This window comes from Bos mutus, chromosome 22 (genome assembly GCF_027580195.1).
Source record: "Bos mutus isolate GX-2022 chromosome 22, NWIPB_WYAK_1.1, whole genome shotgun sequence".
Taxonomy (NCBI): Eukaryota; Metazoa; Chordata; class Mammalia; order Artiodactyla; family Bovidae; genus Bos; species Bos mutus.
The window spans coordinates 60,946,605-61,010,802 of record NC_091638.1 but is presented as its reverse complement, the minus strand read 5'-3'; the positions used below and the strand labels follow the sequence as shown (position 1 = coordinate 61,010,802).

General features: G+C 56.3%; 2 protein-coding genes and 1 long non-coding RNA gene across 13 annotated transcripts; 1 reads left to right on the top strand and 2 right to left on the bottom strand.

The window, feature by feature from the left end:
* Positions 1–3,457: 3,457 nt before the first annotated feature.
* LOC138984699 (uncharacterized) lies at positions 3,458–9,769 on the bottom strand. Its single transcript, XR_011461968.1, has 3 exons — positions 9,618–9,769; positions 8,898–8,988; positions 3,458–8,363 (listed from the first exon to the last, which is right to left on the bottom strand). It is a non-coding gene; the product is annotated as an uncharacterized lncRNA (long non-coding RNA).
* A 53-nt stretch (positions 9,770–9,822) lies between these two features.
* RNH1 (ribonuclease/angiogenin inhibitor 1) lies at positions 9,823–25,234 on the top strand. 5 transcript variants are annotated; one of them, XM_070359772.1, is made up of 11 exons: positions 9,831–10,048; positions 12,927–12,976; positions 16,859–16,964; positions 22,719–22,889; positions 23,003–23,173; positions 23,547–23,717; positions 23,810–23,980; positions 24,064–24,234; positions 24,454–24,624; positions 24,759–24,929; positions 25,052–25,234. In XM_070359772.1, the coding sequence occupies exons 1-11, from the start codon at positions 9,846–9,848 to the stop codon at positions 25,137–25,139; spliced, it is 1,644 nt and encodes a 547-aa protein (XP_070215873.1). In that variant the 5' UTR covers positions 9,831–9,845; the 3' UTR covers positions 25,140–25,234. The 5 variants fall into 5 exon arrangements, with proteins under 5 accessions (XP_070215874.1, XP_070215873.1, XP_070215876.1 ...); XM_070359775.1 differs by lacking the exons at positions 9,831–10,048; positions 12,927–12,976 and adding exons at positions 13,918–13,996; positions 14,172–14,189; XM_070359773.1 differs by lacking the exon at positions 12,927–12,976 and having other exon boundaries at positions 9,823–10,048.
* A 1,143-nt stretch (positions 25,235–26,377) lies between these two features.
* On the bottom strand, positions 26,378–52,150 carry PTDSS2 (phosphatidylserine synthase 2). 7 transcript variants are annotated; one of them, XM_070359764.1, is made up of 13 exons: positions 51,782–52,122; positions 45,859–45,960; positions 38,835–38,917; positions 35,297–35,364; positions 33,170–33,487; positions 29,449–29,583; positions 29,117–29,167; positions 28,597–28,710; positions 28,327–28,445; positions 27,881–27,995; positions 27,665–27,810; positions 27,214–27,399; positions 26,378–27,093 (listed from the first exon to the last, which is right to left on the bottom strand). In XM_070359764.1, the coding sequence occupies exons 1-13, from the start codon at positions 51,961–51,963 to the stop codon at positions 26,934–26,936; spliced, it is 1,779 nt and encodes a 592-aa protein (XP_070215865.1). In that variant the 5' UTR covers positions 51,964–52,122; the 3' UTR covers positions 26,378–26,933. The 7 variants fall into 7 exon arrangements, with proteins under 7 accessions (XP_070215865.1, XP_070215867.1, XP_070215871.1 ...); XM_070359765.1 differs by having other exon boundaries at positions 26,932–27,093; positions 27,214–27,272; positions 51,782–52,128; XM_070359766.1 differs by lacking the exon at positions 33,170–33,487 and having other exon boundaries at positions 51,782–52,119.
* Between the last annotated feature and the right edge of the window lie 12,048 nt (positions 52,151–64,198).

Here is a 64,198-nt window from a genome sequence, read left to right as displayed (position 1 = left end):
CGCTGGGGGTCAGTGTTGGCTCGGCTGCAGCCTAGGGGAGTGAAGTTGCCTCCCGTGGCCTCTGCCCCAGCGTGGCCGCAAGGCTCGAGGGCGGCGATGGTCCTCACCTTTCTGACCTCGAGCTGCTGGAGCTGCGCCTTGTCTGTAATGATGGACCAGGGTCGGGTCGGGTGGGTTTGAGCAGGGAGGTCAGGTGAGGATCAGAGACCCTTGGGGGCTTCCAGCTGCCTACGGACATGAAGCAGAGGGGTGCCAGCAGTGGGCGGAGCTGTGGGGTCGCTGCCACTCCAGCCCACAGTGGGGCCCCAGGTCAGAGGTCAGGGTCGTTCTAAGCCTTTTGCCTCGCAGGTGTCTTGCCTGTGGGGGAGACCGTGACGCCCTGTGGTCTCAGCTGGGAGGGCCGTGCTCTCCCACCGCCCCTGGCCCCCTCCCGAGCCCAGGCATTCTCCCCCTGGAACGGAGGTGGTGCACCACGGTTACCGAGTATGGCCACTGCGTCTCACAGCATCACTGGGTGCCCTTTCCACTTAGCGGTCTCCAAAATCTTCCTCATACCCTCCCAGGCTGTCTTTGTTAAAGGCTGTGTCATGTGCATTCAGTGGGTCCGTCATGATCGCTAGGGCTCCTTAGTGACAGGCACCCCTGTTCTGGTGTGACGATGCATATGGGGGCACAGGGGCTCCAAGCACTTACTCCTCCCGCCTCGGAGGATGCGGTCTGCCTCCTCTGTGCTCTGAGCTTCAGCAGCGTGTTTGTGGTACCCAGAGACCCCCGGCCAGAACCCTCCATGGTTCCTTGACCCGCAGACCTTCCCTTGTGGTGAGAAGTGCACGGTGACTCTGCTCTGCTCAATCTGCGCGTCTCTTAGTGAGATGAACAAGCGTATTCTATCAGCCCCCTTTTTATTGTGAACTACCTGTTCGTGTCATTTCCCATCCTTTTGCCCTCTAAGAAATTGATCCGTAGGAACTCCTCACCCATTAAGGACATTAGAACTGGAAATATTTTCCCACAGTTCCATATCTTCTTCTAAGTTTGATTTGGGTTTTCCTCCCCAAGCAAATACTTGATTTTCGTGTGGTTGAATCTGTTGTAAGCAGCATGGAGGGTTTTTGTGATTTAGAAACACTTTTCTTAGTTACAGTAGCGTTAGAGTAAGCTTTATCTGTGACTTGCAGCTGCTGTGGCTACTCCCTCCAACACTTGTGCAGGGTTTCCCCAACTATTCTGGTGCCACGTGGGTGCTCCCCAGTTTCTGTGCACCTTCCGCCCAGGGGGCGCTGGGGGTACAGAGGGTGGCGCGGGCTCCAGGACTGCCCCAGAAGGGCAGGTGTCAGCAGGCCTTCCTGCCGCTCACTCCTTCTCTCTGTCCTCATGGGCGGGGCTCAGAGGCGGGGCCCTCCCAGTGGGAAGGGCCTGAGCCAGGAGGGCCAGAGTGGACCCTCTGTGCCCGGGGCTGCTGACCAGGCCCAGGGCCAGGACTGGGGCAGGGGGCCTGGGGAGTGAGCTCAGCGCTTGCTGTCACTTCTGCCCCCAGGTTGGGTGTCAGGTGGGGCCCCGCTGGAAGGGGAGCGGGAGAGCACAGGGGTTGACTGTGAGCTCAGCCAGCCCTGCATCCACAGCCTCGCTCTGCACGGCCCCTGACCCACAGGAACCGGCTGGGCAGCGACACTCAGGGCCTCACCCACAGGCAGCATCCTGCTCAGCTGGGCCCCGCCTGCCTCCTGCTTCTGTCCATGAGCCTCAGCCCAGCCCCAGCACAGCAGCCGCCCTGGCCTGGCACACCCTGGCCACAGGGCCGCCCCATCCACCGCATCTCCCCGGGTGTCCGAGCCTCCTCGCCAGATGCAGGAAGGCAGCCCGCCTTACCGGCCTGCCCCCACTCCCGGCTCCAGTTTTCTCCACACTGGGCACCGGCAAACACTTGGGAACATGGTCCTGATTCCCGGTTTCCTGAAGTCCACGAGGTGAGCTGCGGGGCAGTTAGGCCGCGCGTCACAACCGCGGAGCTCGCTGGCCCCGGAGCCGGGCTCCGCAAGCAGACCTGCGGCGATGAGAGGCTGTGCAGCCAGCGAAGCCGCTCACTGCTGCTGGAGAGCCTGCGTGCAGCAGCGAAGACCAAATAAATTAAAACTTTTCAGTTAAGAAAATAAAGATTGACGGAGAAATTAAACAAAAAAATAAGAGCAGTTTTGATCAACACGCACACAGTAGGGGTGGGGGAGGGCATGCTGGCCGGGACGCTGGGGACACGCCACATGGAGATGGGGCCCCAGGAAGGGAGGTGACCCAACTGTGTTCCTCTCACAACCTCAACAAACGCAAACCCACGGAAACAGAAGGACAAGGCGCCCTGCTGTCCCGCGTGTCATAACCAACGTGTCCTATGGAAATGAACCAGTTCACAGAAGCCTCGACGCATGGCTGACGGGCTTGACCGAGGGGATGCGTGGAACCAGGGGCTGCCCGTGCCTCTTGAGCGTATGTGCAAGGGCCCCAGGACTGACCGCACACGAGGGGGAGGGCAGAACTCAGGAAGTGCTGCCCGAGGTTTCATGAGGAACAGTTTCTGCCACTAAGTCGGGAGCCAGAAGCCCATCATGGCCTGACCCCTCAGGGGCTGCAGGGGCCGGGCATGTGTGAGGAGTGTGGACGGGCGTCTGTCCCTGGCGGCAGGAGGTCCGAGGTGGGGTGGAGTCAGGGCCCGTGATTCGGCCGGATCCGTGAATGCTGGTGCTTCGGGGGCCCAGGGGCAGCCTTGACCCAGGGGGCACCTGGACGCAGCTGCACCCTGCATCATCCTGCACATGGGCACAGAGGCCGGCCACTCGGACCTGCAGCAAAAACCCCTGCCGGGCTCCAGGCTCGGCTCGAGCCCTCGGAAGCCAGGAGAGGCCTGTGGCTTGCTGGCCAGGCCAGCCAGGGACCAAGGGGCAGCAGCTCCTCCTAGGGGAAGCCCGTGGAGCCCTGCCAGGGCTGGGGGTGAAGGGCTCTGTGCAGATACCCGCTGCTCTCCCAGCTTCAGGCAGGGAAGGCTCAGGAGGTGGTTCTCCCAGGTGTCTCAGCCCCCGGCCCACCCATCCTAGGAAGCAGATGGACTGGGCAGAGGGGGGCACTGCCCCCACGAATCCTTCCCTGATAAGGGGCAGGGGTGGGTGGCACCCTCATCCAGCCCTGTGTATGGTCTGAAGAAACCCTGAGGGCTTCCTGGAGGAGCTGGTCCTGCCGAGCTGTGAAACAAACCTGTTTGGTTGCGAGGCACATGCTTCATGGGCCTGTGATTGTAAGAAAGGGTTATGAAAATGTGTGTGTGTCTGTGTGATCTGATGTCTGAGGAAAAAAACAACAAAAACTTCAGGACATTTCAAAAATACACGTGTAGCAAAAATGCACAGTGCCCGGGGAGGGCTCTGCTTGGTGTGTCCGGAGCCCAGAAAGCACTGACTCGTACACGGGGCCTCACTAAGTTCTTGTTGATCGTTAACAAACAAACAAAAAGCAACCTCATACATTTGGAAACAGCTCTAATAGTTCATGGTTCTAAGAAGACATCATAAAGAGATTAGAAGTACTTCAACATGGTGACGCTAACAGGCGCAGGAGGTGGCAACCACGTGTTTCAGCAGAAATGCGAGCCTTCCTGTGATTTAAAAGAGTCACTGGAGACCCTGGAAATGGTGGGCGGCTGGGGCGACAGGAGGCTGGTGGCAGAATGGGGCAGAGCCTCTGAGTGAGAGAGGAGGACGAAGGAGGTCACAGGAGGCCTGGGAGCTGGTCCTTCCAAAGGCCTGGAGCCCATGAGCGTGTCTACCAGCGAGCAGGAAGCTCAGGGACCCCAGGGCAGGGACAGCCCCCTAGGAGCCAGGGGATGGAGGCTGCAGTCTCTTCACTGAGTGGAGAGATGGAGTGGCCAGCAGGCTGAAGCATAAGCTGCTCCCCAGACCCGGCTGAGCTCCTCACCGCCGCTGGGCAGCCTGTCCTCACTGTTGGTCTCTGCTGACTGTGGTTGGCACAGCGGGCGAGGAAGCTAGAGAGAAGACGCCCCACGCCACCTGCCGAGAGTGAGGGCAGCTCAGGGCCAAAAGAGACATGCTGCAGCGGCTGAGAGCTCGGGGCCTCGCCTCAGGCACCGGCCCCTCCCTCCCGGCGCCCTGGCGGCTCCTCACCGACAGGACAGGACCCTGCGATCGCACACCTGGACGAGCACCCCAGAGAAATGAAAACACAAGTCACGGCAGCCCCCTTCCCAACAGCCCTGCGTGGGGACGAGGCGCAGGGGTGGTCCCGCCCCTCCACTGACCTGTTGGCAGCAAGGGGGTGATGGCCATGACCCATTAGGGATTCTCTCCGGAGAACCGGGTGGCCTGCCAAGGCCAGTCCCCTACCTTGCACCGTGTGTGCGATTTCTCTGCTGCGAGGACCAGATGCTCACAGCCGCCCCTGGCATGGGGCCGTGTCCTCACAGGCCCAGGTCGTGGGCCCTCCCGTGTCAAGAGTCACCTGCCTGCATGTGACACGCCTTCCGGCCGTGCATCTTTCCTCCTCACAACTTTTCTCCCACCTGCTTCTAAGTCCCCCGATGACAGAATCATGGCGACAAGCGCTAATGCAACCTGAGGGATACAAGACTGCACCCCGGACCGCTGTAAGCCGAGTCTGGCAAAGAGCTGCCGAGTGTCCTGCTTCGGAGGGAATCCTGGGCACACGGACTCCTTGTCCCTCAGTGCTGGTCATTTCCTCAAACTGCAGAACAGGAGGAAAAGTGTCTCCTCCCAAGCTCCGCATCTACAGGGCCCAGCAGAGACCCGACACTGACGCCAGCAGTTCTGAGGCAGAAATGGGTCAGGCTGAGCTAGGAGCTGCAGATAAGCTTTCTATCTATAGCCTCCTTGAGGAAAGCGGTGTCTTTGAACACAGGCCTTTGGGGAAACGGGGGCTGGCAGGTCCCGTATTGCGGCACAAGAGCTGCCTCCGCTCGGCCCCCGGCCCGAGGTCTGGGAGCAGAGCCGGTCCCCAGCAGCCCGTCCTGGACAGAGCGTCTGCCTGCTGCTGGGGGACGGCGCTGGGGACAAAGGGGCTCCTCTCCCGGCTCCACCGGCTCCTGAGACTCAGTCACCAGGCGGCCTCCAGGCTGCCCCTCGTGCCGGTGGCCAACCCCGCGCCCATCCACAAGGCGTCCCGTACTGCCTCTCGTGGACATTCAGCTGCGTGGCACCCTCCTGTGGGTGCCCAGGAACCACGACCCTAGGTGCCCCTCAGTCCTCTGCCTTCGTTAGTTGTTCGGCTGCTCAGTCGTGTCCGACTCTTTGCAACCCCACGGACTGCAGCACGCCAGGCTTCCCTGTCCTCCACTATCTCCTGGAATTTGCTCAGATTCATGTCCATTGAGTTGTGATGCCATCCAACCATCTCATCCTCTGTCGTCCCCTTCTCCTCCTGCCCTCCATCTTTCCCAGCCTCAGGGTCTTTTCCAATGAGGCAGTTCTTCACATCAGGTGGGGAAAGTATTGCAGCTTCAGCTTCAACATCAGCCCTTCCAGTGTGTATTCAGGATTGATTTCCTTTAGGAACCACCTACTAATATGTGTCCAGACACACTAACTGTGGAAATAAAGGTTTTATACTAAAGACCCTTCTCTTAAAGTCCTTCAGGGCCCCTGAGCAGAACGAAGACCCTTGTGGTTGGAGCAGAACCCTCCTGACCGACACTGGAGGGCACCACATCTGAGGGCTGACCAGTCAGGAGGACCAGGCTGGTCTCCAGGTTCCCCATCACCCCTCCTGCCCGCATCATCCTAACAGCCAGGGGCCACAGTGTCCCCTGCTCCAGTGAGACCCTGGGCACCCCTGGCCAGCACCTGCAGCAGCCCAGATCTCACGGTCTCCATTAATTCCATTACAAGTGTCCACCCACAGGTGTGCATTTGTGGATACGTTTTAGGTGTGATCTTGCTGAGGCCACAACCTTAGGAATCTCCTGGCAACCCAGTGGTTAGGACTTGGCACCCATTGCCAGTGGCCCGGGTTCGATCCCTGCTTGGGGAACTAAGATCTCACAAGCCACATGCAGTGCAGCTTAAAAAAAAAAAGCAAACAACAGCAACAAAACCCACCTTTTCCCTTCCATTTTATGAATTCACATTGTGGAGCTCCACACCGTGACTTCTCCCACCTGTGCCCAGCAGGACCCCAAGCAGGCCCGTGAAGCAGCGTCTCACCTCTGCTGACACACGTCCTGCATCTGCGTGGCATCCCGTGAACTGCCGTGCTCGGCCTATGCACACACGGGCTGTCGCTGGTCCACACCTGGCTCTTCACTCCACATGGCTCTGCCCCCTCCTCCTTCTTCACCCCTCTCCCCACCTGGAGCCCTCTCTGCTGTGCTCCCAGGGCCTGGAGCTTGGGGTCAGCCTCACACATGGCTGGGGCCATGCTAGTGGGAGTCCAGCACAGTCTCCGCATGACCCCATGTTTCTGCCACCACAGGCAAAGCTAAAACAGTCTCCCTGTGTCCTCCTTTCTGTGGGATGGCCTGATTCCCGGGAGAGAAAGTTCTAGGTCAAAGGTCACATATCATTTCAGCTTTGCCAGACTGCTTTCCAAACAACCATTCCTCCAGACAGCACCACTAACATCAGGACACATATATTTGCTTTGATGGAGTTTGCGTCTCATGCGAAGTCTGACTGCAGGGCGATGAAAGCAGTCAATTCTAAAGGAAACCCACCCTGAATTTTAAGTTGGGTAATGTGATTCTCACACTTTATTCTTCTTTTTCAAAACTGTTTAAATTATTCTTGTTCTTTGCATCTCCTTGTGTAAGTTTTAGAAGCAGCATGTCTCTATCTACAAAAAGTCTTGCTGGGATTTTCACTGGAATTCTAATTAATTTGTAAATCAACTTAAGGAGAACTGAGATCTTCACTTCATCGAGTCTTTCTGTGAATGAACATGTATGACTCTCCGTTTATTTGTCTTAAACTCCTCCCCTCGTGTGTTTAACGGAAGTGCTGTGCTGCACCGGAAGCTAACATGGCCTTGCAGGCCAACTGCACTTCCGTGGTCTCGGCCGCGCTGGGTCCTCACGCAGCACGTGAGCTTCCTCCAGCTGCACGCAGGGGCTTCTCTTGGCACACAGGTTCTAGGGCACACGGGCTCAGCAGGTGCAGCACGAGGGCTTAGTTGCTCTGTGGCATGTGGAATCTTAGTTCCTGGACCAGGGATGGGACCCATATTCCCGGCATTGGAAAGTGGATTCTTAACCACTGGACCACCAAGTTCTTAACTATAAAAGTGTGCAACACTCAATCAAAAGTAAAGAGGTATATCAGGAAATAAGATGCACTCACAGGGACAGGTGAGAAAAACTGACCCAACAGAGATGAAGACAGCGGAGCTATTTGACAAGGACTTTAAAGAAACACACTAAATGCACTCAAGGAGAGAAGGACAAGATGAACAAATCCAACAGAGATGAAGACAGCGGAGCTATTTGACAAGGACTTTAAAGAAACACACTAAATGCACTCAAGGAGAGAAAGACAAGATGAACAAATCCAACAGAGATGAAGACAGCGGAGCTATTTGACAAGGACTTTAAAAGAAACACACTAAATACACTCAAGGAGAGAAGGACAAGATGAACAAATCTGGGCTGGAGGAGACCTGGAGACAAAAACAAACCAGTGGAAATTCTAAGGACATACACGGAACAACTAAACTCAGCTCAGCGGACAGCTGTGACGCACACCTACAGGTAAAGAGAGGGCAGGTCGGAGGAGCCCACGCAGGCTGAGGCAGAGAGTGAGGGGCACACAAGCTAAGACAAAGCAAAGCAGACCCTGGGGTCCGGGGAAAGGTCAAGAATATCTTTAACTGAGGTCTAGATGAAGAGCAGAAAGAGAGTGAAGCGTCCAAAATACGTGAGAAATAAGGGCTGAGACTTTCCCCAACTGACGAGAGATGTCAAGCTTCAGATGCTAGACGCACAGCGAGCACCGAGAAGGGTAAACACAGGGAAAACACACCCAGGCCCAGTGCAGTGAGCCTGACGACTGAGGATAGAGAAGAGAGCTTGAAGCACCCAGGAAGGCGCACCACCTTCAAAGGAGTGACAGTGAGAAAGACAGAAAGCATGGAAACGGAAGGCAGTGGAGTAACATCCGCAGAACGCTGCTGCTGCTGCTAAGTCACGTCAGTCGTGTCCGGCTCTTCGAGACGTCATGGACTGTAGCCTACCAGGCTCCTCCATCCATGGGCTTTCCCAGGCAAGAGTACTGGAGTGGGGTGCCGTTGCCTGCTCCACTCAGAATGCCAGCAGAAACAAACGCCAGCCTATACTTCCACACCCAGTGAGAGCGTCCCTGAAAAATAAAGAACAAAAGAAGTCTTCAGAGAAACAAAAACTGGCAGAATCCATCACCAGGAAGCCCACACCAAATGAAATACCAGAAGGTGCTCTCCAGGGAGGGAAAAAAAAGTGACCCCATTTAGAAGTTCAAAATGCTAGGACTGAAGAGGGCCTGGTTTCAATCCCAGGTCAGGGAACTAAGATCCCACAAGCCACATGGTCAAGAAAGAAAGAAAGATAAGGACTCAACCAGGTGAATCAGGTAAGTCAAAAAATAATGACAATGACATAATTCCCAGTGAATTCCACAGGCCCCCACTGTGGCCAGCACACTCTGGGAGGGGTCCACTGCACGTATGGTGGTAACCTGCTGTACTCAGCGTTGTGGGGTATCTCAAAATCGACAAGCACAGGTGAGGAATGCGGGGGAAGGTCCTTGTAGACCTTCCTTTCCCTCCTCAGGAGTTTTACTCAGCTCTCAATTTTATCTCCTTCAGCTGGACCACTTCTTTCATTCAGTCTGCAGACAACTGGCCACGCTCCTCACCAGCTCCAGTCTGCAGGTCACCCTTCTGAGCCTGGCCGTCCCCTCCAGCAGGAATTTCTGTCTGCTCTGCTCAATGTTGAATCCTCAGCACCTACAACACAGTTAGGCACGCAGGAGTCAAGGAATACATTTAGGTGAGACACTGAATTATTACCATTCATTGCCTATGTTAGATGAATAGATTACACCCATAGATTACAGATTTTTTTTTAATTTACAAAATTGCCTCTTTCTTTCAAAACCACTGTCTCTATGTCTTACTCTCCAGCTCCAGTTGTCAGTGCTCTTAGAATCCTGAGATCCAGACTTTGCTCTAAGTCAGAGAACTGACCCGCTGACGGCCCGGGCCCAGCGAGGCTTCATCCTCACCCGGTCGGACCTGAGAAGCCCACCCACCACCGCCCTGCTGGTCTGACGATCAGGTCCAGCCCACGGGGGCGTGGCTACACTCACCCCGCCCCTCAGGTACCGCCCCCGACACAGCCTGAGGCCCGCCCAAGGCCCCGCCCCCCACCTGGGCCAGCGGACGCGAGGCCCCGCCCCCACTCTGCGCCCCGCCCCAGCGCGGGCCCCAAGGTAGCCCCTCGGTCGGAAGTAGGCCGTGTTCCTCCGGGTCTGCAGGCTGGAGACAGTCCGTCGTCGTGTCTAAGTCAGTCACTCCCGCAGTCTATCAGCAGATGGGCCAAAGAGACGACTGACCGGCCCGAAGTCAGTTCTTACCGACGCCGCTTTGGTCTTCCTGTGTGTGCACGCGCGCCGGGCGCCACTGAGCTTACGCAGCCCGGGGAGACGCGCGCTTGCGAGAAGGGGCGAGGGGTTCGCTGGGTAGGGCCCCCCCGCCCTCCGCCCCCCGCAGCCGCGGGCCTAGGGGGCGGGGCCTCTCGGGGCGGGGCCAGTGAGGCGGACCCCCCGAGGGAGGAGCGAACGCCGGCGCGCTCCGATGACGTCATGGCGCCCGTGCGCTCCTCCGCGCGTGCGCGCTCCCTGCGGGCCCTCCTCCCGGGGCACGCTGGGAGCCCCGACGCGCGGCGCAGAGTATGCGTCTGCGCATTGCCTCTTGGCTTGCTTGTCTCGCGTGGTCGTGGGATCCGCTCTTTGGGGTCCTGCAAGTTACACGACCGAGGGCTTGCCAGTCAGACTTTCCTTCTCAAGTTGAGTAACCCCGACCTTATTCCCCACAGAACCGACCCCTGGGAAGGACAGACAGCCCTGGCAGAACGCACTCGCCCGGATGGCGCCCGGCCTTGGGATGGGCCTTGGGATAGCCACCCGGCCTCCTGCAGCTGTTGCCCGAGGCCCGGGGGGGTGGGCGGGCAGCTCCCGTGGTGAAGAGAATGACGTAAGTGGGACAGCGCCTCGGTGGCTGAGGACTCGGGTTGTGACGAGGGCTAGCTGAAAACAGTCAGTGTCAGCCTGTGGAGATTGCTTGCGGACATTGAATACGTCTGAACTGTTGTTACAGTTAAACGCTCCGGAAACAAACTCTCAGAAGGACAGCGTGGAGAGTGGAGTGCAGTTTAGTACACCAGCGGTCGGAGGTGGAGTCTCCTCTTTAGCCAGGGACTCCGACCAACTTTTGTGAAAACCTTATATATCTTAAGTGTACTGCTCAAGCCCACAGCTCCAAATTCCTTAACCCTAGCCTGGAAAGTGTTAAAGGGAGATACAATCAGGTTACAGCCATGAGTCATAATCAGAAGGGGCAGCTGGTTATACATTGCAGCCTACACTGATGGGGGCCATAAAGATTACAGAGCTGATTGACTACGTAGGGGAGTATTGCATTCTTTTTGGCGACGGGAAATCTTGGTATGGAATCTTGTGTTTATCAGTCTGGGAGTACAGTTCCGCCGTAGGCATGTTATCCCCATGGCTACCAGGCACATAGTCCAAAGTTCACTGAAAGTGCAAGATGGCGTTTCCTTCTTTTTCAAGATGGAGTCAGCTCAGCCTGTTCCTTTCCTGCTTCAGTGACACACACGGGCCGTGACGTCAGGTTGCTTACGTGTCTGTTCACATACTTGTGTCTGTTCGTGTACACATACCTATTCTTTGTTGTTCAGTTCCTAAGTCGTGCCTGTCCCTTTGTGACCCCGTGGGCCGCAACACACCAGTCTTTGCTGTCCTTCACTATCTCCCAGAGTTTGCTCAAACTCATGTCACTTGAGTCAGTGATGCTATCCAACCATCTCATCCTCTGTCATCCCCTTCTCCTCCCGCCCTTAATCTTCCTCAGCATCAGGGTCTTTGCAATGAGTTTGCTCTTTGCATCATCAAGTATTGGAGCTTCAGCTTCAGCACAGCCCTCCCAATGACTATTCAGGGTTGATATCCTTTACTATAGATTGGTTTGATCTCCTTGCAGTCCAGGGGACTCTCAAGCGTCTTCTTCAACACCACAGTTCAAAAGCATCAGTTCTTCAGTTCTCGGCCTTCTTTATGGTCCAACTCTCACATCTGTACGTGACTACTGGAAAAACCACAGCTTTTACTGTACAGACCTTTGTCCGCAAAGTGACGTCTCTGCTTTTACTACACCGTCTAGGTTTGTCATAGCTTTCCTTCCAAGGAGCAAGTGTCCTTTAATTTCGTGGCTGCAGTCTTCGTCCGCAGTAATTTGGGAGCCCAAGGAAAGAAAATATGTCACTGTTTCCACTTTTCCCCTCTATTTGCCATGAAGTGATGGGACTGGATGCCATGATCTTAGTTTTTTGAAAGTTGAGTTTTAAGCCAGCTTTTTTACTCTCCTCTTTGACCAGCAGCAAGAGGCTCGTTGGTTTCTCTTCACTTTCTGCCATTAGAGCTGTATCATCTCCATATCTGAGGTTGTTGATATTTCTCCCAGCAATCTTGATTTCAGCTTGTGCTTCCTCCAGCCTGGCATTTCACATGGTGTACTCTGCATATAAGTTAAATTAACAGGGTGACAATATGCAGCCTTGCCATACTCATGTTTGGTATGTCACAGACCCTCCCACGTGTGCCCATGAAACTTTTAGCCAAGATAGAGTCTACCACAGAGCCCTTGAGTAGCTTAGCATCATTCCCCTTTGACCTCCAAGGAGCCTTTCTGTTTGTGTTAGGGGAGGTCTCTCGGCTTCAAGAATGAGAAATATGTGGTTTAGGCAGGGCCCAGCCTCCTCCCAGAAGGCAATGGCACCCCACTCCAGTACTCTTGCCTAGAAAATCCCATGGACGGAGGAGCCTGGTAGGCTGCAGTCCACGGGGTCGCTAGAGTCGGACACGACTGAGCGACTTCACTTTCACTTTTCACTTTCATGCATTGGAGAAGGCAATGGCAACCCACTCCAGTGTTCTTGCCTGGAGAATCCCAGGGACAGGGAAGCCTGGTGGGCTGCCGTCTGTGGGGTCGCAGAGAGTCGGACACGACTGAAGTGACGTAGCAGATAGCAGAAAGGGAATGAATCTCCAATTGCTTTACCCTGGGGGCGGAAGGGGGCATCTGCCTTCTTGCCTTGGTCAGAAGTCTGAAATGGGCCTTAGGGGGTTACAATCAAGGTATCCACAGGCGGACTCTCTCCAGAAGGTCCAGGGGAGAACTTCGTGCTTGGCCTTTTCCAGCGCCGAGAGAGAGAGAGAGAGAGAGAGAGAGCGAGCCTCGATGCACCCTCGAGGCAGCGGCTGCAGCTCCGCTTCCACTGTCACTCTTGCTCTCTGACTTTGGCTTCTCTGCTTCTCTTTATGGATCTTTATGACTACCCGGCTCCTCTCTGATTTTGGCTTCTCTGCTTCTCCTTCATGGATCTTTATGACTACCCGGCTCCTCTCTGATTTTGGCTTCTCTGCTTCTCCTCCATGGATCTTTATGACTACCTGGCCTGTCCAAGTAGGCCAGGACAGTCTCCCCACCTCAGGGTTCTTAACTTGGTCGCATCTGCAGAGACCCCCTTGTCGTCTAAGATAACTCGCAGCTTTGGGGATTAGGGCATGACCATCTCTGGGGGCTGTTATTCTGCCCACTGTTCCTTATCTCTCGTTTTTACTTGTAAAATGGTATTGTGTGTACAGGAGCAGGAGGAGCGCAGCACAGGTGTCAGGCCGTTTTCTCCTGGAGGATGGTGAGTGCTTAGGTTTTCCATTCCCTTGGCTGCCATACTCGACCCGGATAAAAGCAGGGCCCCGTCCGCCTGCTCCCCCCCGCCCCCGTGTGTGCCCCCCGCCCCCGTGTGTCCCTCCGCCCCCGTGTGTCCCCGCCCCCGTGTGTGCCCCCGCCCCCGTGTGTGCCCCCCGCCCCCGTGTGTGCCCACCTTACTGTGTCGCCCCAGGCACGCCATATGCATTCCAACACATGTGAGTAATAAACACACCCCCCTGAAGCTTTCCAACGATCTTTGCTGTAGGCTGCTGTGCAATCACGAGGGTGGGTCAAGTCATGACACTCGTTATGGTTAGGCCTAGAGGGGAGTGAAACAGATGTGTTATGATGCTTTTAACGTTTTTCTGATAGACATTTAGATTGTTTCCAGGTTTGGACAGTTGCAAAATGCTGTAGACATTTTGAACATGTCTCCTTGGCTCATGTGTGAATATTCCTCTTGATTGATACACAGAAATGGAGGGGTGTATAGTGTTTACATAAGCCAAACTCCACATTTGTTACCTGAAAAACTGGGTTTGCTTCATGGTGGATCTCGAGCCAAAAGATATAAACAAGCCAAAGATTGGGAGAAGAAAGGATTATTATTCAGAGCAAGTAAGAACACAGTGACCTTTCCCAAAGCACTGTCTCCCGCCAGAGCCCGAGGCTTGTGTGACTGAAGTCAGGAGGGTCAGAGGAGGTCATCTCCACCCCTTCGGTCCAGTAGGTCTGGCGGCTGAGACTTCAGGCTCATCGTCACCAGTGAAGCAGAACCGAGAGGCTACAGCCGGTGGACCACCTTGGCTGTGGCTACTTCTCTCGCCTGATGGCAGTGTTTGCTTCTGCGTTCCTTTTTTCCCTTAGGACCAATTCCTAAGACCTGTTCAAGAGCCAGTATCCTGCCCAGGCTTAGATCACGGAACGGCTTTGGTCAAAATGGCTTCTCGTCTGTCAGGAAAGCCATGCCTGTTTCTCTTTCCCGGGACACCCTACTATGTGTGTGCGTGCGTTTCCTACCATGCCTGCTTACACACACACACCCCCCCCTACCGCGTCTGCTCACACACACACACACGCATTTCACACACACACGCATTTCACACACACACACGCATTTCACACACACACACGCATTTCACCAGCCAGGACAAATAACATCTTTTCCTTTCTGGCAGCAAAAAGAAGTGATTCAGGTATCTGATTTCCGTGCTCTGGGAAACGCCACGTCTGCCTGCCGCGGGGAGGAGGCAGACGAAGCTCCGTCGCCCGTTTCCGTGGGGTGGTCGCGGCTCCCCGCGCCTGCGCCCGCCTCCTCCCCACGCGGCGGCCTGCTCCGGTGCTGGGCGACGAAGTGGAAAGTCAGACAGGGACGGCAGGTTCTACCCGGGAGCTCAGCGGAAAGCGGCGCAGCCTAGCTCGGGGGCACAGGCTCGGCGCGCGTCTCAGAAAGAGCCCGGGCCAGGCGGGGAGGGCTGAGGTCGCGGGGGGTTTCCGGTGGGCGAGGGCGGCTCGGCGCCCGCCTCGGGGCACGTCTGCCCCGGCGCCGCCAGGCCCCGCCCCCAGGGCCCCGCCCTGGCCGTGACCCTAACTCCCGCCTGGCGGTAGACGCGGCTCGGCCCTCAGGTCTGCGGCGGCTGGAGGTGAGATCGCGGTCCGGGGGCGAGCGGGGCGCCGCGGCATTTCGGGGTCCTCCGGCCACTGACCGCGGGGCTGCTGACTCCCGGGCCCGAGAAAAGGCGGGGGCCGGGGGGACCGGGAGTCCTCTCCCCTAGGGTGGCCCCGGCCCGCCCCTGCGCTCACCCCAGACCCCCGGACACATGCGGGGCCTCCGGCGGGCGTGGAGGGCGGCGGCGGCCCTGGGTGGCCGCCGCTCCCTGCCGCCCCCCGCGCCCCGCAGAGGTAACCGCGCTGCGCCGGGGGGGAGGCTGGGCCGTACCCGAGGCGGAAGGGACGCAGGCGTGTGTCCGGCGCGGTCTTGCGCAGCAGCTTTTAAGTCGCCGCGCTTTTAAGCGTTAATTCGGGGCCGTTATTGAGATCCTGGGCCGTGACTCGGCTACGGAGCAGCCCAGCTGGTGGGAGTCCTGATTCCCAGGGAGGCCGTGGGTGGGACGCGTGGTTGTTCCTGCCCAGATCAGGCAGGCTCACCCGGGGCTTGTGAGGAGGCTGTACACACAGCGTTTTGGGGGATGTTTATAGTTTCTCGTGGATTTTCAAAGGGATGGTGTCCATTGGAAGCTATGAAGCCCCGGCGTCAACGGAGGGATACTCAGAAGTCGGGTCAGGGCTGGGGCGTCTCAGCTGCTGGTATCTGCCTCCTACCAGGGAGAGCCGAGTGCCCTCCTGTCAGGCTGGGAGCCAGGGAGCTTCAGGGCGAGGGCGCAGGTGGGGAGCAGTGTGGGTCCGTGGGGCCTGGGACCGCCTGCTGGCCCCCTTCCTGGGATGACAGGACTCTGAGTCAGGGTTTGGCTGGCCACACCCTGGCCTGGGGGCGGGGGGGGGGCGGCGAGGTGGGTCTGGTTTTGCTCTGCGCAGTGAGCCGGGTGGCCTCTGCAGGGATGGCCTGTCCGCATGAGGACATGTGAAGTGGCCGGTTACCCGAGCCCTGGCCTCGGTTTCTCAGCAGGCTCCCTACTAGGACGTGCAGGCGTGAATCTGTGACTCTTGCCCGATTGTCGGCGCTAGAGCTTTCCCAGCAAGAAAGGAATGAGAGCCTTTGCCTGGCTGGCTTTCTGCCCACTGTGGGCTCCATCAGCCTGCAGATGGAGGGGCGTCCCCCGTTCAGCCAGGCCGGGGCCGTGCCAGGCACAGACACACACGAGTGAGACACTGTTCTCAGGAACCTGGGGTCCCCGCAAGCAGGAATCTCACATGGGCCTGGGTCACCCTGTCTCCGGAGACCTGGGAAGGCATGGCTTCCAGGCGCGAGTCTTCACTGAATGCTTGCTCTTTGTATGAAACCCACTCCCTGCCCTGAACCTGGGCAGCCCCCCAGCTCCTGGCTCCCTGAGGGCTCCTCTCCTGCGGGCCCCGCCTTCTGGGCCACAGGCAGCAGCAGCTCTGCGTGGCCCTGCTGAGGTCTCAGGGCCCGTGCTCTCCTATCCCAGACCTGCTGGCCAGAGGCCTCCCTCCTCTCAGCCTCCTTGGTGAGCTGGCTTCTCGGGGGGCAGGTCCCCGGGCTGAGTCAGAGTGGGGCGGAGGACATGCCCTGCACCGATTACAAGCTCCCAGAGGGGATCTGTAAGCAGGCACCCCAGGGTGCCACTCAAGAGTGCACCGTCGAGTGCGGGCCACTGGGCCTGGAGTCCCCACCCCACCTGCTGCGTCCTGTCCAGGGCCCTTGAAGCTGGTGCCCCTGAGGAGCTGCTGGTGACCACACGCACCTGCCCCCCACGCAGCTGCTTCGGGGCAGGGAGGGCCCAGGTGCATCCTGGGGGTCGGCTCCAGCCCCTGTGCCCCCAGCTGAGTCTCCAGGCTTTCTGGCCCACAGGCCCCCTCCTCTCCACCCGCCCTCGCTCAGGCAGGGGAGAGGCAGAACTTTGGGTGGCTGGCACGGGTTTCCACTTCCTCCTGGGTAGGCGGTGCCCAGGAGGCTACGAATGGGGGCTGGGGGATGAGAGCTGCCTCTGCTCCCGCCGCGGCACCCCTGAGCTCTGCGGCCTGTGGTGTCTTCAGCGGGGAGCCCCCTCCCACTCCTGATCCTGGCGGTGAGGTGGATAGAGGTGCTGAAGCAGGGAAACACGGCAGGCAGGAACCTCTCCTGGGGTGTCTGGGGCCCTGTGGGGTGCTCCCCGCCAGTGGCTCTGGCCCGTCAGACCTTGAGAGCTTGGCTGAAATGTTTTCCTTCTTCCCCTGCCTCTGCCAGGAAACCCTTCACTTCACACCATGAAGCTGGACATCCAGTGTGAGCAGCTGAGCGACGCCCGCTGGACGGAGCTGCTGCCTCTGATCCAGCAGTACGAGGTGGTCAGGTAGGACCGCTGTGCCCACCGACCTGGGGGGCCACCCTCCCGGGGGTGAGCTGTGCTCCCAGGTCATGGGGGGCCACCCTCCGGGGGTGAGCTGTGCTCCCAGGTCATGGGGGGCCACCCTCCCGGGGTGAGCTGTGCTCCCAGGTCATGGGGGGCCACCCTCCGGGGGTGAGCTGTGCTCCCAGGTCATGGGGGGCCACCCTCCCGGGGTGAGCTGTGCTCCCAGGTCATGGGGGGCCACCCTCCCGGGGTGAGCTGTGCTCCCAGGTCATGGGGGGCCACCCTCCGGGGGTGAGCTGTGCTCCCAGGTCATGGGGGGCCACCCTCCCGGGGTGAGCTGTGCTCCCAGGTCATGGGGGGCCACCCTCCCGGGGTGAGCTGTGCTCCCAGGTCATGGGGGGCCACCCTCCCGGGGTGAGCTGTGCTCCCAGGTCATGGGGGGCCACCCTCCCGGGGTGAGCTGTGCTCCCAGGTCACGTCACTTAGAGAAAGTCGAGGTGACAGTCGCTCAGTCGTGTCCAACTCTTCGCGACCCCATGGACTGTAGCCCACCCCAATCCTCTGTCCATGGGCTTTTCAGGCAAGAAAACTGGAGTGGGTTGCCATTCCCTTCTCCAGGGGATCTTCCTGACCCAGGGATCGAACTTGGGTCTCCCTTATTGCAGGCAGACTCTTTACTGTCTGAGCCACCAGGGAAGCCCTTACACTTGTAGACGCTTGATATAAACCTTGCATGGTTTTCTGCGGCGTGAAGTATTACTCTTTCTGTACTTTTCCAGCCATTTGAAGGTAAACTCATTCTGGCTGGGCCTGCAGGTCAGAGCGTCCCCTTCCCCTGGGCACGAAGTTGCTGCAGCCCGCTCATGGGGGCAGTCTGCCCCCTGCCCTGGCCAGGCTGTGGTCGAATCTGAGCCCAGACTAGCCCTCTAACCCAGAAGCTCCTCAGGGCTCACAAGCAAGAGACAAGAGCCTGTCTGCTTCACGTTTTCCTTTTGGGTTTATTTGAAGTAGTTTTAGGTTTACGGAAGAGTCACAAAACGAGGCAGGGTCCCCTGTGCCCCGTCACCTGGGGCGCTGGTCAAGGTGAGGCGCCCGACATGGCCTGGACTCAACGTCACCAGCTTTTCCGAGAGCGTTGTGCAGGCCCCCACGGCCCCTCCCATCTGTGATGGCCTCTCTGTCCCCCTTGTCCTTGGCTGCCTGACGGTGGGGTCTGCTCGCTGGGGCTCTGGTGAAAGTCCCTCTGACACCTTCCCGTGGTTGAGTCACACGTCTTTGGGAAGACAACAGAATGACATTGTGTCCTGCCTGGCATGCTGTACCATGGAGATATTGTCCCAGGGGTGCCACATGGTCACCCCCGGTGGTCACCGTGGCTGCTGATGAGGGGGTGTTGCCGGTTCTCAGGGTGAGACACCTTCAGGCTCTGCTAACATTTTGCTTCTGCTCAGAGCTTTGCCCACCCATCTTTGCATCTGTTGGTGGGTCTTGCCAGACAGCATTACTAGGACTTTGTCAGCTGGGAGTGTAGTTTCTGCCTTCCTTCCACGTTTCTCGATTGTCTTTTCCGGGCGACAGCTGGCGCCCCTCCCACCTGGGTCCACTCGATTGTTTACTTGGTTGCCTGGCGGTGGTGCTGGGTCGCGCTCTGGCGCGTCCCGCGCTGGCCTCCCTGGGACCTGCAGCGGGCCTGTGCCCTCGAGCTGCTCCGTCTGGGTCTGGTTTCTCTTCCTGGAAGTGGACAGGCGCCGTACCTGCTGCCTGTGCCCCGTGGAAGGTGTGGGGGCACACGTCCCTACACGTGTCGTTATCTTAACAGGTTCACGAGCTGATCTGGTCACTTCTTTCTCTTTCACTGTAAGATGTGCTGTGACCTGCGTTGTTCAGTTCTTGGCCCAAGTGAAAGGTTGTTGCTGAGCCGTGAAAGACACTGGGATTCTTGGCCTCCGCAGGAGAGGAATTCAATCCAGGGCCAGTGACGAGGCTTGATCGCTCAGAGCTTTTGTGTGATAAAGTTTTATTAAAGCATAAAGGAGATAGAGACAGCTTCTGACACAGACATCAGAAGGGGGCACAAAGAGTGTCCCCCTGCACTAGCATCCATCTGTAGCTGGATGTTATATAGCTACTAGCAGTCTGCTAATTAGAGAAAGGGCTTCCCCTGTGGCTCAGCTGGTAAAGAATCCACCTGTAATGCGGAGACCTGGGTTCGATCCCTGGCTTGGGAAGATCCCCTGGAGAAGGGAAGGGCTACCCACTCCAGTATCCTGGCCTGGAGAATTCCACGGACTGTAAAGTCCATGGGGTTGCAAAGAGTCAGACACAACTGAGTGGTCATGCCCTCCAGGAGTCTATTTCCCAGCCCTGTGTCAGTTCTGGCAGCTCAGTGGTGGGGTCAATGGCAACCTCCTCCAAGAGGGCTCATGCCACACCCAGGTCTGCAGCCCACTGCTCACCTGTGCCTCCAGTGAACTAAGGAGGACTGGAAGGGGTGAATTTAACTCAGATGACCATCATATCTACTACTGTGGGCAAGAATCACCTATAAGAAATGGGGTAGCCATCACAGTCAACAGAAGAGTCCAAAGTGCAGGACTTGGATGCAGTCTCAAAAACGACAGAATGATCCCTGTTCGTTTCCAAGGCAAACCATTCGATATCACGGTAATCCAAGCCTATGCCCCGACCAGGAACACTGAAGAAGCCCAGGTTGAACGTGTCTATGAAGACCTATAAGACCTGCTAGAACTAAAACCCAAAAAAGATGTCCTTTTCATTATACGGGGCTGGGATGCAAAAGTAGGAAGTCAAGAAACACCTGGAGTAACAGGCAAATTTGACCTTGGAATACGGAATGAGGCAGGGCAAAGACTAATAGAGTTTTGCCAAGAAAATGCACTGGTCATAACAAACACCCTCTTCCAACAACACAAGAGAAGACTCTGTACATGGACATCACCAGATGGTCAACACCAAAATAAGATTGATTATATTCTTTGCAGCCAAAGATGGAGAAGCTCTATACAGTCAGCAAAAACAAGACCAGGAGCTGACTGTGGCTCAGATCATGAACTCCTTATTGCCAAATTCAGACTTAAATTGAAGAAAGTAGGGAAAACCATTAGACCATTCGGGTATGACCTAAATCAAATCCCTTATGATTATACAGTGGAAGCGAGAAATAGATTTAGATCTGATAGATAGAGTGCCTGATGAACTATGGATGGAGGTTTGTGACATTGTACGGGAGACAGGGATCAAGACCATCCCCATGGAAAAGAAATGCAAAAAAGGAAAATGGCTGTCTGAGGAGGGCTTACAAATAGCTGTGAAAAAAAGAGAAGCAAAAAGCAAAGGAGAAAAGGAAAGATATACCCATTTGAATGCAGAGTTCCAAAGAATAGTAAGGAGAGATAAGAAAGCCTTCTTCAGCGATCAATGCAAAGAAATAGAGGAAAACAACAGAATGGGAAAGACTAGAGATCTCTTCAAGAAAATTAGAGATACCAAGGGAACATTTCATACAAAGATGGGCTCAATAAAGGACAGAAATGGTATGGACCTAACAGAAGCAGAAGATATTAAGAAGAGGTGGCAAGAATACACAGAAGAACTATACAAAAAAGATCTTCATGACCCAGATAATCACGATGGTGTGATCACTCACCTAGAGCCAGACATCCTGGAATGTGAAGTCAAGTGGGCCTTAGGAAGCATCACCACTAACAAAGCTAGTGGAGGTGATGCAATTCCAGTTGAGCTATTTCCAGTCCTAAAAGATGATGCTGTGAAAGTGCTGCACTCAATATGCCAGCAAATTTGGAAAACTCAGCAGTGGCCACAGGACTGGAAAAGGTCAGTTTTCATTCCAATCCCAAAGAAAAGCAATGCCAAAGAATGCTCAAACTACTGCACAATTGCACTCATCTCACACGCTAGTAAAGTAATGCTCAAAATTCTCCAAGCCAGGCTTCAGCAATACGTGAACCGTGAACTTCCAGATGTTCAAGCTGGTTTTAGAAAAGGCAGAGGAACCAGAGATCAAATTGCCAACATCTGCTGGATCATCGAAAAAGCAAGAGAGTTCCAGAAAAAACGTCTACTTCTGCTTTATTGACTACGCCAAAGCCTTTGACTGTGGGGATCACAATAAACTGTGGAAAATTCTTCAAGAGATGGGAATACCAGACCACCTTACCTGCCTCTTGAGAAACCTATATGCGGGTCAGGAAGCAACAGTTAGAACTGGACATGGAACAACAGACTGGTTCCAAATATGAAAAGGAGTACGTCAAGGCTGTATATTGTCACCCTGCTTATTTAACTTATATGCAGAGTACATCATGAGAAATACTGGGCTGGAGGAAGCACAAGCTGGAATCAAGATTGCCGGGAGAAATATCAATAACTTCAGATACGCAGATGACGCCACCCTTAGGCCAGAAAGTGAAGAAGAGCCTCTTGATGAAAGAGTGAAAAAGTTGGCTTAAACCTCAACATTCAGAAAACTAAGATCATGGCATCCCGTCCCATCACTTCATGAAAAATAGATGGGGAAACAGTGAGAAGAGTGGCAGGTTTTATTTTTCTGGGCTCCAAAATCACTGCAGATGGTGACTGCAGCCATGAAATTAAAAGATGCTTACTCCTTGGAAGGAAAGTTATGACCAACCTAGAGAACATATTAAAAACCAAAGACATTACTTTACCAACAAAGGTCCATCTCGTCAAGGCTGTGGTTTTTCCAGTAGTCATGTATGGATGTGATAGTTGGACTATAAAGAAAGCTGAGCACCGAAGAATTGATGCTTTTGAACTGTGGTGTTGGAGAAGACTCTTGAGAGTCCCTTGGATAGCAAGGAAATCCAACCAGTCCGCCCTAAAGGAAATCCTTCCTGAATATTCATTGGAAGGACTGATGTTGAAGCTGAAACTCCAAGACTTTGGCCACCTGATGTGAAGAACTGACTCATTGGAAAAGACCCTGATGCTGGGAAAGATTGAGGGCGGGAAGAGAAGGGGATGACAGAGGATGAGATGGTTGGATGGCATCAGCAACTCAGTGGACATGAGTTTGGGTAAACTCCGGGAGTTGGTGATGGACAGGGAGGCCTCGTGTGCTGCAGTTCATGGGGTTGCAAAGAGTCGGACATGACTGAGTGACTGAACTGAGCTGAATTAGAGAAAGGAGATGTCCCAAAACTCAGAGACTGGCACCAGGCCCCTCACCCACAACATGCATTTTGAGATAACATTGGCAGCTGGTGAGTCATCCTGAGCCATGAAACAATTGACAGAAGTCTTGAGGAAAGGCAGGTTTCCAAGTAAAGACATCGTGTCATTAACATAGTGTAAGAGAACATTTGCATGAGTAAAACATACTGGTTAGTCAAGTGGGCTCTTAGGCAGAACCAACTTGAAGACCGAGTCTAGGGTGAATACACAGTTCATTAACATAGCTTGAGAAAAGCATTTGCGTGAGAAAAATGCTTGGTGAGCTCAAGGTTGAGAAAAGTTCTGCTGGAACCAGGTGTTGTCATGGCAACGCAGAGTTTTAAAAGAAGCCTTTCGTAAATTTGTGGAGAAGGAAAAAAACCTAACACTTGTAGTTTGTCTCCTCTGCCGCTTGAGAGAGAGTGAGTGTCTGACCCTTGCAGCCTGCCTCCGGTTTGGTGCCCGTGGCCTTCCTGCCTGGTGCCCTGTCGCGGGATGCTCCCCGGCCGCCGTGTGCAGTGACGGTGTGTCTGCCCGCAGGCTGGACGACTGCGGCCTCACGGAGGTGCGCTGCAAGGACATCGGGTCCGCGCTGCAGGCCAACGCGTCCCTGACGGAGCTCAGCCTGCGCACCAACGAGCTCGGCGACGGCGGCGTGCTGCTGGTGCTCCAGGGCCTGCAGAGCCCCACCTGCAAGATCCAGAAGCTCAGGTGCGGCGCTTGGGCGGGCTGGCCCTGGGCCCCGAGTCTCCCCCAGCCTGGGTGGCTTGTCTTCGGCGGGGGGGTTGGTGGCTCTCAGGCCCCCTGACGGCCCGTGTCTCCAGCCTCCAAAACTGCTGCCTGACGGAGGCTGGCTGCGGAGCCCTGCCGGGCGTGCTGCGCTCCCTGCCCACCCTGCGGGAGCTGCACCTCAGCGACAACCCGCTGGGGGATGCCGGCCTGCGGCTGCTCTGTGAGGGGCTCCTGGACCCCCAGTGCCGCCTGGAGAAGCTGCAGTGAGTGTGCCTGCCTGGGGCCCTGCGTGGCCTCAACCACCCCGGGCACCCCCAGCCCTGTTCTCACCCATCCCCTGCGTTGTGCGGAGTGTCTGCCCTGGGCAGGTCCCCTCCCAGCTCATCGCCTGCGGGGAGCTTTGAGGCGGCCCTGTGGCCCTGGGGAGCCTAGATGGGGTCAGTGTTGGCTGGAGGAGGCTGAGCCCGAAAGGCCCAGCTGGGCCAGGTCTCTACCAGGGAGACAGCCCCTGGCCCCTGTGCTGTCCCACCTGGGAGCCCGACAGCCTCTGCTGTCCTCTTCACTGAGGCGGGGGGAAACGAGACCGGACAGGTGCCCTCCAGGCCAGGCTCAGGGCTGACCACCGCTTGCCCCCAGGCTGGAGTACTGCAGCCTGACAGCCGCCAGCTGCGAGCCCCTGGCCGCGGTGCTCAGGGCCACGCGGGACCTGAAGGAGCTCGTGGTGAGCAACAATGACATCGGCGAGGCCGGGGTCCAGGCGCTGTGCCGGGGCCTGGCGGAGTCTGCTTGCCAGCTGGAGACTCTCAAGTAAGCTGCTGTCGGGAGTGGGGCGGGGCAGGGGGCACGGGCGGGCATGGGGTTGGGGGCTCCCCAGCTCCCGGCGCCTCTCGTGCCCCCAGATTGGAGAACTGCGGCCTCACGGCGGCCAACTGCAAAGACCTGTGTGGGATCGTGGCCTCCCAGGCCTCGCTGAAGGACCTGGACCTGGGCAGCAACCGGCTGGGCGACGCGGGCCTTGCGGAGCTGTGCCCCGGGCTGCTGAGCCCCAGCTCCCAGCTCAGGACCCTGTGGTGAGTCCGCCCCCGGGTGGGGCGGGCAGACGGGCACCCGCGCGTGTCAGGGTCTCTGTGTTGACGGGGACCCCACCCCGCAGGCTCTGGGAGTGTGACCTCACCGTCAGCGGCTGCAGAGACCTCTGCCGCGTCCTCCAGGCCAAGGAGGCCCTGAAGGAGCTGAGTCTGGCGGGCAACAGCCTGGGGGACGAGGGCGCCCAGCTGCTGTGCGAGAGCCTGCTGCAGCCCGGCTGCCAGCTGGAGTCCCTGTGGTGAGGGGGCCGCAGGGCGTGTGGGGGCTGGAGGCCCCGGGCGCTCGGGGATGAACTTGGGGGATACGGGGGGGCGACAGCACTGGGGCCCTGGAGGACCGGCCAGGAGGGCACCATGGCCGCCTGAGGACAGGCGCACTCGGGGCTTGGGCCCCTGGGGGCCTCCCAGGGTCCCGCAGAAGTTTGGGCAGAGGTGACTGCAGCCCCTGCCGCCCTCAGGGTGAAGTCCTGCGGGTTTACGGCCGCCTGCTGCCAGCACTTCAGCTCTGTGCTGACCCAGAACAAGCATCTCTTGGAGCTGCAGCTGAGCAGCAACCCGCTGGGCGACGCGGGCGTCCACGTGCTGTGCCAGGCCCTGGGCCAGCCGGGCACTGTGCTGCGGGTGCTCTGGTGAGCTGCTGGGGGGTATGTCCACCGGGGCTGACGGTGGGGATGGCCAGGACCTAGACCCCCTGGCACCCCACTATCTGGTGGCCACCTGGGGGCGCGCCCTCCACCTGACCGCAGCTCTGCCCTCTGCCCAGGGTGGGCGACTGTGAGCTGACGAACAGCAGCTGTGGCGGCCTGGCCTCACTCCTGCTGGCCAGCCCCAGCCTGCGGGAGCTGGACCTGAGCAACAACGGCCTGGGCGACCCCGGCGTCCTGCAGCTGCTGGGCAGCCTGGAGCAGCCCGCCTGCAGCCTGGAGCAGCTGGTGTGAGTGGCCGTGGGGTGGGGGTGGCGGGGCGTAGGTGGGCAGGGGCAGGCAGGTGAGGTGAGAAGCCGGGGTGGGGGGCTCGGCTCCTCTCACCCCCTCCCCGCCCCGCTTCCCCCTGCAGCCTGTACGACATCTACTGGACCGAGGCAGTGGACGAGCGCCTGCGGGCTGTGGAGGAGAGCAAGCCTGGCCTGCGGATCATCTCCTGAGCCCCGTCCCCCACGGGGCGTTAACTGAGAAAAGGTCAAGTCTGCTCATTTCTGGCGGAGAATCTTAGGCACTTTATTAAAATTCCTTTTTGGCAGCAGGCGTCTTTGTCCATACTTGTCCCCACGAGGTGCTGGTGTAGAGGGAGTGAGGTTTTCACGAGCGCCTGCAGTGGCTTGAAGCTGGTCAGAGGTCCGGAGTCTGGGCCAGGAGTGTGCCCGGCAGGCTCCTCCACAGGGGTCTGGCCTGAGCTCCCAGGTGCTGGCAGGACCCCTGCACCCCACCCAGGCCTTCCTCCAGTTTGTGAGAAGAGCGTCCCAGCTGCACTGAGGGGCGCCGGAAGCGGGCCCTGCCTCGCTCAGCAGCAGTGCCCCCGGCTGCCCGTGGGGGAGCTGCTCCCGGGGCCCGGCTCCCGCTGGTGGCCAGCTCCTGAGTGCTCTCCGGTAGAGGCTGGAGCCCTGTGGACAGAAGCACAGGGCCACGCCCTCGAGCGGGCCTCAGTTGTGCTGTGGGTGGGCCCACGGGGGGACCTGCCCTGAGCAGCACAAACAAGGTGCAGACACGGCAGCTTCCGGAGGCTCTGAAGCCTGTGCAGTGGGTTCCTGCCTTCGCTACAAAGCCCTTCAAGGTGCCCTCCCCCAGAAGGAACAGGCTCCACAGAGAGACGGGTGGTCCCAGGCTAGGTGGGAGATGCTCAGGGGGGGGCTCCTGGAGATGGCAGAGGTAGGGAGGCAGACTGGGACCAGAGCGACCATGAACCTGGGGGCGCCAGGCGGACAGGATGCTTTGTGCTCCTAACGGTGGGAAGGCATCAGCCCTGAGCCCAGATGAAAGCTGACACCAAGGCCCTGCGTCTCCTCCCAAAGTGAGGAAGCCCACCGAAGCCAGAGGCTGAGAAACAGCGCAGTTAGCTGAGGTCGATCCTTCACTCTAGGTGTGAAATTCTCCCAAAAGTAGTTACAGCCCCCCCCCAAAAAAAAACCCAAGGAAATGAGAGCTTTGAAGCGCTGGTGCTCCAAGAGCCGGGCCTGCCCCGCCCCTGGGAATGTCGGGGGTGTCCTTGCTTCTCTTCATCTGTGTGTATGAAGCTTGAGGCAGTGCACCCACCGCTGGAGGGCAGCGGGGGGGCCAGCACCACACACATCCCACCGGAGTCTGCCAGGACTTGTGTCCAGGGGTGAAGGGCGGGGCGGGGCAGCACAGGGAAGGACGGCTGAGGGGCAGCGAGGAGACATGGAACTGCAGGCCTCCACCATGGCTTTTATTTGCTGTTTGCTCATGGAGATGACCTCAACTCTGGGCCACAGAGACCCTCATGACCTACTCTCGTGACGGTGGGGACCAGGCCTCAGAGTCTCTGCCTCCAGCACCATCCACGCGCCCTCCGGGTTAGAGGGTCAGATGGAAGATCCCGAGGAAGGGGATGTGCCCTTCCTCAGCCTCTTCAGGGTGTCCCTGGACAACTATCCTTCACACAGGCCGCCAGGGGGTCGTGGGGGACTGGCGGGGCCCAGGGAGCAGGCGGGCACCATGATGCCACTGCTCTGGCCAGGCCATCTGGGTGCCGAAGTGCGGGGCCGCGGAGACCCCAGGCTGACTGCACAGAGGGGCAGGGGCTCTGGCTTCACAGGGACTGGCAGGCCCAGGGGGAGCCCTGGAGCCAGGAGCACGCACTCAAGCACACACGACGAGCCCAGTGCCACCGTGCACACAGGAGGAAAGGGAAATGGGACCTTGAGGGCTGAGGCTGCTGGAAGGTTCATGGCGAGAATCACCAAGGACCGAGGGCCCAGGCGTCAGTGTGGGGCCGGCACCCCTTCTCTGTCGGCCTCCTCGGACCCCGAGGCATCATCAGGCCCGGGCGTGCGCCCATCCGCGCTGCCGTCGGCCCTGCCCTGGTGGTCCCTGCTCTGCTGCTTCTGCCGCCGTGTCTCCTTGTACCTCAGGGTGATGTCCCTGCGGGTAGCGGGGGTGCGTCACCACAGGCCGGCCCGCTGTGGGGTCCCTGGATCCCGCCTCGCAGAGGAGCTCAGGGCCTGGGGCGGCAGGCAGGACACCCGGGGCCGCGGCGCTCACCGCAGGAAGAAGCGCCAGACAGTCCAGGTGAGGGCGAGCACGGAGCCGAGAGTCCAGCACTGGGCGATGTAGAAGGGCAGGGACAGCGTTAGTGTGTGCGGGTCGTACTTCACCACGATCAGCAGCTCCGTGACCGTGATGGCCGCCACCAGCCAGGCCTGCTGGCCCAGCTTCTTGTGCAGCTTCCTGCGGAAGGAGGTGGGGCTGCGCGGAGGCCGAGGAAGGCCCCGCCCCGCCGCCCCCACCCACCACCCAGGCCCCGCCCCTGCCGCCCCAGCCCCGCCCTCACCCACCACCCAGGCCCCGCCCCTGCCGCCCCAGCCCCGCCCTCACCCACCCACCACCCAGGCCGCCGCCCCTGCCCCGCCCCACCCCACCCAGGCCCCGCCCCACCCACCACCCCGCCCCTCCCCACCCCCAGGCCCCGCCCCCGCCGCCCCGCGGCCCTTACGGGTCGTCCATGAAGTCATAGATCTCCCGCATGGCCACGCCGCCCACGTTGACGAAGAAGACGAGCCGCAGGAGGACCAGGTAGTGCTCGGGAGGCAGCCACAGCACGAACTTCAAGTAGAAGGTGTTCAGCTCTGCCAACAGAAACTGGGGGCAGAGGAGGGTGGCTGGGAGCCCGGGCTGGGGTGCGCGGGAAGCCCAGCCTCGCCGGCCTTACCACCAGGATGATGCCGCACACAGCCAGCCAGCGGCGCAGGCTGGAGGCCGGCTTCCACTCGAAGCGGACCCAGCTGTAGGGCGTGAACTGGAACACGATCCTCTTCATCTTGCCCCTGGAACCAGCGCCCATCAGCTAGGGCAGCGCGCTCGGGACATGCCCACCTCCCCAGCCCCCCAGGCCTTTTCCTGGACAGTTTCTTTACTTCTTCGAAGAGGGAGGCAGCCGGGGAGGATGACCCCAGAAGGGCTGGCAGGGAAGACAGGGAGCTTGGTGGCCAGGATGGGCTGATGTCCTGGTCGCCGTAAGAGCGATGCCCAGGGTCACATCCCAGGTGTTCACAGGAGGCAGCACCCTCGCCCACGGCCCCTCCCCACAGGGCCTCCAGCCCCCCAGGCCCCGCACCAGGGCCCAGGCCCGCCATATCAGCAGCTCTAGAGACGTACTTGTAGGTTGGAATGTTCCAGAGGCCCTGCCACTTGTATGTCTTCAGGGACAACCACTCGAGGGTCTTCATGCCACAGTAGATGCCCAGCCCATTGCAGACAAGCACGTCCATGATCCACTGGGGGTGGGAGCCAGGTGGGAGGTGGCGGCGCCATGGGCCCCCAGCACCGAAGGCCCTGTCGGAGGGGACCGGGAGCTGCCCTCCTCCCCCCATGGTGTGGCCGGTGGGGATGGAGGCACGGGCTTGTGGTGGGGGCGGGGGCACCTACATGGTCCCACCAGCACTCGCTGAAGTTGGGTAGCTGGTGCTCCAGGCTGTACTCCAGGAACTCGAACATCACACTCACGATCGTGCACATCCACCAGTCGCGGATCATCAGGGTCTGTGGCCGAGGCCAGGGCGTCAGCTCTCCGCGGTGGGACCCTCAGGGACAGCCCGCCCCTCCCCGCCCCACAGTCCTCAGGGACACACAGGTAGGGGGGCAGCTTCCACTCCAGCTGCCCCGATTCGAGACACTGAGGCAACTCTCAGGTGTGCCCCAACCTAGGGGTGTGAGCAGTTAGCTACGGGCTTATCCCACCCAGGGACCGGAGGCCTCCGTGGGTTGGTCTCCTTTGTTCTCTGCTGGCCACTGCAATGCCCAGGACACATGAGGTCAGGTTGGGGCCCCAAGCCCAGCAGCCTGCCCGTCCAGCACTGTGGGTCCTGCTCACCTCATGGCTGGAAAACAGCCCAGAGCTCAGGGTGGGCCTGAAACCAGGAGACCTGTCCAACAAGGAGGTACCCACCTTCAAGTACCAGCCGATGAAGTGTGCAGGCACAAAGCCGTCCAGCTTGTCCTGTGGGGCAGATGCAGGCCTCGTGCTCGGTCCCCCAGTGCGCGCTGGGAGGGGACCCTGCCACCACCAGAGGGCACCCTCACACGTGAGCCGCTCAGCCCCGGGGCCCCCACCCCGTCCAGTCTGCAGAATGACTCAGGTTCCAGAAACACCCACGACTGGGGCAGCGCCCAAGAGCCTGTCCAATAATCCGCCAGCTTCACGCCCAGGACGTGGTACTGGCTTGCCGGAGGAGCCCCCATAGCGTGAGGCCCGTCAGGTGACCGCTCCCGGGCACTCACCCAGACGTTGTGGAAGGGATCGGTCTTGTTGTCTGCATCGTAGATGAGGCAGTTTCCCCCGTAGTCCCTCTCTGGAAGTGGGACCCCCAACCTGGGGTCCACGTACTTCAGAAACTGGCGGCCGTCCTGGACGGTCTGCAAGGCCAGTGCCCGCGTCAGCAGGGCGGGTCTGCAGTGTCCAGACAGCGCCCACCAACCAGGAGGGGAAGCACCTGTCTCAGTGTGGCCCCACGTGGGGCGGGCAGAACGGGGGCGTCTCAGGTCCGAGGGTGTCCCCATGCCCCCATGGAGAGGCCCAGATGGCCAATCCCCCTCTCCTACCCTGGAGAGGCCCGGATCGCCGCTCCCTCCCCTGCCCCAGGCTGCTCAGGCCGGATCGCTGCTCCCCTCCTGCCCGTCTGCTCGGGCCGGGCCGCACACAGAGGGACGGCATCGCGGGGTGTGCTTCTTCACACAGCGCCTAGGCAGCCTCTCCTGACACGAAGGCGCCAGCATCAGCCAAACATGCCTCTAGACCCAGCACAGAGACTTTGGGTGTCACCCCCAGGAGGGGAGGACCCCCAGCAAGAGAGCCCTGTTCGTCCCTCTACCCCCTCTGGCCACCAGCTGGGGCCCCAGACACTTGTCATCAGGACCCCGAGTACCGGCCAAGGGACACACAGGGAGGAGGTTCCAGGTGGGGTAACGAGATGTGGTCTGTGGTGTGCGGACAGACGGCACCCAGACCTGCATCTTGTCACATGACCGAGGTGATGCCACGAACTGAAACGTCCCCACATGTGCTCTGGGAACGTGGGATCTGAGGCCCAGGAAGCAGGGCAGCACCTGTCAGCACTGCGTCCCAAGTCAGGATGGCCCCAGACCCTGGTGCCAGGTCAGCGGGACTCAGGGCCCTGGACACTCACGCCTCAGATGTGAGCAGTGCAAGTGTAACCAGTCTGTCTCAGGGCATCTGAGGAAGTCAGCTGCCGTCCCAGCCTCGGGCTCATCAACCAAACCCAGAGGCCAGACCAGGAGCCTCCACTCAAGGGAAGGCCGAGGAGGCCGACTGACTCCTGGACCCTCTGGGACAGGGCAGCAGCCGGGCAGAAATCTGCACACAAAGGCCAGGACCCACATGGCTCCATGCTGCTGACTGACAGGGCCCAGATCTAGGTTCCTAAGACCATTCCAAAGAAACCAGGCTCCCTGGAGAAATGGTTGACTCCAGGGCTGGGGCAAGGGGCCCCAAGATGGGCCTGGGTGCGGGTATCTTCTAGCACCAAAAGGAGGGAGGTGCTCAGAAACATGAAACAAAACACCGAGATCCCACAAAGATCGGGCTTGTGAGCGCGCCCTGCAGCCAAAACCGGAACAATTTGAGCAACAGAACAAATACCGACTTATAACCCCGAGGATAACGCAGATGACCGCGAGGGGGCGCTGATGTCAGAACCGAGTTGGGGAGAAGACACGACCCCCGCAGGCTTCCCGCTGGGCTGTGGAGCTGCTCCTGCTCCGGAGAGGGGCCTCCCTCCTGAGGGCCGGGGCAGGGAACCTGGCAGACACGCCTGCCAGGGATCTGGACCATCACCAGCGGTCAGGATGTGTGTCAAATCCTAAAAGGAACACCGGTCACGCCCCCTGCAACCCTGGGAGCAAAGCCAGGAAAACACACGCCAGGCCAACTACAGACAGTGTCTCTCATGAAGACAGTCGCAGAAATCCTCTGCAGAGTCCTGGGCAAACAAGTCCAGCAGCAAATACAGAGGGCCATGCCCCACGACCCAGCGGTTCATCCCAGTGCTGAGCTGGTTCAAAATAAACGAGTTAACACATCCTGTTAATAAAGGGGAAAACCCACATGATCATGTCATCTGATGCAAAAGAAAAGCATCAAACCAACAAAATTCAACAGCCTCTCATGATAAAAACACTCAACAAATTAGAAAGAATGGAAGTCCCCACTGATAAAGAGCATCTGATGAAGGCTCCCACTGAGAAGTTGGGGTGGGAAGGCTGGCGCTGGGCAGTGAGGCCAGAGATGGACAGACACTCAGCTTGGTGAGGAAGACGTGAACCCCCGTGTTCCTGCAGAGACCCCCTCAGAAGCCCCCTGAACAGCAGCAGAGCTGTGAGAACGAATGAGTCAGGTGCAGCTGACGGCACATAGCAAACAGGCCGTGTTTCCAGATGCCAGGACCAGCAGAGCAGTGTGAAGCCAAGATAAGCCCACTGAGGACAGCATCAGGAAGAGAGATACTTAGGGCTGCACTCTGAAACCCACAAAGCACTGCTGGGAGAAGTCAAAGACCCGCGTACGGCAAGAGTCCTGTGCTGCAGAGAAGGATAAACTGAGAGAAGGTGTGGGTTTTACCTAACAATGACTAACTGTAACAGACGGTTCACATTAGTGTAAGACGTTCGTAACAGGAGAAACTTGGTGAAGGACTAATGGAACCTCTCCGCACCAACCTCACAATCCTGTAAATCTGCATTAAAATAAAGTTTCTTTTAAATAAATAAAACAAAGTATGGACCATTAATAAAAATCAACCAGAACAAAAACTGGTCTCCCCAAGACATACCGACGTCCACAAACACGTGCAGAGATGCTCAGTGTCACGAGTCATCAGGGACATGCAAGCAAACCACAGGAGATGCCACCCTTCACACCAAGAGCCGGGGGGACGCGGAGAAACGGGGAGCTGTGCGTGGCTGCGGGGCTGCAATGCGGGCCCGGCCGCAGTGGAGCGCAGTCCTGCAGCTCCTCTAGAGATTAACCACTTCCAGGCGGGTCCTCAGAGGAAGGGAAAGCAGGGCTGAACAGACACTCACACACCCGCATCCACAGCGGCGTTACACAGTCACCAGAAGTGTAGGCAACCCAAGTGCCCGCTCAGCATGAGTGAACACACAGGCGCGGCATCAACACCACGGGACGCTGCTCAGCCTTGAGAAGGAAGGAGAGCCTGACACAGGCTGCAGCACGGATGAACCTCGAGGACGCGAGGCTCAGAGAAGCGGTCCAGTCACAGAAGGACGGACGCTGTCTGACTCCCCCCAGAGGACGCGAGGCTCAGAGAAGCGATCCAGTCACAGAAGGACGGACGCTGTCTGACTCCCCCCAGAGGACGCGAGGCTCAGAGAAGCGGTCCAGTCACAGAAGGACGGGTGCTGTCTGACTCCCCCCAGAGGACGTCCCTGGAGGGGTCACATCCGGAGACACAAGGGTGGATGGGGGGCCAGGGGCTGGGGCCGTGGCGGAAGGGCAGTGAGTGTCCATTTGGGAAGATGAACAGGTTCTGGGGATGATGGTGGGGAAGGTAACACAGCCTGGTGAATGCTCTAGTGTCCCGAGCTGGAAATGGTTGAGATGGCAAATTTTATGTTACAGAATTTTTTTTTTTACTATAATTAAAAAAATTTTTAATTAAATGCATTGCAATAAACCTCCCCAAAACTGTACCGAATTCTACATACACGTGTGTGTCTGTGCACGCACAAGTGAGTAAAACTGCTCTATGGACTGCATCAATATCAATTTCTTGGTTTGATACTGTCTTACATGTATTTATTTTAAATTGAAGCATAGTTGACTCTAATGGCCAAAAGTGAAGAGAAACTAAAGAGCCCCTTGGTGCCAGTGAGAGGAGAGTGAGAACACTGGCTTAGAACACAACACTCAGAAAACTAGGACCAGGCATCCAGTCCCATTGCGCACGCGTGCTCAGTCACTTACGTCCGACTCTTTCCAACCCTGTAGACTGCAGCCCTGCACGCTCCTCTGTCCACGGGATTCTCCAGGCAAGAATACTGGGGTAGATTGCCATGCCCTCCTCCAGGGGATCTTCCCGACCCAGGGCCCAAGCCCAAGGCCTCCTACGCCCTCTACATCCCAGGGGTACTCTTCACTGCTGAGCCACCGGAGGAGCCCCTCTGGTCCCGCCGCTTCATGGCAGACAGAAGGGGATAAAGTGGGAGAGCTGACAGACTGCTTCCTGGGCTCCAAAGCCGCCGCAGGTGGTGACTGCGGCCGTGAAATTAAGACGCTTGCTCCCTGGAAGCAAAGTGATGACAGACCTAGACAGCGCGTTGAAAAGCTTCACTTTGCCGACAAAGGTCAGTCCAGTCAAAGCTGTGGTTCTTCTAGCGGTCACGTACGGATGTGAGAGCTGGACAATAAAAGAGACAGCAAGTCGAAGAACTGATGCCTTCGAACTTGGTGCTGGAGGAGACTCCTGAGAGTCCCTTGGACTGCAAGGAGATCAAACCAGTCAATCCTAAAGGAAATCAACCCTGAATATTCAGTGAAAGGACTGAGGCTGAAGCTGAAGTGCCAATACTTTGGCCACCTGATGTGAAGAGCTGACTCACTGGAAGAGACCCTGATGCTGGGAAAGACTGAAGGCAGGAGAAGGGAGTGGCAGAGAATGAGAAGGGTAGATAGCATCACCGACTCAGGGGACACAAATTCACTCTGGAAGACAGTGAAGGACAGAGGAGCCTGTCTTCTGCAGCCCGTGAGGTCACAGAGAGTCAGACACAGCACACTGCCTGAACAGTGGCTGACTCACAGTACTGTGTTAACCTCAGGCACACACGCCATCTTTATTTAGGCAAAATATCGAGGACCTGGGTAAAGAACAGAGAACCTACCTGTGTAATTTTTTCACAACTTCCTGTGAATCTAATTATTCCAAAACAAAATGTAAAAAGAAACTCAACATGAATGAACAATCTTGGTGTAAAATATAAAACTGTGGAGGTCTTAACAGGAAACACAGGAGAAAATCTTAATCAACTGGTCTTGGACAAAGAAGTCTTTCACGTGACATCAAAAGCACAAAAAGAGAAGGCGCCAGGCCCACCACTGTCAAAAGAACAAGGCCCAGCTGCAGCCTCGGGGGAGGAACTGCAGGCGGCTGGCAGAGGGCCCTGCGCAGGGACAGCGTCAAAGTCCCAACACTACAGTAACCAACCACCCGGGTTCTCAAAATGGCAAAAATAAAACTTCACCAAAGAGGATGTTTGCTTCCTGGGTCATAAATGCAGGAGAAGTTGGTAAACATCACGAGCCATTCTAGAAATGCAGTGAAACCCATGAAAAGACACTGGCTAAAATAAAAGATTCTGAGGACGGCCAAAGCTGTGAGGGCCCCGGCTATCAGGCCGACCCGCCACGACACAGGAGCCCTCCCGGGGTCAGGTCACGACAGAGCCTGTGCCGAGGCTCTGAGCTGCTCCTCTCACACCCGTCCCACGCCAGCCCACACTGCTGGAGGGACAGACAGACGGCGGTGCCTCCACCAGAAACACCTTCCACAGCAGGGGAGCACCCAGGTGAGCTTCAGGGCCGCAAGGGCCACACAGCTCCACTCCCAAGGTGTCTGAGACAAACGGCAGGGGAGGAGGGGACAGACCGTGGCTGCAGGGGGGCTGCGGGGGCCGGGCTCCCCGCTGACTCTGGCGTGTACACACACACAGACACAGATACACGCAGCATCACGACTCCCGCCCTGCACACCTTCCCTCAAGGCAAACTTTCCCCCGTGATGGTAACTCACACAGCCCTCGCTGACGGTTCTGAGACCAAATATTGAAGTCACACTTCAGACATCAGACAGATGTCGGCGGCAACAAATCCTGATCCGAGATTTCCTAAGGAGATGAGTTTCCAACCTCCTCCCACTGACCACCTTGCCGAACACGTGCCAGAAGGGACAAATGCACGCACAGCCACGGTTGTCCACAGACCGGAAGCGAGGCCACGGCGACTGGCCCGGCCACCGGTGACAAGTCAGCGCCTCCTCTGCCACCTCACACCCACCTGAACCCCACATTCACGCAACCAAGAAAAACCTCTTACCTGGAAGAGTATAAAGATGAGAAACAGCTCGTAGACCACACTAACGCAGAGCCAAAATCTCCAGTAAGCTGCAGAGACAGAGAACACAGAGGGTGGGGCGCTCGCCCCGAGGCTCCACAGACCCCACGCGGCTCCCTGACGCCCGACACGCGTGGGCCTTGCTCCAGGCCCCTCCCGGGGTCCTAGCAGAGACTCTGGAAGTGAGCTCTAACCTGGGGTGAGCATGCGGTTCTCTCCAGAGCTCTCCCTTCCTCTTCCTCCATTCCTGTCCCTAATCGTCCGTGTCTTTTTGTCTCACTGCCGCAGCAGAGACGGCCCACGAACCACGGGACACAAGCAGCGACAGCCAAGGCCCTTGTCCTGTGTCCACTGGGGACACTCCTAACCCTCATCACTAAGTAGGTCTGCAGGGTTTTGGTAGAGACTTTTTGTCAAGTTTAAGAAAATCTCTTAATCCCAGTGTGCTATCAAATTGGTTCTATCATGAACGAATATGAAAACCTACTCTTCTGCCTTCATGGGAATTCGTTTTTCACCTTCAGTGTTAGTGTGATGAGTGACGCTAACACATTTTCTAACGTTAACTGGTCCCGAATTCCTGGGATGACAGCTTGTTTTAGGAACTGTCCTGAGTTCGTCAGCACGCTTGTCCAGTGGCGACACTTGGCATGCACACTGTGTACTTTAAAGTCGCTGAGAGTCCACCTCAAGTGTTCTCACCGTAAAAACAGCTGAGGTTACACGAGGTGGCAGAGGTGCTGACCGTACTGCAGTAACCATTCTGCAATATGTGCATGAAGTCATCACTCAGAACCCTTAAACTCGCGTCACGTATCGATTATATCCCGACAAAGCTGGGAGAAGCAGCCCTTGTGTTAGCTGGTTCTCCCCCTCACCACCCGCCTTCCACTCTCTCAAGCTCAACCTTCCCTGGCAGATGAGACAGTGGGAAGGGGAAGGTCTAGAGCTGCCCCAAGAATCTTCCTAACCCTGTTTAATGAGGCCTAAGGCACCTGCTCTCCCCATGCTTATGTCTATGGAGAGAAGAAGCCCACCCCCAGGCTATTTTTAAAAGCTAATTAAAAAATAAGCTGTGCACACACACTTGTCCACGGTAATTCCACAGCTATTCCAGGTCATCCGTGACCATGGCACATGCGCTCCCACCCCGAGCTTCGCTGCGACCCGGGCCAGGCCATGCGGCAGGCGAGCCGGGCATGTGCGGGCCTGCTCTCCAGAAGCGGGCGGGGGTGTGCAGTGCTCATCTCCTGGGTTTGAGTCCCTTGGCAGTCGCCTGGGCACAGCTGTGCACACACTGGGCCCTGGGGTGGCCCGGCACCCTTGGAGCCTGTCCTGCATCTGTTTGCCAGGAGACCTGTGAGAACCCATGCTCGCACAGGCAGAAAACCCAAGCTAGTGAATTCCTGGGAAAGTCGGCTATGTACTGGGAAGGAAACAGCTCAGGTGACAAACGTTCTTCAAGCCCGTGAAGATGGGGACGCCTGGAAAAGTCTCCCTGGCTCAAGGCTGCAGCAGCAGCTCCAGGGCTGTGGTGGGAGATGCAGGGGGACACAGCCGTGGTGCCCAGCCGCTGCCTGTGAAGGCGGCTCTGTCCCTGCTCGTCCACACCCACATGGGTCAGAAAGGCCCCCAACCCCCCTGCCAATTGACTGCGGAGCCCACCAGGAGTCCAGGCCTACGCACCCCCACCCCCGGTCCCCAGAGGCCCTTGTCCATCCCCCGGCCAGGGTCTCCACATGCCCCCCAGCCCCGCCCCACGCTCCCTGAACCACCCAGAGGCTCCTGAAGCTGGGTCCCTGAGTCCGTCTGCCCTGCTCCCCAAACGAGCACTTGTATTTTCTTCCTAAACATCAACACTGGCCCCCTCAACCGCACTGGCAATCTGCCTACCTACTCCAGCTTTCAGAGAGAGACACGAGTGAAAATAAAGACCATGAAAGGAAGGGGGCCTTTGTAACGGGCCAGACCCAATTCCAGTTTCCAAATAAATCAGCTCCCCAGTCCGGTGGGCCTGGAGCCTCGTGTCTGCTCCCCCAGGAGCGACTTGAGCCGGGCCCAGGAGGGCGGGGGAGTGGAGACCTCGAAACACCTCCTCATGCTGTCCTCCCGGCCTGTAGATGCAACCTGATTTCAGGATTTGAGTACCAGGTGAACAAGACGTCTGGCAGGTGCCCCCGTGGGAACCTACCGAGGCTGGCAGAGAAACAGGCTCACACGCAGAAACTAAAGAAGGGCCAGGCCACGGTCGGAACACAGACTCAGACACCACAGAGAGGAGGCCGGCCGGGGCCCCTCTGGCCCGGAGCCGCAGCCGGGCTCAGAGCACGCGACACGTCCTGCTGGGCGACCCGGGCGCGACCCGGGCGGGCCCCGCCTGTCCCGCCGGTGACTCACCCAGCCCCCGCGCCCACGTGGCCTCGCTGCCCTAGCACTTGCGTTCTCCCTTCCAAGCCCGTGTGACAAGCACGGAACACACCTGGTTTCTCACTGATTCTGGTTTCTGACACTTGAGCTCACTCCTCCACGACTCTGGTTAGGAGTCCACACCCTTCCTGGGCAGCAGTGGACAGGCCCAAACCAGTGGAGAAGGTCCTGCGGCCCGAGCTGGGGAGGCCAGGACCATCACACCGCGCCACGCCCCGGGCAGGGACCACGCAGGCTTCAGCCACACCAACGTCTCAGGGGGCCGAGCGGCTGGTGAGCCCCCAGCTCAGAGCCTCCGGGCACGTGAGACCCCAAGCCCTCCCTTCCGGAGAGAAGCTGGGCAACAGCCAACACAGACCCTTAATCTGCCGCTTCCACAGGTAATCGGGTGGGGACACCCATGCGCACACGTGGAAACTTACCACAGCCTAGCTTATCGCCGTGGAACTGGAAACCCCAAGCACACTGTTATTCCAGGACGGGATCCGTGCACGTGGCACGTTCAGATGAGGACTGCAGCCACCAAACACCCAGTTCTCAAGCGCTCACCAGGACGCGCTCGTGAGGCCTGCGTGAGCACTGAGGACGCAAGGCGCGAGCGCAGCCGCTGCTGCCATGCTTGCAGCTGCGTGTGCGCACACACACACACACACACACACACACACACACACACACACACTACAACGTATCGGTGCTTATATTCACGAGCGGCTTCTATTTTCATTTAAAAGGATGACCCTGGGATGGAGGCGGGATGGTGGAGACAGGAGCGCCGGCTGCGGAGGGTGTCCAGTGACCCCCTGCCGTGAAGAGCAGGGGACCCTGCAGCGGAACGCAGAGCACCTGCGAGAGGCCGCCAAGTGCCCTGCACGGTCCCAGGGCCCCTCCGCCCCCAGGAAGACTTCCCTGACTAGCACCGTGTGGGCAGGAGCGGGACAGGAGGGCCCAGAGCAGGGGAGTCGGGGGAGAAGAGGGGCTTCCCGGCGCCTGCGATGGGGAGGCGCGCAGGACACTCACGCAGCAGCACAGACACACGTGACCCTCAGAACAGCACCGCCACTTGGCACACACGGAGAAAGGAACGGCAAGTTACCTGGATGAGGTCTGGAAAATGGCCCGTCTTTAGCTTGTGTGACTCCAAAACATAAGAAAACCAAAATACTGGCCACAATACCTCTGCAAATAAAGAACAAACAGCCCTCAGTGTGCGGAAGCGTGAAGCTGTGGGTCGGCTCCTCCTAGGCAGGAGGTGGGAGGGAGCCTGGGGCACCCACGGTGGGGACCGCCCCGACCCCCGGTGGGGCAGAGCTGAGGCTCAGCCGTGGTGAAGCTGGTGGCTGAGCACTGCCGCCCTGGCCTGCACGGCCCCCAGAGGCACCACCACCCCGGAGAAGGCCCTGGCCCCGGGCTGGCTTCTGTGCACCATCAAGGGCTAAGGCGGCTGCGCGGTAAACACACACACCACAAACAAACAAATACCCCTCCAGGCCCACACGTGACGGTCCAGGGTTCATAAGGCCCTAGAAGGAAAGAGGCTGTCAGGGTCCCAGGGCTTCCCGCTCTAACAGGCAGGCCCCTTGGTGGCTCTCTCACCCCAGGGCTGTGTGTCCAGTCCGAGCAGGAGCCCCAGGAGACAGCGAAAGGCACGCGTTCCAGGCCGTGGTGACCCCACGTGGCCCAGGAGCAGGCCTGAGGACCCCGAGCCCGGGCCCCAGCCCTGGCGGTCAGTGCAGACTGGGCGCGGAAGCACACTTCCCACTTCCGGGCCCAGCGAAAGGACTGAGACGCCCTCCCACCTGGCGAGACTACCTGGGAGAACCTGTCCACCAGAAGCACTTTTAGAGGAAAGCAAATACATCACGCTTTAAAATAATCTTTTAACTTCAGAACAGAAAACTTACAAAGACAATACAGAATCTCCCGCATCCATCAGTTTGGGACCTGTCACAACCGGTGAACCGACACTGATACAATAACTAGAGTCCACAGCACTCCTTCTTCCAGATCTCCTCAGTTTTTAAGCTAGCGTCCTTTTCCTGCTCCAGGCCCCAGGCCCCACACGACAGCCGTCTCCTCAGGCTCTGGCAGCCCCTGTTTGGATGCCTGCACAGTGTTGAGGAAGACTGGGCAGGTGCTTTGTGGGTGCCCCTGAATGAAGGCTGTCGCTGCTCACGACTAGATCAGGGCTACAGGATTTTTGGAACTGAGACTACAGATGTTAAGAAGACCATCTTTCCATCGTATCAAGGGTACACGCCATGGACACAAGCCGGACCACCGGTGCCAACCTGGATCCCCGCAGGGTGCCAGGCAAGTGTCCCCCTCGCCCTCGGGAGGGAGGCCCCTGCATGGGGGTGGGGAGCAGCTCCACAGCCTGACAGGAACACATCTGTCTTCTCCTGACTCATTGCTGACATCAGCAGGGACTCGAGGGTATCTACATTGTATTCGGGTTATAATTCAGCACTCGATTGTTTTCTTTGCTCACACTCTTCCAGCTTCGGCTGCTGGGAGCTTTCATTCAGCTCCTGTATCTCTTTGACATACCCTATCTTTGTGGGGTTTTGTATTTTTTTTTTTTTTAGCATTCCCTTCTTTCTGGTGCTGGAAGATACCCCAGGTCATTCTTGGGGGCTCCCTGTCCCAGCCCTGGAATCAGCCATTTCTCCAGAGAGCCTGGCTCCTTTATTGGGGAACGAATGGTCTTGGGAACCAAGACCTGGGTGCCCATGTGCTCCTTCCCTCTGGACCCTCTTGGCCAACAGAACAACAAGACGTGTGTGCCAACCCTGCACACACGCACACTGCAGATTCGCCTGTGTGCAACCCGGCTCCACGTTACACTGCGCCCGAGTCCTCACTGATGCCCAGCAGCACCTCTTATCCACGGGTCGCTCTCCCCTCGGTCGCCTGTGACCTGCTCCCAGCGCTGAGACCCTCGGCCCCCACCCGCCGCCTGTGTGGTCCAGGGCTCGGGGCAGCAGGGAGCCTGCTGCTGACCCGCGCCCGTGGGAACCAGCGTCGCCCCAGGGCACAGTGCTCTGTGCGCGGCCTGGGCCTTCACGCCTACAGACCCCACTCACGGCTGCAAGGCAACTTACGGGGCTTTGGTTGGGACCTCGCTGAATCCACAGGCCCAGAAGAAATGACACCTCACCAATACTGAGATCCTATCAGCAAACACGGACTATCGGTCCCCTGATTCAGATCTTTGATTTCAGTCATCAAAATTTTGCAGTTTTTCTTACGTGGATCCTGTACACTTTTTTTTCCATTTACACCTGAGCGTTTCATTTTCTCCGGTGACTGCGGTCAGCGCCTGCCCCCGGCCCCTCCCTGAGGCGCTGCGCTCACGCTGAGGCAGGGGCTCCTCCTTTCACAGCGGCATCCCCGCCTGGGGTCCTCCGCCTGCTAAAGTCTTTACAAGTTGCACACTTAGCTTGGTGTTGTTCAGTCCTGTATTTACCATTACAGCATCAAGACAGCTTCAAGGCTCCCCAAATGCCCCCACTCCACCTCTTCACACTGCCCTGCCCCTGGAAAGCACTCGTCCCTCTGCCCTCACAGCGCCGCCTCGTCCAGATGTCACAGCACTGGGCACACGTGGCATACAGCCTTCCCAGATGCGCTTCTTTCACTCCACAACAGGCATTTAAGCTTCACCTCTGTCTCCATGGCTTGGCAGCTCATTTCTTTTTACTGCTTAATAATATTCCACTGTATGAACGAATGCAGTCCACTGTTCACCCATTCAGCCACTAAGGACATTTTGGTGGCTTCCAAGTTTGGTGCTTCCGAACAAAGCTGCTGTGACGGTCCCCATGCAGGTTGTGTGTGGCCATGAATATTCAGCTCCTCTGGAAACACCAAGATGCAGCTCCTGCTGCTTTCTGCTTCGTCCTGTGACGGACGCTCCCGCTCCTACTGGCGACGGACGCGCTCCTGCCTGCTGGGGCACATGTGTGGTGGCACTCTCTGCGGACACACGGGGCTGCGTGTTCTTTCCCGGGCTTGCGTCCTTGCTGGTGTCCATCCAGATCTCCTGCCAGGTTCGTCTGTGCTGCTGGAGTCCCCATGCAGAGCTCTGGAGCTCTCTGCACAGAGAAGACAAACACGCCGTCAGGCGCGTGTCTGGCGAATGTCCCCCACCAGCCTGAGGCTTGTCTTCTTGCTGTCTCAGCAGCGTGTTCTGTAGAGTAGAAGTTTTTAATTTTAATCAAGTCCAACTTACCAGTTTTTTCTTCCACAGAGCATACTTTTGGCATTCTATTTAAAGAGCCATCAGGACTCCCCTGGAGATCTAGTGGTTAAGACACCTGCTTCCCTGCAGGGGGCGCCAGATAGACCCCTGGGAACCATGATCCCACGTGCTGTGTGGCGCAGACAAAAAAGCCATCAAACCCATCACCAGATTTTCTCCTGTGTTTTTTTCAATAAATTTTAGTTTTCTATTTTACATTTACGTCTATAATCCATTTTGAATTAATTATTGTGCAAAGTATATAGGATCTGGTTACTCCAGGGCCACTTGTCATCACGCTCCTTGCTCTGCTGACTTGCCTTTCTCCTCTGTCAAGGACGAGGGGGTCGTGTGGCTCTGGGTTCTGCTTTAGCTTCCTCCAGCACCACTGTGCTGACCACTGCACCGTGTGCAGCCAGCCCTGCAGCTGGGCAGCCTCCCCCTCTGGCTCCGTTCCTCCTAAGTGCTGTGGGCACATTGTATTTCTTTCTGTTACAAATAGGCAACATACATTGATATTGTACATGTATTGATGAGTCTACACATTTACAAGTGCATAAATCCATCCTAAAGAAAATCAGTCCTGGGTGTTCTTTGGAAAGACTGAAGCTCCAATACTTTGGCCACCTGATGTGAAGAGCTGACTTATTTGAAAAGACCCTGATGATGGGAAAGGCTGAAGGCAGGAGAAGAAGCGGACGACAGAGAATGAGATGGCTGGATGGCATCACTGATTCAATGGACACGGGTTTGAGTGGAGTCCGGGAGTTGGTGATGGACAGGGAGGCCTGGCGTGCTGCAGTTCATGGGGTCGCAAAGAGTCAGACACGACTGAGCGACTGAGCTGAACTGATGCACGTGTACGTAAACATCCCAAATGTCACCAACAGATAATGAGCCAAGGGACTGGGGCGTGTCCACACGGTGGACCATCCCTTGGAAACGGACCAGAATGACCGCTGACAGACACGGCAACACGGGCGTCATGAAACCATCATGCTGAGCAGGAGGGGCCAGACACGAGGGCACGTGCCGGCCGAGACTGTACGACAGGCCAGAAGGGCCTGTGGGCTTCGGTGCAGATGGCCCCCGGCCTCGGGGAGCCCGCGTGCACCCACCTGGTGGTGGCGTGTGCTGACCCGGCTGGCTCGGATGGCACGCCCATAAATATTAGATGGCACGCCCATAAAGCTGCTGGAGGAGGGGAGTCTGCTCTCCTGAAGCAACAGAACACGCTAGATCCAGAAAAAGAGGTGAACTTCAAAGTTCAGGGAAAGCAAACCAATTTCCTAAATTTTTAACATAGATATTAATAAAAAATAACCATAACCTTTGGGAAGCAAACATCAAAAGCTCCGACATAATAAAAAATAAAAATACGTGGGCTCCAGCAGCCTCCAGACACAGAGGGCCGCGCCACAGCCCAGGCTGTGAGGTGCTGACTCGGGGAGAGACAGAGGGCCGCGTCACAGCCCAGGCTGTGAGGTGCTGACTCGGGGAGCAGGTGAGCCCCCTCTGGGGGTATGAGGGGTCCTGTACACTCACCAGTCCCTGGGAAAAGCTGCAGAACCTCGATCAGGTGCAGGCGTGGGGCCTGCAGGCTTCCAGGACGGGCTCCAGGCACCATGGCAGCCCCAAGGGCCTGGAGGGAACTCTCCTGCCCTGAAGTGGTTGAGAGGGCACAGCAGTGCCCAGGGCCCCAAACTCCTACCCACCTGCCCTCCCCAGCCCCGCCTCTGCTGAGATCACATGGGGGACTCGGCAGATACCCAGGTGGCCCTGTTGGCGGCATCTGTGCCCTCGCTCGGACACGGACAGCTCGGGAGAAAGGCCAGCACAGGATGAAGAGCGGGGGAAGTGCCCACAGGGGTCCCGGGGTGGCCAACAAGCCCCCTTGACACTGGGGGCTGGGGTGGGGGTCCCTGGCAGCAAGGCTTTGTGACTCACCCAGCAAGCGTCTGGTGGGACCCAGCCCTGCCCCTGGGATGGTGTTCCAAGACACTCTGTATGGGTGGGGGCGGGGAGAGTGGCTCTCCCCTGGGACCTCTCTGGCCCGGTGACATCAGGACTGCTCGACTCTGGCCCAACCTCACAGCCACACGGGACACCTCTTCAGTCTGACCAAGTTCTGCCTTCCGGGCTCCCTGCATGGCTGCGCCCAGCAGACGGTGCAAACCCTCCCCTCAGGGCCAGCACACAAATTCACAGCAAAGGCCAAGTTCCAGTCAGAAGCCCCCTCGAGGCGAGAGCAGGGCCCTGGCCAAACGGCCTCGAAGCCTTCCGGATCCTCAGGGCTCCCTGAGGTGGGGGGACAGCCCCCCGGGGCCCACCCGGGGTCCAAGAGCAGAGCAGCTGCCTCCTCGGCGCCGGGCCCCACTCCCCGTGTGCCGGCCTGCGGTGTGACCACGGAGGGCCGGGGAGGACTGGGCACTCAGAGGGGCTAGACTTGGGGGCTGACACGCAGAGCTTGGAACGAAGAGGAAGACCCAACAAAGCCAATGGGGAGACTGCAGGGAGGCGGGGGGACCCCACAGAGCGTGGACCCAGGAGTCCGGGCAGGAGGCCTGCACCTCATGGGGGAGGGCGAGACGCGCCTCACGTGTCCTGGACCCTGGCGTCCACGTCTCAGTCCAGCCGGAGGGCAAGACCCCAAGGGTGAAGGAATACAAGCCCAGTCTACCCGCCGATGATGACCAACAGTCTCCTGGCACCTGTGGGCTCTGGGCGGTGCCCTCCACCTCTCCTCCTGCCTGGCCTCCTCCAGCTGCCCTACCAGAGCAGGTGGGGCCTGGGCCCCAGGACTGGACAGCAATGGGGGCTTCGTGGGACCAGAGGGGAGAGGTGAGTCCATCTAGTGTAGAAAATACACAGAAACGAGTTTTAAAACCAGCTAATCTTCCCCACGCACTTCTGAGACTGGCCCCAGAATCTATCGGATTCAGGCAAAGGACACAATCCTGCCAACTAGTTTCTTTCTGGAGATAAGAGAAGATGGGCCACACTCCTCACACGGGGCCAAAACTTTCTAACAGCCTCTTATCAGCCCAGTGCAGAGCACGGCGCCAACTGAGGGAGCCACTCCTGGCCTTCCAGAAAGCCCAGACACTCAAACTCAAAGTTACCGTGATTCACAGTGAGAAATGAGGATTTGGCCTTCCTCTGCGTCTAGCCAGAACTCCTAAAACCCCCGGAGTTCCCTAATTGCTGAGGGCCACAAAGCTGTCCCTGGTTATGTTTCGAATCCCACCTCCAAATGGGACCATCCACAGGTCCCCCAGCCCTCTGGGGGCGGGGGAGCTGACTGCCAGTGGCCTGCCTCAGTCAATCGGTCGCGCTGTGTGAGGAGCTCAGGGGCCGGGTGAGTGACCCCCCGAGGGCCTCCGGGACGCGCAGGCGCTCAGCACCCCTGCCCCACCACCCGCCCCGCGTGTCTCCCCATCTGGTTGTCGCTTAGTCTTCTTATGATGAACTTTTTATAATAAATAAGCAAAATGTTCCTTGATTTCCGTGAGTCACTCTAGCACACTAATTGAACCCATGGAGGGAGCATCAGGTGACAACCGCATTTGCCACTGGGGGCTAAGAGGGCGGGTGCAGCCTGGAGGGGCTGAACCTGGGGCCACGTGGCCTGGCGCTGCCCAGGGCGACAGCATCGGGACTGAGCTGACCTGCCAGACACTCAGGTGAGGCCTGGGTTGCCAAGGGTTGGATGGGTGGGGAAGTCGCCCCATTGAAGCTGACCCGAACCCCTGAGCCCTCCCTGGAGCCAGGTCTATGGTGCCAGGGCTGGGCCAGGCAGAAGAAGGGCTGAAAGTGCCACAAGGCCCCAGGGCCCCAGGAGTGCAGACCCTCGCCCGCTGCCAGGCTGGGCGGGTACCTCTTGGTGTTGTAGGCCGTGTCCCTCGGCGTCTCTTCCAGCAGAGTCACATAGCCCAGCACGCAGGTGAGGATGAAGAGCACGGTCAGGGTGTGGGCCCGCCTGCAACACAAATACAGCCCGCGTCAGCGCACGGACAGCACGCGGTGACCACGCGAGTGGCACGCCCCGAAGGAGCGCACTCCGTCTTTGACCTGCAGCTCAAAACCCACTGACCGCTGGCTGCTGGTCTCGTGACGCTCGGGCGGTCCTCTGCCTGCGTGTCGGCTGGGCGGGCGGGCGGCGGGGAGCGGGGGCAGCTCTTGTTCAGAGGGACTGGGCCACAGGTCACACAGCTCAAGTCACAGGACAGATCACGCTGAGAGACCAACCTCGCAGTTTATGCCATGACCACACGTGAGAGCCCCGCGAGGGTGACGCAGAGAGAGGCCCCAGGACCCAGACTGAGGGCGTGGGGCACAAGCACTGCCGCCCACCCGGAGACCGGGCCGGGGATGGCTGCCCGGACGGGCTGGGAAGTGGCCCCTCCCGCTACCGGGCCACCCGGCTGAGGCTGCAGCGTCCCGCGCGGAAGGAAGGAGGTGGCTCTCGGCAGCCAGCAGGCCTGCCTGACGGGAAACACGGCCAGGGCCACCGTGCTGTGTCGAGCGCCACACGCCTGCCAGAGCCCCTGCCTGCTAACAGCTGTCTGCAAAGGAGGCAGGGACCCAGCTCCTAGACCGAAAAGAGCAGTGTGTCCTTGGAGAGACACCTCCAGCGTTGAGCAGCGTCCTGACGACCAGGCAGACAACATGCGGGAAGCCCCGAGCCCAGGACTGGCCCCCGAGCGTCAGTTCCCTGCCTGCCGTCAGAACTCCGTGAAACAGAAGAAACCAGAGTCGGTCACGAGCTTGGAGAAAACACTCACAACACTCACGCCTGACAGAGGCCTCTGTACCCAGAACACACGAAGAGCTCTTACAACTCAACAGTGAGGACAAACAGTCTCCTGCAAACGCAAACAAGACTCGACACACACCTCACAGAAAAAGGCGCGTAACTGGCCGGCAGCACGCGGGAGGCGCAGCTTCGCCGGCGAGGCTGCGTGCGGACCCGCGGGAGCCCCCACCCCGGCCTCCGGCGGCCCCCCGCGTCCCCGACCCGGGCGGCTCGCTCGCTTTTCTCCCATCTTCACTCAACAGCAGTCCGCAGCTGCCACAAAAGACGCCATGAGGAGTCGAACTGGAACTGCAGAGTTTTGGTTAGTACAGGAAGAACTGATACGTGACGAACGCTACATGCGAGTCCCCCCACCCAAAGACAGACTCTCTCCCTCTCTTCAGTTGGTATTTTATGCTCTTTATCATGCAAACAGAAACAGCTGGGTGCGGTAAGTCAGCTCCAAGTGAAGAAGGCAGACACTGCATTCATTCTTTCACCACGTTTCACAACACTGGCATTTAAAACTGTCAAAAGTGAACAAACTCCTACTTTAACTGTTTTAATAAAATTCAATAGTAACATATTCACGAGTGAGTTTGAGGCCGCGAGGGAGCTCCAGGACCTCAGCCTGCCAGCTGAACTCCACGCAGGTCTCAGGCCCGAGACCGGCGCGGGCGACACCGCAAGGCGCTGCTGCAGGCCGCCACTCCTGAGGCTCCCTGGAGGTGGTGACCCAGAAACTCAACTTCTGCTGGACACCAGCCTACACACAGAAGGACACGGCGAGCTCAGCTGCCTCTCCTGGGTCGAGGACGCAGCCCACCCTTTCCACCCGATTTGCACAGGAGAAGCAGAGTCACTGAGACCCCACCAGGGCTGAGCTGACAATGACGAGGCGTGGGACTCTACCTCACCTCGGCCCTGAAGATGCTCAGAGCTGAGCCGCATTGCCAGGGTCACTCAGGTCGGTGACAGGGGCCTGGGGTCTGAGCCCTGCCCAGGACGGCTCCAGCACACCAACACCAAACCCTTGTCGTGAGGTGAGGAGACCCAGTGTGAGTGCGCCCAAGTGACACAGACAACACGTTGGCTAGAATATACCATGTGCCAACAAACCTCAATCCTGCCTTCCTGCGCTCTCGCTCTTGGAGCAACACAAACAGAGGGCTGGATATGGGGAAAGATGAGGTGGGCAGGGGCAGGGCGCAGAATCAGGGAAGGCCTCACAGCAGGCCTGGAGATGCAGGTCCAGGCCTGCATATAAGAGCTGAGGGCCACCACAGGGCAGGCCAGCAGTGGGGCCCACATGGCTGGAGGAAGGGGTCCCGCCCTGTGAGGACCAGACTGGCAGGGGTAGAGAGCAGAGGGGGCTTGGGTGGAGCCACAGGAGGCCTGCTCAAGCCCGGGGCGTCTGTAGCCTGCACTCCGAGGGAGGCAGACACCCCTGTGCTCCAGAACGCCCAGCTGCCTGCCCTGAGAGGCTGGGGCCATGCTTACCCTAGTGAGCATTTTCAAAGGAAAAAAGCAAAAAACAGGAATAAGTCAGAAATCAAGGTGTTAGAACAAGCCCCAAAGGCCCCTGCACTACAGACTCCTGGCCAGGCTCCTTTTCAGCTCAAACACCAAGTCTAAGCTCAGATTTCTCCTCAAAAACCACAGAGCCCAGAAGTGGGACAAAATTCGTAAAGCAGTGAAAGAAATGTTGAAGCAGCATCCCCAACCCTGAGGAGTGAAGGTGGATGGAGGAAGAAGGCGGGAATCCAGCAGCAGGCCTGCCGCGCAAGAACCACCAAGGGATGTTCTCTCGACAGAAGGGAAGAGACATTTGAGGGAAACCCGGGGGCCAGGAAGGAAGACACTCCAGGCACTGTCCTCATGAACGCTGACCGGGGCCACCAGGGCCCAAGTCAGAAGGCCAGATGGATCAAAGCGGACTCGATGTGGCCAAGCGCAGATGCCGGCGCTCACTGTGAACAGAGACGCTGCGACAACGACACGCTGGGGCTCAGGACACAGGAAGACTCCATGCCCTCCAGACGCCAGAGCTCCCAGAACATCGCCGGGCTGCCTGGCTGAGAGGTGACGCGGGGATCTGGGCACAGGGATCGCTCGGCCGTGAATCCTGTGACTTGGCCGCTGGGCCAGCGTGAGGGCATGAGGACAGTGGGCTCCCGGCCACGGCCAGTGGAGATTGCCCAGCCGTCAGCCCCTCTCTAGAGAGGACCAACCCACTATGCCGCATGGGCAGGGAGGCAGTCTGCCAAGCCAATTAGAGGAGATACGAAGGTGTGGCTGTGAGAGTGAGTGCAGAGCGACGGCTTGGCCACGTAAGGCCAAGACCAGACGGCCAGTCCCGGGCCTGCGAGAGGCACCTAGGGCCACTGACCAGCGTGACCAAAAAGGCATCAGCTGGCAACTCATGCTGCCCAGATGTGGGCGAAGCTGGCAAACCCCAACCCACAAGGACTGAGGAAGGCGTTTCCCGGAACTTGGGGCATCTAAGATCTGCTCTGCAAATTCTCATACCTACTTTTAAAGCATATTGCTAAAAAAAATAAATAAATAAAGCATATTGCTAACAGCGGAGCCCCGAGAATCAATTTAGGGCACTCACCCAAGGCTCAGTGTTGTAAGAGGTGAGCATACAACGAGCGTTTCCCAAACGTCACAACCACCCATCTCTTCCCTGACTGGAAGCGTGGTGACCCAGTGTCGATTCACTTATCTTCCACCTACAGGTGGTAACGTTTAGAGGCAGCTGTCAGCACTGGGTCTCCAAGAGGGACTGGAACAACGCTTAGGCATTTTGAGCTGCTGGATCTTTGCACACTTTCCCAGAGTCTGTGGTGCTGGCGTTCCGAGGCGCTCCCCACCAAAGGCAGCACGACGGCACAAGAGGGGTCGGCGCCGCGCAGACCCTGCCGGCCTCTGCCCCTTCCGGCCGGAAGCAGCCCAGACCAGGACACCAAGGCTCAACCTGAACTCCAAACTCTGTCGCTGATGATAAGTTGACCCCAAGAAGCCCAACCTTTTGAAAACGAAAACTGTTAGAACAAAGTTTTGAACACGGAAGAGTTATTTTGAGTAACTGTGGAACATATAGTCATTTCCACAAATATATACCTTTTAGTCTTTAATTTTTTGGTAACACTCATTAGTAAAATTCCATAAAGCAAAAAATTAAAAGAAAAGTTTTTAAAATCCCAGCACAGCAAGGCAATGATGGGAGACTCAGAAAGTGGCTGGGCCCTACAAATACAAGTGAGTCATTCTCGCCAGGTGAGCATCTGGTTACCTGCCTTACGGAAACATGAAGCTTCTTCCCCTACACAGGTGAGGGCAAAGCCCGGGATGCAACAAAAACCACATACGCCGGCACCCCAACACCTGTGGTGGAGAGGCTGGGGCCCCCGCCCTGGAGGCAGGTCCCCGGAGCCGGCAGCCCTGGGGCACGCCCTCCTCAGAGCCCTCCAGGCTCCATGAGACCTCCCCACAGGACAGCCAACTACGGCAGGCCTTTCTGCATCCCCACGGGCAGGGACCCATGGCCTGGCAGTCTGTGCTTCTAAAGATACCTGCACTCACTCTTCTCACTCTCTGCCTTCTGAGATCAGTGCAGTGCTCAGCAACCCCCAGCACAGGAAGCCTGCTTGTGCCAGAACCTAAGCTTCTCGTTTCGCTCTCCGTTGTATGCCCTAAAGCAGCAAGTGGCAGCCCCCAAGACAAGCACTAAATGAACAGGAAAGAAGCAAAGCAAGCCGGGCCACCACTCCAGGACTGCAGTCTCCCTTCAGTGGCCAGCAGCTCGGGTGTGGGAGGACTGTGCCCTCTGTCCTGCAGGACAGCCAACGGCCTGGTCCACGCACAGAATGTCCAGCAGGGTCCCACAGTACTCAAGTCACTAGCTCCGGGGCCGCACCCTCACTGAGGAGGGCACCCCATCCTTTCCCCCTCCTTCTGGCTTCAGGCCGCTGGCACACAGCAGCTTCCCAAAGCAGGGCCGGTCGTCCCGTCACCCACCCCTCTCCCACCCCTGCCCGAAGCAGCTGCCTGCACAAGAGGAGATAACACCGACCTCATCAGAGGGCTGCTTCCCCCACCACACCCTCTCCTTGCGGCCTCTCCTGGGTCAGATATGACACTTGTGGCCGCACGTGCACCTCCTCTGAGGCTTCCCGGACTTGCTGAAGAAGCTGCTTCCGTGCAGCATCCCTGCGGACTGCGGCCGAAAGCCACCGCTGTCCCCAGGGCCCATCGCGGGACTCACTCCAGCTGGACCTGAACTGAGCAGCAAAGGGCAGCCACAGCCCTCCTCTCAAGCACATTTTCCAGGGTACAGGGTTTGTGCCTCTAACAAGGAGCGGAAAAGCAGCTCAGACAAGCCAAGGGTAGCCCAAGGTCCCTGGGTCATCAGGTGCATGAGCCATGTCTGGGACCTGTGGACCCAAGGCTGGTTTCCTGGATCCTCAAACGCAGAAGCGCCCAACTCGGCCCATGAGCTCTTCCACCTCTGTTCCTGGCTGCCCCTCCCTCCGCGACCCCCCGTGAAGGCAGACCAGAGCACGGCCTGAGCCTGAGCCGAGGCGTGGCCAGGTCAGAGCTGTACGCCTGGCGCGGGGCCACTCAGGAGAGGGAGCGCCTTCCCTCCACACTCGTCCGCTGGGCTCCTGGCGCGGAGTGCGGCGCGGATACTACCCCACTCGCCGGGGGAGCAGGGTATCATTTCACAGGGCATCCGCGCCGTCAGAGAAAGGGGCCGGACGCAGGGCAGCGGGGGACTGCGGGCAGGGAGGTCAGGAAAAGCCGCTCTGAGGAGACTTCGGAGCCAAACCCTCCCGGGAGAAGGGACAGGGGTCAGAGGTGGGGGCTGGACACCGGGCAGGCCGTGTCCGGGGGGCGGCGGCGAGAAGCCGGCCCCGGGGTCCCGGGGCACACTCCACCCGCGCGGCGTGGCCACGCCCCTCGCGACCCGGCCGGCACCCGGCGAGCCGCCGTCCCTCACCAGAAGAAGGTGTTGGTGCCGTCGTCGTAGACCTCGGACTCGGTGCTGCGGCGGCCCGCGGCCGGCCCGCTCGCTCGGCCCGCGGCCGCGCCGTCCGGCGGCTCCTCCAGCGAGGCCTTGCCCCCCGGCACCGGGGACCCCGGCCGCGGCCCCTCGGCGCCCCGGCGCTCGCCCCTTCGCATGACGCCCGGGCCCTAGCCGCTCCGCCCCGCGCCTTGACCCCACGCACCCGAGTCAGCGCGAGACCGCGCGAAGAGCGCCGGGAAGGGGTCGCGGCGCCCGCTCCGCAGGGTCTCTGGAGAGCAGAGGCTGGGGGCGGCAAGGAAAGGGCGGGCGGTGTATTGTGGGACTTGTAGTCTGAGCGCCTGGGCGCGGGGTATCCTGGGACTCGTAGTCTCCGATGTCATGCGTTAGGAACAGTGCTTGCTGGGAGGGATGCCACCTGGTCGCTAGGTAACAAGCGTTGCGTGAGTTGCGGGAGGAGCGACGTCTCTCTAATCGGGGCGGGGCGCCCAGGCTGCCCCAGATCCTCCTCCTAGACTGTCTGCCCCGAGCCACGCCCCAGACTCTCCTCCCCAGGCGGCCTATCCCCAGGCGTGTTCTCCCAGTCTTCACTGGGATCTCCAGACTGTAGCTTCTTGGTGGCCAAAGAGTAGTTCTTAAGAGAGGAGTAGACATGGTGATCTTGGTTGACTCAGATTATTAATATAGACAGAGCACTCTGCAAAAATATTAAGTGAACCCCATTTGAAAAAGTCTGGCAGCTCCTGAAAGGGTGAGACAGAGTTGCCATGTGACCCAGCAATTCCGTTCCTAGGTATATATTCAATAGAAATGAAAACGTGCACAACTGTACGTGGATATTGTCACCTTTAATGATAAATTAGCCAGTTATTTCACCAGCAAAGGCAGACTTATTTAGGAATAGCAGTGAGCAGTGGTGGAGCACAGGCAAATCCAGAGATCAAAGTGGGGAACTTGCTACTCTAGGGAAAAGACGGAGCTGGGAATCAGTTCAGTTCAGTTCAGTTCAGCCGCTCAGTCGCGTCCGACTCTTTGTGACCCCATGAATTGCAGGGAGGCACCAGGCCTCCCTGTCCATCAGCAACTCCCGGAGTTCACCCAAACTCATGTCCATCGAGTTGGTGACGCCATCCAGCCATCTCATCCTCTGTCGTCCCCTTCTCCTCCTGCCCCCAATCCCTCCCAGCATCAGGGTCTTTTCCAATGAGTCAACTCTTCACATGAGGTGGCCAAACTATTGGAGTTTCAGCTTCAGCATCAGTCCTTCCAATGAACACCCAGGACTGATCTCCTTTAGGATGGACTGGTTGGATCTCCTTGCAGTCCAAGGGACTCTCAAGAGTCTTCTCCAACACCACAGTTCAAAAGCATCAATTCTTCAGCATTCAACTTTCTTCACAGTCCAACAGCATCGGACCTTGCTTCTATCACCAGTCACATCCACAACTGGGTATTGTTTTTGCTTTGGCTCCATCCCTTCATTCTTTCTGGAGTTAGCTGGGAATAGAGACTGTGATAACCAGAGTCCATTGGAGGAGCTGGGGATCCAAAGTAAGGAGGTTTTGCAGGGAGGGGGTTGGGCCTCTGTGGTTTCTGATTGGCTGGGCTATGGGAAGTGGAGAGAAGCTTCCTTTCTCCTGCTGAATGTGAATGAGAGATGCCTTCCTGTTGGGGGTAAAGGGGAAGGTAGGTCTTTTTCTGTTTGCACTACCAATGAAAATAAATATGCCATTCAATTTTGCTTAATTTTAGAACTGCAGTCTTCCAATTTAATCTTAAGAAAAACGAATTTGGGGAGATCAAGTTTCCCATAATGGCTGTTGTAATTACAGATTACTTTGACCCACTTAGTTAAAAAAATGGTTATGTGGGGAGGTCCCTAAATGTTAAACATGAATCCAGCTGGAGTCCCTAAAGGAGGGCTGCCCTCAGAGCATTTAAATGACTGGATCGCATTTCCCTAAGTTCTCCTGAAAACCCTAGAAAGTTGCCAGAGTCCTAGCCTAGATTCCAAAAGGAATAAAACAGAACTCTTAGATCACAGTTACCTCAATCTCCCAAAGAGAACCTTGCTACGTGCTCTCCACAAAACAGTTGAGTACTTACCAAGGATGAAACCACCATACCCCTGAAAGGGTCAGGATTAGGAATAAAGTTGAGGGCTCAAAATGCAAAATGAGAAGCGCTCAGAATTTGAGAGGAGACTCGTCAAATCAGAAGCTGGTGGTGATGCACAGAAGCGATAAGTGCAGGGAGCCTGGTTCAACACCTCAGTTGATTTCACTTCTTGGGGGTCATCTCCAGATCCCACTTCTGACACCACATATATCAACTTCAATAATACAAATAGCCAGTTATTTTATCAGCAAAAGTTGAGTTTATTCAGAAATATAGAGAAGTTGCAATTCAAGATAGGTGAACCACAGTGGACCACAGGCACATCCAGAGAGCAAGAAGTGGGGACTTGCTACTATAGGAAACATGGGGCAGCGGGATGGACTGTGACAGCCAGAGTCCATCGGAGGAGCTGGGGCCCAGAGCACGGAGGCTCCCTACAGGTGGGGGCACTGCGGCCGCAGCTGCAACCAGAATGAAGCACAGAGAAATGTTCTTCTTTCTACCAGATAGTAAATAGAGATGCTGTCCTATCAGAGGTAAAGGGGGCATCTCTTACTGTTTGGGGTAATTGATAGTGCACACAGGGCTTGAGAGTTTCCCGTGCAGGCCTGTCCCAACTCTAACTTTAGCTGAAGTTGCTTTAATTAATTCCACAATATTCAGAGCAGCATAATTCATAATTCCCCAAAAGGAAGCAACCGAATGTCCAACAGATGAACGCATGCAAAAATGTGGTATATCCACACAATGGAAAATTATTCAACCATAAAGAGGAATGAAGTTTTGACACATGCTACAACATGGGTTGTTGTCCATTTTGCTTGAAAATATTATGCTATGAAAGAAGCCAGTCATACAAGCCCATATATTATATTACCCACCTACATGAAATATCCAGAGTCCAGAGTAGGCAAATCATGGGCAAGAACAGTGGTCACCACAGGCTGGGAAGGGAATGTGGAGTGACTGCTCAAGGGTAGTGGGTTTCTTTTTTCTTTGCTATTTGTTTATTTATTTATTCGGCTGTACCAGGTCTTAACTGAGGCAGTGTGGAGTCTTTCGTTGTGGCCTGCGGGATTCTCAGTTGCAGACTCCTGGGTGTAGCATTGTGGATCTAGTTCCCTGACCAGGGACTGAACCTGAGCCCTCTTCACTGGGAGCATGGAGTCTTAGCCACAGGACCACCAGGGAAGACCCTGGGTTTCTCTTCAGGGCCATGAAAGTGTTCTGAAATTGACTGTGGTGATGGTTGCATCTATCTGTGAGTATACTTAAAACTACTGAACTGTTCACTCTAAATGCAGGAATTATGTGGTGTATGAACTATATCTCAATAAAGCTGTTATTAATATACATACATGTATTTTCCCAGCTCCCTCTTTGCAGCCCCTCCCAACATGCACAGGGTCTGATTATAACGTGGAGCCTCAGCTCCTGACTGCTAGTTCCCAACAGTCCGAGGACCAGCAGACGTGCCAGGACACACTGGCCCCAGGAAGTGTGCTGTCAGGCCTTCCTGGGCCTGGCTGCTGCCCTCAGCCTGCCCCTGGACCACTGCCTACCCCAGGCCAGGGCCCCATCCACTGGGGGTTGCCAGGGTGGCCTGGGCAACCAGCTTCACTGTGTCCCTCAAGGGTGTGTGTGAGTATGTGTGCCAGTGAATGGACGTGGGGCTGGACAGGAAGACCATGGCTGGCCCATGATCTCCATCCTGAGGGGATAGAGAGTTATGATGAGGTTGGCATCACCTGGCTGCGTTCTGGGGGACCGGGACATGAGGTCTCCATGGCGCTGGCCTGCAGAGACGGATGTGCTGGGCCTCCTTTGCCCAGGGATGTGACGCTGGACCCATGAGCAGGAAGTGCCCACAGCAGGCCAGCTCCCGCTGACACTGTCTATCCAGCAAGTACCCCACAGGCCTGGTTCCCTCCTTTCCTGCCCCCAGGGCCTGGAACCACCCTTCGAGCCCCTCTTTTCTGAGCCCAGGACTGTTACTCACATTCCAGGTGCATCTTGGTGCTGTCAGAATCATTTCCTGGATCTGAGTATTTCCCCCAAACTGCACCAAACTCCTCCTGAGGCTGAGTGGGGCCACCTCCACCTCCCCAGTGTGCAGAGACCCAATGTGGAGATGGACCCTGGGGTCAAGCATGCAGCCTCCGGCTCAGAACCAGTTGGGGTGGCAGGAATAAGGCTGGAGGGGTGGGAATGGGGTGAGGCGGCGTGGGGAAGGCACACTCTGCCAGTAGCTGGGGCCATGGAGCTCTGGCTACAGGGCAAGAAGAGTTCCCAACAACCTTATAAACGGTAACATCCCCTTAGGTTCTATGTTCGTCTCTGGCTTAGAGAAGAGAAACTGAGGCATGCAAAGGCTGGGAACCCACTCACCCAGTGCCTTCCTTCCCTCTGGAGCCTGGAGCCTCTCCCCCTGAATCCCTGTACTCTGCAGAGACCTCTGCACCTGCAGCTTTCACGTGGAGCCTGACGTCTGGGATTCACCTCCACCAAGCCCCCTGACCTAACCACGATGCTTCACCGTGGATGCAGCCCTCTCAGCCCTTCCACCGCAAGACTTGGAGAGTGTCTGGAGGTGGAGGGGCAGGGCATCGACAAGGCCCACACACTTTGCGGCTCAGGTGACCAGGTGGCAGGTGTGAAAATGAATAAAGGGAGAGCGCCTTTAAAATGAATCAAGGGCTTCCCTGGTGGTCCAGTGGTTAAGAATCTAAGAATATGCCTGCCGATGCAGGAGAAAGAGTTTCAATTCCTGGTCCAGGAAGAGTCCATGTGCAGAAGGGCAGCCAGGCCCCCGCGTCACAGCTACTGAGCCGCGCTCTAGAGCCTGTGCTCTGCAACAGGAGTGGCCACTGCAGTGAGAAGCCCGAACACCACAAATGGAGAGTAGCCACTGCTTGCTGCAACTAAAGAAAAGCCCGAGCGGCAACAAAGACCCAGCACAGCCAAAAGTAAATAAATAAATAAAAATAAAATAAATGAAGTCAGACCCCCAGATAGCTAAAGCAACCCTGAGAAAGAAAGACAGAAATTGGACTCCTTGACTCAGACTATACTACAAAACTTCACTCATCAAAACAGTGTGTTTCTGGTGCAAAAGCTGAAACATTAGGTCAATGGAACAGGATAGATAACCCAGAAATAAACCCACACACTTAGGGTAAATTAATCTATGACAAAGGAGGCAAGAATATACGATAGAGAAAAGAGAGCCTCTTCAGTAAGTGATGCTGGGAAAACAGGACAGCTACATGTAAAACCATGCACAAAAATAAATTAGAACACTCTCTAACACCATACACAAAAATAAACTCAAAATGGATCAAAGACCTAAATGTAAGGTTGGACACTATAAAACTCTTGGAGGAAATCATAGGTAGAATATTTTTCACATAAATCACATCATGATCTTTTTTGGTCCACCTTCTGGAGTAATGAAAATAAAAACAAAAATAAACAAATGAGACCTAATTAAACTTAAAACTTCTGCACAGAAAAGGAAACCATAAACAAAGCAAAAAGACAACCCACAGAATGGGAGAATATTTTCAAAAGAAGCAACCAACAAGGGATTAATCTTCATAATATATAAACAGCTCATGCAGCTCTATGTCAGAAAAAAACAACCCGATCGAAAACTGGGCAGATGCTCTAAATAGACATTTCTCCAAAGAAGACAGATAGATGGTCAAAAAGTACATGAAAAGATGCTCAACATCACTATCAGAGAAATGCAAATCAAAATTACAGTGAGGTATCACCTTACACCAGTCAGAAGGGCCATTATCATAATGTCTACAAACAAGTGTTGGCGAGGATGTGGGTGGGAATTCCCACTGTTGGTGGGAATGTAAACTGGTAGAACCACTATGGAGAACAGTATGAAGGTTCCTTAAAAAAATAAAAATAGAACTACCATATGACCCAGCAAAGCCACTGCCGGAGAGAAAACCATACTTTGAATCAATACGTGCGCCCCAGTGTTCACTGCAGCGCTATTTACAACAGCCGGGACATGGAAGCACCTAAAACCCATCAAAGAGGAACAGAAAAGAAGATGTGACACATATATACAATGGGATATTACTCAGCCATGAAAAGAATGAAGTACTGTGTTTGCAGAGACACGCATGGACCTAGAGGTGATCATACTAAGTGAAGTCAGACGGAGAAAGACAAACACCATATGACATCGCTTGTATGTGGAATCTAAACAAGTGGTACAAATGAAGTTGTTCACAAAACAGAGACAGAGTCACAGATGTAGAAAATAAACTTAGGGTTCCCAGGGGAGAACGGGGTGGGGAATTGGGAGACATATACATGCTGACATATACACGCTGGTTGTTGCTGTTGTTCAGTCGCTGAGTCGTCTCCGACTCTCTGTGACCCCATGGACTGCAGCACGCCAGGCTTCCCTGTCCATCACCAAGTCCTGGAGCTTGCTCAAACTCATGTCCATTGAGTTTGAGCACTTGGTGATGCCATCCAACCATCTCATCCTCTGTCGTCCCCTTCTCCTCCTGCCTTCAATCTTTCCCAGCATCAGGTCTTTTCCAATGAGTCAGCTCTTTGCATTGGGTGGCCAAAAGATTGCGGCTTCAGCTTCAGCATCAGTCCTTCCAATGAATATTCAGGGTTGATTTCCTTTAGGATTGACTGCTTTGATCTCCTTGCTGTCAAGGGATTCTTAAGAATTTTCTCCAGCACCACAATTTTAAAGCATCGATTCTTCAGCACTCAGCCTTCTTTATGGTCCAGCTTTCACATCTGTACATGACTACTGGAAAAACCATAGCTTTGACTTTAACTGCTAACTCTGTATGTCTTTAACTAAGTTTGCTTTTCTTCCCCCTAACTCTGTGGAGCTACACTTTGCACTGATTTTCCTTTCTGCTAAATACATCCTGTATCTGGTGTTCACCCTTATAATACTCTTCTCCTTGTAGTTACGTATCAGAAAGCAGGCCACCAAGCCCCTAAACTGCCAGGCTCAATTGCTGGGTTACTGACTACTGATACCAGTCTGTGACTGTCTTTGAAACAATGCAAGAGGAAGATATCAAGATCCTAACACCTTTGTTCCTCATCACTGACTTCTGACTACAAGCCCTCATCTTCTATAAGCCCCTAGACACCTCAGGAACCAGAGATCAAATTGCCAACATCCGCTGGATCATCGAAAAAGCAAGAGAGTTCCAGAAAAACTTCTGCTTTATTGACTACGCCAAAGCCTTTGACTGTGTGGATCACAATAAACTGTGGAAAATTCTGAAGGAGATGGGAATACCAGACCACTTTACCTGCCTCCTGAGAAATCTGTATGCAGGTCAAGACGCAGCAGTTAGAACCAGATATGGAACAACAGACTGGTTCCAAATTGGGAAGGGAGTATGTCAAGGCTGTTTATTGTCACCCTGCTTGCTTAACTTATATGCAGAGTACATCATGCAAAATTCCAGGCTGGATGAAGCACAAGCTGGAATCAAGATTGCCAGGAGAAATATCAATACCTCAGATATGCAAATGATACCAGCCTTATGGCAGAAAGCGAAGAAGAAATAAAGAGCCTCTTAAAGTGAAAGAGGAGAGTGAAAAAGTTGGCTTAAAACTTAACATTCAGAAAACTAAGATCATGGCATAGATGGGGAAACAATGGAAACAGTGACAGACTTTATTTTGGGGGGCTCCATAATCACTGCAGATGGTGACTGCAGCCATGAAATTAAAAGATGCTTGCTCCTTGGGAGAAAAGCTATGACCAACCTAGACAGTATATTAAAAAGCAGAGACATTACTTTGCCAACAAAGGCCTGTCTAGTCAAAACTATGGTTTTTCCAGTGGTCATGGATGGATGTGAGAGTTGGATTATAAAGAAAACTGAGCACCAAAGAATAGATGCTTTTGAACTGTGGAGTTGGAGAAGACTCTTGAGAGTCCCTTGGACTGCAAGGAGATCAAACCAGTCAATCCTAAAGGAAATCAGTCCTGAATATTCATTGGAAGGACTGATGGTGAAGCTGAAGCTCCAATCCTTTGGCCACCTGATGCGAAGAACTGACTCATTTGCAAAGACGCTGATGCTGGGAAAGATTGAAGGCAGGAGCAGAAGGGGGCGACAGAGGATGAGATGGTTGGATGGCATCACCAACTCGATGGACTTGAGTTTGAGCAAGCTCCAGGAGATGGTGAAGGACAGGAAAGCCTGGCATGCTGCAGTCCATGGGGTATCAAAGAGTCGGACACGACTGAGTGACTGAACTGAACTGGTTGAGCTCAGGCAGGATGGGAAACTATCAGGCAATCCTCCTTGAAGATCCCATTGTCATCTTCCCAGTGAGCAATTCTTTATATCCTGCTGCCCTGATTCCCTCACTCCCCGAGGAGATCCTCTACAACCCTCAGAGGTTATGGAGACTATTTACCTGGGTCGACTGCATCTGTCAGATAAACCTCTGAGCAATGCTGATTGGGACCTGTTTGGGCAGGAAGGTCAGAGATATGCAGGGTATGCAGGAGCAATGAAGAGAAGTGAAAGGCAAAGGAGAAAAAGAAAGATATATCCATCTGAACGCAGAGTTGCAAAGAATATCAAGGAGAGATAAGAAAGCCTCCCCCAGTGATAAATGCAAAGAAATAGAGGAAAACAATAGAATGGGAAAGACTAGATCTCTTCAAGAAGATTAGAAATACCTAGGGAACATTTCATGCAAAGATGGCCACAATAAAGAACAAAAATGGTTTGGACCTAACAGAAGCAGAAGATACTAAGAAGAGGTGGCAAGAACACACAGAGCTGTGCAAAAAAGATCTTCAAGACCCAGATAACCATGATGGTATGATCACTCCCCTACAGCCAGACATCCTGGAATGCGAAGTCAAGTGGGCCTTAGGAAGCATCACTGCAAACAAATCTAGTGGAGGTGATGAAATTCCAGTTGAGCTATTTCAAATCCTCAAATATGATGCTGTGAAAGTGCTTCACTCAATATGCCAGCAAATTTGGAAGACTCAGCAGTGGCCACAGGACTGGAAATGGTCAGTTTTCATTCCAATCCCAAAGAAGGGCAATGCCAAAGAATGTTCAGACTACCTCACAATTACACTCATTTCACATGCTAGCAAGGTCATGCTCAAAATACTTCACATTAGGCTGCTACAGTATGTGAACCAAGAACTTCCAGATGTACAAGCTGGATTTAAAAAGGCAGAGGAACCAGAGATCAAATTGCCAACATCCACTGGATCATCAAAAAAGCAAGAGAGTTCCAGAAAAACATTTAGTTCTGCTTCATTCAGTTCAGTTCAGTTCAGTCATATCTGACTCTTTGCAACCCCATGGACTGCAGCATGGCAGGCTTCCCTGTCCATCACCAACTCCTGGAGCTTGCTCAAACTCATGTCCATTGAGTCGGCGATGCCATCCAACCATCTCATCCTCTGTCGCCCCCTTCTGTTCCTGCCTTCAATCTTTCCCAGCATCAGGGTCTTTTCTAATGAGTCAATTCTCCGCATCAGGTGGCCAAAGGATTGGAGCTTCAGCTTCAGCATCAGTCCCCTCAATGAATATTCACGATTGATTTCCTTTAGGATTGACTGGTTTGATCTTGCAGTCCAAGGGACTCTCAAGAGTCTTCTCCAACACCACAGTTCAAAGTATCATTTCTTCAGTGCTCAGCCTTCTTTATGGTCCAACTCTCACATCCATCCATGACCACTGGAAAAACCATAGCTTTGACTAGACAGGCATTTGTCAGCAAAGTGATGTCTCTGCTTTGTAATATGCTTTCTAGGTTGGTCATAGCTTTTCTTCCAAAGAGCAAGCGTCTTTTAATTTCATGGCTACAGTCACCATCTGCAGTGAATTTGGAGCCCCCCAAATAAAGTCTCTCACTGTTTCCATTGTTTCCCCATCTATTTGCCTTGAAGTGATGGGGCTGGATGCCATGATCTTAGTTTTCTGAATGCTGAGTTTTAAGCCAACTTTTTATTTTTCTCTTTCACTTTCATCAAGAGGCTCTTTATTTCTTCTTTGCTTTCTGTCATAAGGGTGGTATCATTTGCATATCTGAGGTTATTGATATTTCTCCTGGCAATCTTGATTCCAGCTTGTGCTTATCCAGCCTGGCATTTTTGCATGATGTACTCTGCATATAAGTTAAATAAGCAGGGTGACAACATATAGCTTTGACTTACTCGTTTCCCAATTTGGAACCAACCTGTTGTTCCATGTCCAGTTCTAACTGTTGCTTCTTGACCTGCATACAGATTTCTCAGGAGGCAGGTCGGGTGGTTTAGTATTTCTATCTCTTGAAGGATTTTTCACAGTTCGTTGTGATCTACATAGTCAAAGGCTTCGGCGTAATCAATAAAGCAGAAGTAGACATTTTTCTGGAACTCTCTTGCTTTTTCGATGATCCAACGGATGTTGGCAGTTTGATCTCTGGGTCATCTACCTTCTCTAAGTCCAGCTTGAACATCTGGAAGTTCTCAGTTCACAAACTGCTTCACTGACTGTGCTAAAGCCTTTGGCTGTGTGGATCACAACAAGCTGTGAAGATGAAGAGTTGTGTAGCACTCCACCCCTGCCTGCACAGCTGCCACTGGGAGTTTTCTCAGGGTTGAGGAGGGACTTGAAACAGCAGGTCTGTAAACGCAACCGAGAAGGGGTCCTGCTCCCTAGGAAAGAAAACAGGAACTAGTGGAAATGTGAAAGTCCCAGAGGCGTTGGTGGGGAGCAGCAGGGAGACAGAAGTGTCCCTCGGGTGAGGACGTCAGCGGCCTGGGTCTGCAGTCCCCTGCCATCCTGGTGTGGGAGGCAAGCGCCTGCTCCCCGCAGACCAGAGGAGGGGGCCTTGGGAGTTGGGTGTGTGTGTGTGTGTGGGTGGGACTAGGCTGGGGAGGACTCAGGAGGCTCCAGCCTCAGCCAGTCCGACTGTGTGCCTCTGGGGAGGGTCCCCAGCAAGATCCCAGAGGATCTTTGTCCAGGTCCAGGGTCCAGGCCATTGCGGCTGGGAGACCAGGTTGCCCAGGCGGGAATGAGCCTGGGGCTCTCTTGGCCGACTTGTCACTTGGACCTCTTCCGTGGGGTGGCGCCCTAGAGACAGCGGAAACGGGGGATCTGCCTCCTGCCGCACTTTGGCCTTGGGAGGGAAGACAGCAGGTGGACAGCGTTTTCTGGAGTGGGAGGAGGCAGGGTCCAGGGTTCACAGAGAAGAGCAGGAGGCCCATGTGGACCTCAACTGAGGTTCTCCGCCCAAGACAGGGCAGAGTCAGCCCTGCCAACATCCAGGGTGTGGCTTCTCCACAGGACATACTCAAAACCAAGGCCCAGAGTGGGGCTGACTCTGAACAAAGTTCATAATCATAGACTTTCACACAACAAAGTGCATTTAGTAATATAAAGCTTATGAAAGCGACGTGTGTCGGAGGAAGCAAATTACCTGACGAGAAGCACAGTTCCACCATCCACGTGCTTGCTTGTGCAACCGCTCAGTCGTGTCTGACTCTTGGTGACCCCATGGACTGTGGCCCACCAGGCTCCTCTGTCCATGGGATTTTCCAGGTAAGGATACCGGGGTGGGTAGCCCTTTCCTCCTTTAGGGGACCTCCCCAACTCAGGGACTGAGCCTGCGTGTCCTGTGTCTCTTGCATGAGCAGGTGGATTCTTTACGACTGTGCCACCTGGGAAGCCCCTCTACCATCCACAGGAAAATAGAAATATCAAATATTAAACCCACTCTGCTGGTATCTTCCTGCATTTTTACTTGGTCGAGATAAAAATGTATACATGTTTACAGTTATGTCTTTTTCACTTAACAGTATAAGAGAAGCGTTTTCTTATGTTGTCCTAAACTCTGGTTTGAAAGCACCATTTTTAACGGCTGCTTAAGCAGCATGTGGATACACCATGTTTGCTCAGGTACTGCTCTACTTTTTAATGTGTTTATTACTTATCCTTCTATCTGGCTGTACCGGGTCTTAGTTGGGGCACGCAGGATCTTTCATCTTCGTGGTGGCATAAACGATTTTTAGTTTTGACATTTGGGTCAGGGGTCTAGTTCCCTGACCAGGGATGGAACTCGGGGCCCTTGCAATGAGAGTGTGGAGTTTTACCACTCGACCACCAGGGAAGCCCTTTCCCTATTATTGATCATCTAAAGGGGTTCTCATGCTGCCCTGGTGGCTCAGCTGGTAAAGAATCCGCCTGCAATGCAGGAGACCTGGGTTTGATCCCTGGGTTGGGAAGATCCCCTGGA

Coding starts and splice junctions, on each gene's coding strand:
- RNH1 (XM_070359772.1), top strand. CDS start 9,846: ATGGCGCCCGTGCGCTCCTCCGCGCGTGCGCGCTCCCTGCGGGCCCTC. Junction 23,718..23,809: donor TGCCAGCTGGAGACTCTCAA/GTAAGCTGCTGT, acceptor TCGTGCCCCCAG/ATTGGAGAACTGCGGCCTCA. Junction 24,930..25,051: donor TGCAGCCTGGAGCAGCTGGT/GTGAGTGGCCGT, acceptor TTCCCCCTGCAG/CCTGTACGACATCTACTGGA.
- PTDSS2 (XM_070359764.1), bottom strand. CDS start 51,963: ATGCGAAGGGGCGAGCGCCGGGGCGCCGAGGGGCCGCGGCCGGGGTCC. Junction 45,961..51,781: donor GGCACCAACACCTTCTTCTG/GTGAGGGACGGC, acceptor TTTGTGTTGCAG/GCGGGCCCACACCCTGACCG. Junction 27,811..27,880: donor TGTGCGGCATCATCCTGGTG/GTAAGGCCGGCG, acceptor CTCTGCCCCCAG/TTTCTGTTGGCAGAGCTGAA.